Here is a 72089-nt window from a genome sequence, read left to right on the forward strand (position 1 = left end):
CTTAATTACATCTCTTCCTGCTTCACCTCATAAAGGAAGAAGTCAAATGCAGATCTCACTATACCTCCTTGAAGCATTGTCTCCAAAGAGGAGTTCCTTGAATGTACAGATACAATGAATTCAGGAAACAATGTTATTGCATCCCCAAAACCAGATATACCAACCTTTGGATTTTTGAAAACCTTCTGCCACTGCCACAAACTCAAAAGGGAGCATTTCCCTCTCTATTGAGCATCTCTCTACCAACACCAACTAACTCAGCCCACAGAATAGCACTGGCTAATGCTTCCCCAAACATACAAACCTGCTACCCACTAGAGAACAGAGTGAGGCAGGAGCAGCACTCAGAAATGCTGTGGGAGTGGAAAACAGGTGTCCCTTGGCCCCAGACTCTTTTGTGCTAAGTGAGGGGAGAATTGGCTTTGGATTAGGCCCATTCTGCCTACTGGTTCGGGTTGGCTTGGCAATACATCGGGTGTGGGGGGGATCCCTGGTCGCTCTAAAGGCTTGTGGGAAAGAGTAACAATGGCTGCTCTCTCTGAAAATGCAAAGACCAGCAGTTATGGGCATTTGTCTCTAGCAGAGGGCAGAAAAGAGAATACACCTTAGCAAAGGTGGAAACTGATTTTACTAAACTAAACTAATAAATTATTATTATTATTATTACCCCACCCATCTGGTTGGGTTTCCTCAGCCTCTAGTTAATAGGCAGCACACTGGTTTGGTAGTGTTGCACAGTGGTTAGCGTGCCTGTTGCTTCCCACATAGACGAAGTCCCACCATTAGATGGTAGAAGGCCACTTCCACCAGTTCTAGGGCTTCTCTCCTGGATGGCTAAATTGCTGTCCTGAGACAGACAGAAACTGAGCTGGCCATCTTATAAATAACAAAACCAAGAGTTTATTGCTAATATAGTTATCAGTAATATATTTATCATGACCAATTCAAAGACAGGAAGCAAGGAAAGGATACTTTCACATTGACCAGAACTCTTCTTCAGGCTTGATTCCAGGGGTTCCAGGCACTTAGGGTTTGGTTTCCTCAGAATGAGGGACAGCAGAGACTGTGGTGTCTTTATGATATATGGTTTATTTATATCCTACAACCTGCGGAGGGACTCACAGCATTAACACTCCAGGAGGTCTTGCTGTGCCCATAGTCATCCTTTGATTCAACCAGAAATCTAGCATGACTTTGTCTCTCTGGGCTTCTGCCTCCTTCAAGCTTCTAGCCCAGTTCATGCACGAACAACTCTGCCCCTGTTGTCACCATCAGTGAGGTAAGGGGGGGGCACCAACTAGCCCCCTGGTCCAGAGCCTCTTCCTTTGATACCACCAATAACTCACCAAGAAGCTGGCCTGGTTAATTGACTCCTCCATTAGATTTTAACCCTTGCTGGATCCAAGAATTAGAAGAGCTCAGGCGTACAGCCTAACCTCTCCACCTCACGCCCCACAGTTGGATGTCAGTATGGTCTCTCTGTCTACCAACACCGGAGGACTACTAGGGGTGGCCTTTGCATGGGATCTGGAATCAAATAGCTTCCAAAGAGTCCTCAGTGGCAGCCCCATTATGTGGTAGAACATGACAATAGGTTTTTTTTTAAAAAAAAAAAATGCACCCGTGTTAACTTAAGGACAGGAGCTAGGGAGAAAATTGGGGGCAGGGGGTAATCAGAGGCTTGATCGTGGTACAGTGGTACCTCGGGTTAAGTACTTAATTCGTTCTGGAGGTCCATTCTTACCCTGAAACTGTTCTTAACCTGAGGTACCACTTTAGCTAATAGGGCCTCCTGCTGCTGCTGTGCTGCCGGAGCACGATTTCTGTTCTCATCCTGAAGCAAAGTTCTTAACCCAAGGTACTATTTCTGGGTTAGCGGAGTCTGCAAAATGAAGCATATGTAACCTGAAGCATATGTAACCTGAGGTACCACTGTACTGTATTTCCTGAACTGCATTAATGAGTTTGTTTGTGTGTTTTTTAAAGGAGTGAATATTTAACAAACCTGTGTCATAATGTATATTTTATTGCTTTTAAAGATGAACAATCAGACATTGGTTAGGAGTCTTATCCCAACTTGCAAACCTCCAGGGCCATTTTTATCTGCAAGGAAACAAGTTTGTATCTGCAGAAATCTGATGTGGAAAGAGCAGTGGCTGGTTTCTCTTTCCCAAATTATTAGGTAAAGCTAAATTATTAGGTCCAGTCACGGATGACTCTGGGGTTGCGGCGCTCATCTCGCTTTAGTGGCTGAGGGAGCCGGCATACAGCTTCCGGGTCATGTGGCCAGCATGACTAAGCCACTTCTGGCGAACCAGAGCAGCGCACGGAAACGCTGTTTACCTTCCTGCTGGAGCGGTACCTATTTATCTACTTGCACTTTGATGTGCTTTTGAACTGCTAGGTTGGCAGGAGCAGGGACCGAACAACGAGAGCTCACCCCGTCACGGGGATTTGAACTGCCGACCTTCTGATCGGCAAGCCCTAGGCTCAGTGGTTTAATCCACAGCACCACCCGCATCCCTTCCCAATTTATTAGGCATAGCCAAAGGAAGGGAACCAGATACAATCTACTACCTAACAGATACATTTTATTTTATTTGGAGACAGGTGACAATCTGTGGTGTTGGCTACTTAATTGATTATCCCAAAATGATAATCCGCTGATTTCACTTAATTTTCAGAACTCATTGGCCCAGCTTGTGTGACATGTTCAGGCACAGTTTAAAACAAGCTGTGTAAATGAATTGTATGCTGATGGATCCTGCTCAAATGCCTCCATGGTGCTCCTCTGACCTGCTGCATAGTGCAAACTTTGGCTCCTGGTTTGTTTCTTTCCAAAGCCAAGAACAAACCTTGGTTACTAAACATGGTTTGTTTGGCAAGAAACAAATCTTAAGTTCAAGTTCCATTGTTTCATTCACCCTGCGGCACCAGGAGCAATGGAGAAGCCCCATCTGCTCATTCACTTTAAACCAGAATTTGTTTTAATGTGACACGTGAGTCAGGCCACAATGTCACCAAGATGTTTACTACAACCAACTCCCAGGGGCCAAAGTCCCTTTGCCTCTCCCCATAAAATATCTGAGGGGCCCAGGCCTCCCCAAAATTGATGGGCATTGCCATTCAAATGCTGAGTGTGCACCATATCTTGTGATTGATTATGTGGGGTGGGGCTTACCTGGTCCCTCCCATATTTTATTCAAGTTGACACCCCTGGATTTTGGTGATTGCTAAGGAAATCAAAGCATGCTTGACTCAGCTAGTAACAAGTTAACCCATAATACTAAAACACATTCCCCCCCCCCCAATTTGGGGTGCATATGGGTTTGGTATGCAGCAAGACTCTTTCAGGGAACTTTTGAAGAGACAGAGGGAGAACATCATCTGATGTCTGGTCTGCTGCTTAGTTTTTTGAGAAAAATATCCCTGCTGCTTTATTATTTATTAAATAGACTTAAGCATGTTGGTTACATGAGGTTGGTTTTCCCACAGATTTTTCATTTGTTAGGTATCATCTTTCTTAGCTGTTTGGTATTAAAAGGCAGAAGATCAAGGTCAGTAACAGGAGTGGCCAGCCAAATTCAGCAGGAGGCTAAATGGATAGATCATGGCATAATCTGAGCCAATGTGTGTCACCACAAAAAAGGTGTTTGACACAGCATCCCAAACCCACCAGCTCTCTCACTTTAGGCAGGTGACTCTGGATTTTGAAAATGTCAATAGCTTGCTTGCTACTTTGTGTAGGCTTGCCATACAATTTTCCTTAAAAATACCTCAAAAACTTCTTTTAAAAGTTTTTTTTAACCAAAAAGCTCAACAATTTTGGGCAGAGTTAGAAAGCTCAACAACTTTTCTGTCCCGGTGTTTGAAATTGGCAATCTTAACTTTGTGGGCACTTTAGTTGGTGCTAATAAAGGTGTTAAACTACTGTAGATTTTAGGGTTGATCCTCCTTGAGTCTTGTTTGGAGGTCTGCTGTCCATTCTTGCCTGGAATCTGCTGCTTTGGATAGATCCACCATCACTGATGTTTTGTGAACCATGTTCTAGCAATTAAAGTAAGTTTTCTAGTTGCAAGTAAAGCAGTTTGCAGCACAGTTCAGCTCCTTTTCTAGCTAACTGGGGAGCAGTATTATTTTTAAGAGCTTGTGGGAGGCTTTTAGTTCCTCCCCAGCATTTCTGATGCCAATAACTGCACAGAGACATTGATCTTTTCCACACCAGGAACACTTTCACCTTCTTCTTCTCTAGCATGCACCATGAAGCCAAGATTTCTGTAGGCAGATCTTATTGCATCAGAAATGCTGAGGAAGGGAAGGAGAAAGTTCAATGTGTTTATGTATGTCTTTAACCTCTATCAGAAGTGAAGAGGGAGGTTAAAGTGGATATCAGAGGGGGAGGGAGCATGTGTGTGTGTGTGTGTGTGTGTGTGTGTGTGTGTGTACATGCACACATACCACCAGTGCTAGGTAAAGGTAAAGGGACCCCTGACCATTAGGTCCAGTCGTGGACGACTCTGGGGTTGCAGCGCTCATCTTGCTTTATTGGCCGAGGGAGCCGGCGTACAGCTTCCGGGTCATGTGGCCAGCATGACTAAGCCGCTCCTGGCGAACCAGAGCAGCGCACGGAAACGCCGTTTACCTTCCTGCTGGAGCGGTACCTATTTATCTACTTGCACTTTGATGTGCTTTCAAACTGCTAGGTTGGCAGGAGCAGGGACTGAACAATGAGAGCTCACCCCGTCGTGGGGATTTGAACTGCCGACCTTCTGATCGGCAAGCCCTAGGCTCAGTGGTTTAACCCACAGCACCACCCGCATCCCTTCCCAATTTATTAGGCATAGCCAAAGGAAGGGAACCAGATACAATCTACTTCCTAACAATTGATGTGCTTTCAAACTGCTAGGTTGACAGGAGCAGGGACCGAACAACGAGAGCTCACCCCATTACAGGGATTCAAACCACCAACCTTCTGATCGGCAAGTCCTAGGCTCTGTAGTTTAATCCACAGCGCCACACTATTTTCTATAAAAAGAGGTGCTGGAACTCTCCAAGAATGCCTCTCTTGTTCCCTTATAATGGCAATGAAGCCCACCTGAGAGGTGCCAGAACTGAGTTCTGGTGAGTACCAGCTGAAAAAAGCCCCACATGCCACCATGCAGCCCCCCCAACACTTGGTGCCACAAAAATTGCTTCACCCTGTACTTGTGGGGAAAGTGCTGGCAGTATTGCTGTTCTATGAACTGCTATTTAAGAGCTAACAGAAGACATTGCCTGATGTTGCCCAAGACGTTGTCCGAGAGATGCTTGTGCTAGCCTGCATTTTTGAGCTGGGGACGACGACACTCTGGATTCCAGCTCTTCTTTCTCATGCAAGGATCTTGTGCTAAGGCAGAAAAGTCATCCTGCGTGCCAAAGGGGGTGTCCCCTCCAACACAACTGCTTAGAAAAGGCCACCAACACATATTTATTGGCCTTCCCGACCCAAGACCAACATCTTCCCAAACATCCCAAAATCTAGCACTTCTGTGAGTCTGCAAAACATGAGCTGCATCCAAGACGGAAAAGCGAGCAATCCTCTCTTCAGATATTTTTTCTCCTCAATAAAATGGATGGGTTAAACAAAAAACAAGTGCTACATAATACCCCCAACACATCTGTAAGAACTCAATCATTTTGTGTAGCAGCATCTACACTTTGGAACTCTCTGCCTATTGATATCCAGCAGGTGCCTTCATTGTACTCTGAGAAATGCTGAGGTGAATTTTAATCGGTTTTTATATTTGAACTTCTTGTATATTTTAAAGTATTGTAATTTTTCTTGATTTTATTGTTTTATCTTTTTGTAAATTACTTTAAGGGTTTTCTTTACAATCAAGCAGTGTGTAAATTTTATGAAATAAATAAGTAAATAATAACATTGAGTTATATTTCCAACTCAAGTTTCTTTACATTTGATTTTCTCAAGCTTCTGAACCATCCTGCTTTTCTCTGATGTCATGGAAGCTAGGAAAATGCTGTGTGTGTGTGTGTGTGTGTGTGTTTCACTTTTAAAAGAGGGACACTTCTTTCTGTTTCTATTATGAACACCACCATAAATTAGGATTGTTCCCATTACGTTGTTCCAAGCACAATGAGCATTCTGAAATCTCTCTTGCCAATTCCGCCACCTAGTGGCTAGTTCATTAGTTTTATCCTGAAAGGCAAAAATGCATACAGGCAATGACCTAACATAAACATAGGTTAAGGTAAAGGTAAAGGGACCCCTGACCATTAGGTCCAGTCGTGGCTGACTCTGGGGTTGCGGTGCTCATCTCGCTTTATTGGCCGAGGGAGCTGGCATACAGCTTCCGGGTCATGTGGCCAGCATGACTAAGCCGCTTCTGGTGAACCAGAGCAGCACACAGAAATGTCGTTTACCTTCCCGCCAGAGTGGTACCTATTTATCTACTTGCACTTTGATGTGCTTTCGAACTGCTAGGTGGGCAGGAGCAGGGACCGAGCAACAGGAGCTCACCCCGTTACGGGGATTCGAACTGCCCACCTTCTGATCAGCAAGTCCTAGGCCACCCGCATCCCTAAACATAGATTAGGTACACACACACACACACACACACACACACACACATATTACCCTTTCCATGTGAAACATAATACAGTATTGCTTTTTCAGTACCAATTCTAACTTTTTCTAAAATGCAATGTTTTGTTTTATTTTATTTATTAAAAATGTGTTAGTAGGTTAATGGTTCAAGCCACCTATATTCCAACCAATAATAAATTCAGATGTCCCATTAGCCATCCTCTATATACCTTTTAATAATACTCATATGAGAATGCTTGGTGAGCTCCTGGGCTGAAAAAAACTTGCCTCTGCCACAGGTTTACAATTACTTGCCAAAAGTACACTTACCGGTTAGGCAAATGATGACAGAAAGCAGCTGTTAATTTAAGATTTTTAAAAATCCATTCTGACCTACTAAACATGGTGATATACCACTTTCACAGACAGACTACATCAAAGCATGACTATATGCAGCAGTAGATACATCTTCTATAGAGACAAACATAAGAAAACTAAACAGTTTATTTTGTTGTCCAACCTCTTCTGCACACACTGCAATTTTTGAATTGGTTTCCCCAGTTTTTCTTGTCTAGTACTAGCTAGATAAGACAAGTATTGTAACCTCAGTGCCAGCGGTAGTGCTTGACTACCGCTGTGGTTTTATGTGGGGCTGCCCTTGGCTCTGGAAGTTCCAGCTAATGCAGAATGCAGTGGGTCGCTTGTTGATGGGGGCAGATGGCAAGACAACATGTAACACCTCTGCTAAAAAATCTGTGCTGGCTGCCCATATGCTACCAGGTCAGATTCAAGCTTTTTATATTAACATACAATGTCCTGAACAACTTGGCTCCAACATAACTTGGACCACCTTAGCAGAATCACTGAGATCTTCCAGAAGAGTCCTGCTAGTTGTCCTCTATGTTTCAGAAGCCCGACGGCCTTGTGAGGCAGGGTGGTCATGGTCTTATTCACATGGTTCAGAAGTATACAAAGGCAAGGAAGCTGCGATATAGAGATTTGTGTGGAAGTGGCAGCCCACATTTGTATGTTAGCACATCCTACAAGGCGATCAGAACAAAGGACAAGATGTGCAAAACATTTGGTGACTGGCATCAGAAATCCCAGAATATGATGTATGTCAACATAAAGCATGAGAAACCAAATCAGAGGTGAACAACAGGAGACACCAATTTGTAACAACCCCCTTGTTTCCAGGGAAAAGCAACATTCCAGTAACTTGCTTTGAAATGCAACCAGGGTGACTGTGTCAAGTGGGAAGTGACACAAGGGAATGAATGAAAGCAGCTGTTTGGTGTTGTTCACAAGGTCCCAAGAAGTTTGTTTAAGTGGGAAGGGCGGCCCTGGAGAGCTGTGGACCTTTTCCCATGAAAAAGTAGCATTTTACATATCATTTAACTCTCATTTTTTACAATCTGCCCACTAACAATCTGCACCTTCAAATTCATTTATCAGCAGGAGTGGGCGACCAAGAATCCCCTTCTCCTCCCAGGAGCCACATGCTAGTGGTGAGCAGGACCAGAAACAAAGGCGGGGAGCACAATGAAAGTAGACTAGATTAGCTTCTACACAACCTCACACACACACCCCTCTTCTTATCCATCCAGGAAAGGAAGAGCTCATCAGAGGCAAAAACACTTCAAGGAGGTGCCAAGCTAGGGTGGAGAGGGCTGTGGCCTGGGGAGAGTCCCAAGGGCCAAATAGAGGGCAAGAGGGCTGCCTTGGGCCCCTGGGACTGAGGGTCCCCACCCCTGAGCTCGTGCAGTGTGTGTTCTACTAGCTGGGGGAAATGAGAGACAGAATCAACTGCTGTGATCCTTACAAATAACCTTATGTAGGAAATCCAGCCATTTCTTAACTAGCTGTTTCTAAACCACCAGTTTCAAAACTGAGCGACATCACATCACTACAGTGGTACCTCGGGTTACATACACTTCAGGTTACACACACTTCAGGTTACAGACTCCGCTAACCCAGAAATAGTACCTCGGGTTAAGAACTTTGCTTCAGGATGAGAACAGAAATCGTGCTCTGGCGGCGCGGCGGCAGCGGGAGGCCCCATTAGCTAAAGTGGTGCTTCAGGTTAAGAACAGTTTCAGGTTAAGTACAGACCTCCGGAACGAATTACTGTAAGTACTTAACCCGAGGTACCACTGTACTTGTAAACTTAATTTTGGAGCTCTGGCTTCCCTGAAAGTTCCTCCTCAGACCTTGAAGTTTAGCTCAGCACCCCCAGAGACAAGGAGCAGGTGAATTATGGTTACAGTGGTGCCTCACAAGACAAAATTAATCCGTTCCGTGAGTCTCTTCGTATAGCGGTTTTTTCGTCTTGTGAAGCAAGCCCATTTTTACCTTAGCGGATTAGCGCTATTAGCGGTTTAGCGGCTTTTAGCGGCTTATCAGCTTAGCGGATCAGCTGATAAGCGGCTTAGCTGCTTAGAAAAGGGGGGGGGAAGGGGAAAAAAACCCGCAGGAACTCGCAAGACATTTTCGTCTTGCGAAGCAAGCCCATAGGGAAATTCGTTTTGGGAAGCGCCTCCAAAATGGAAAACCCTTTCATCTAGCGAGTTTTCTGTCTTGCGAGGCGTTCGTCTTGCGGGGCACCACTGTACTCAGTAGTGAGCAGTATCATTCCAAATGATGTATCTTGCCACAGACAAAAGTTCAAAGAGTGTTAGGATTACAGGAAGTCGGAAAGACCTCAAGCTTGAATGTGCCCTTAGTTACACAATTATCTAACTGCAGGGGTGGTGGGTCATCTGTAGCTGCTCTGGACTCCAGTAATTGTTCAGAAGAAATCAGGGGATGGTGTGATAATTTCTGCAAGCTTAAGCTTAGACAAATATTTGTCTATAATCAACACCTAGGCTCAGGAAGCTTCAGTACTGTAAGTTACATATAACAACTAATGATTGCATTGAAGAGTTAATTTTCTTGATCAAAACAGGAAGATGGAATATAATGAAGTCTCTTTCTTCCCTTTTGTACCAGATTTAGTACTTAAGCTGTTGCTTATTCAGTAATGTTCCACTTCTGTGCTGCTGGGAGAAGTTTCTTCTTCAATCCAGGAAGCTTTCATCTGAGTTTGTTTGCAAAATCTTTCAGAAGACCTTTCAGATCATTCAGCTTCAAATTAAAAACAAACAAAAAAAAGCATCTCATGAGAGGGTAACAAGCGCATGGAATTATAAGGTAATAGCAATCATTGTTACAATTCAACCACAGGATTTGCCTCCTGACTAGTAGAAGAGACTGCAAAGAACTGTCTATAAGATCAGCCATAAACTAACCCACTAAGTAGCAGATTCCAGTAACTCAGCTAATACTTTCTAGTTTGCAGGCACACACCATAAAATACCTGGTCATGCAATCTGAGTGCACCAAAATGAAGCTTACATCTTTGCAGTTGTCCTCCGAATTCAAGTGAGGAATGACACTGTCCTGACTTGCTCCTATTTCTTTAGTGGAAGACAAATTACAAGACCTGCCATTTCTTCCCACAACTGCCACCCCCACAGATGCATCGCTTTTTAAGAGCAGGGCCACCATAACACTTAAAATGTTGGATTATTATTATTGTTATTGTTGTTGTTGTTGTTGTTATTGTTATTTCCCAAATTTCTTAATCACCCTTGACCTGAGGATTGCAGGGCAGTTTACAATAATTAATAACAATAACACTTGTTATTTAAACAGCACATATAAACTGTTCAAATTGCTTCACTTATATTATCTTATTAATCCTTACAACAAGCATACTATGGTAGGTGTTCATTCAACAAAGGAATATGGTTGACACAACCCTTTGTTGTGACACCAGCAGCAGGGCTGTGAGTGCTGAAGGCCACTCTCTGAAAGGCCCTTTCCACCCTGCCCTAGTCCAGTGACTGCTTTTAAATGATTTTAAATAGTTTTAATTTATTGTGTTTTAAATTTTGGTTTATCGTTTGGTTTTTGCTCTGTTGGGGGAGGGATTAATGTTTACTTGAGGCTGGGGTTAGTTTAATTTTTAATATAACTGAATTGTTGTTGTTGTTTTAAATTAGTTTCTATTGTTTTATATAGTTTGTATTTGATTCTTAAAGGGCTGCCGGGGTGTGGGCCCCTGACAACAGAATGGCTGGGGCAGGTTCCACGGGGGGGGGGGGGGGTGTGCACTGGGACACCTGATCTCAGTGATCACGGGTAGGAGGAGGAGTTATGCTGAGACCAGATCACGTCATTACTGAGGAGGCAGGTTTAGTCATTGTTTGAAGACTATTCCTGCCTCCGGGTCTGGTCTTGACTGTATGGATACTGGATTCAAGAAAGGAGACCCACATGAACTGAAGATGCTGCTGTGCAATGCCAGGTCAATGATTCACAAGAACACTGCCATCCATTACTTGATCGTGGATGGAGGACTTGACCTGGCATGTGCAACAGAGACTTGGTTGGATGAAGCAGATGGGCCTGTCCTTGCCGCTGCTTGTCCACCAGGTTTCTCTTACGCACAGCAACCCAGGTCACGTGGGCAGGGAGGGCGGGGGTTGCAGTGATTTTTAGAAAACAACAACAAACCTCTGGCTACGTGAAGCATTCAGTAAACGCACAAGACATAACCAGCTGTACGTTTGAAAAAAATAATATATATTATTCATTGTATTGAATTGTTGATTTCAACAGAAGTAGCTCATAAAGTTCAACGAAAAAAGTAGAAGACCCAGTGGATCAGTTCATTCTCTAATCAGTTTATGAATAAGGTCCATATATGTGAAAATGTTTATTCCACCTATCTATTCATAGAGTCCAACAATCCACACAAAAGGTTGTTGCAGTTCCACAGAATCCTTTCACAGAGTCTAAATCCATATACCCCAATATATCTTTAAATGACTTAGTGTCGTTTGGCAAAATGGGGGATATTCTCACACCCAGGAATGCCCTTAAGAATATGCCAATGGTGTCTAATAATTTTCTCAATTTCAAAAGTCATATGGTTGTATTCTAGGGAAGCATAAATACGTGAAGATCTAGTCTTTACATGTGAACCAGATGCAAGAAGGGTCAATCTCTCTCTTAATTGTGTTTTTTGAATGGCAGTTGTTATTACAGAGTTCAGATAACCTCGTTGTAATAAGGATGCAGAAAGCAAATTAGAATGGACTTTAAAGTCTTTTGGGTCTGATGAATTGCGTTTTAGTTTTACCGACCTAAGGGAAGGTTATTATGGAGATGTTTGGGATGATTAGATCTATAATGTAACAAGGAATTTCTATCTGTGCTTTTCTTCTAAGAACATACTTTAATTCTTGACTCAGCCACAAAAATTTCTAAATCATTTGTAAATACCCAATTCATTTGAGATCTTCATGGGTTTATACTGGAAGGCTGCGTATTACTGCCATTACTGTTATTTTTTTATTATTACCATATTTACTGAAATGTAATGTGCACTTTTTTGGCCAAATTACATTGGGGAAATTAGGGTGTGCATTAGATTTGATACTGCATTTACATTCACCAGCAAATACTTTTTTGGTTTCAAGGTTCTGAAAATTGAGGTGTGTATTAGATTTGATGGTGCATTAGATTTGCATAAATACAGTAGTTTTCAACAACATAAAAACAAAACAATAATTTCCCCCATACTACTACTACTACTACTACTACTAATAATAATAATAATAATAATGTACCTTCATATCCAGTTGTCTAAATCGCTGGGCCATTCTGTGAAAGGAAACAAAACCATCAGGAATGAAGATTTGATTTATGGATGTCTTAACTAGAGACACAAATCTAGCCAGGGGTGCCAACCTCAATAAAATATTAGTGGGGTGGGGACAGGTAAGCCCCGCCCCGCATAATCAATCACATGACGTGGTGCATGCACACCATTTGACTAGCAAGGCCCATCAACTGGGGAGCAGCCCCCTCAAATATTTTCCTGGGGCCCAAAGCCCCCAAAGCCCCTAGGAGTTGGGTCCTATGAATGTAGCCATGTAACCTATAATGTAATCCTTAAAGGTAAAGGGACCCCTAACCTTTAGCTCCAGTCGCAGACGACTCTGGGGTTGTGGCACTCATCTCGCTTTATTGGCTGAGGGAGCCAGCATACAGGTCATGTGGCCAGCATGACTAAGCCGCTTCTGGTGAACCAGAGCAGCGCACGGAAACGCCGTTTACCTTCCCGCTGGAGTGGTACCTATTTATCTACTTGCACTTGACATGCTTTCGAACTGCTAGGTGGGCAGGAGCTGGGACCAAGCAACGGGAACTCACCCTGTCGCAGGGATTCGAACCACCAACCTTCTGATCTGCAAGCCCTAAGCTCAGTGGTTTAGACCACAGTGCCACCCGCGTCCCTAATGTAATCCTTAGGAGAGTCCTTACTCCCTCTCTGCACGCCAAGGATGCTTCTTCTAAGATGCTGCCTGCCAAAGCAACTTTTTGAATGTTGTCTATATTTCTACAACTGATTTAGGGTATTTTTGCACTGCTGAATCAGGAAATGACATCCGTTTCTCTCCATCAGGTCAGGTTTTTATGCTATGTTGATTTGAAAAAAACCAGATCTTGTGACAAAATCAATTACATTTTTGTGGCATTATCAGCTGATTTTTGTCAACACATATCCTCCTAAATATGTTTTTAAGAGAAAAAAATGTTTTTACAACAACATATATTGATTACCTGATAGAAACATTGATTACTGTAAACTGAATGGTGGGCATTGATAAAGGTAAGTACACGTAAATTGCATGTTGCTTCACCATTTTTCAAACTTCAGGGCTTGAACTTCCGTTTCTTGGAACTCCTGGAATGCTCAGTGGCAGGGAGGTCTCTCTTCAGAGTCCAACAGTAGTCAGCCATCATGACTACGTCCCAGCGACCCTGATACTTGGTCTCCATCTCTTTCATGTTGTGATGGAATCTCTCCCCCTACTCATTGAACCCAGGTTCTCAGGAAACCGGTCCATATGTGAAAATAGGTAGTGCATCTTGACGCTCATGTTGCAGCCCAGGTTTCTGAAAGCAGTCAGCATGTTGTTGACAAGTTGTGCGTAGTTCTGCCTTATTGTTGCCAAGAAAGTTCTTCACTACCAGAACATATGCCTTCCACGCTTCCAGTTCCACTTCGTTCATTGACTTTCCGAACTCTGGATCTCTGATGAGCTGATGGATCTGAGGACCGTCAAAGATGCCAGCTTTCATGGAGAGCTGTTAGATTTGGAAGGATTTTATAATAGATTTGGTTGGCACGCATATTTATGGTATGATTAGAAAAAAATTCACAAAGGGTTTGAAAACCACATCTTCCGAAGATCGGTTATAGAAGTTTGGGATAGGTATAAAAACCTATTAGAACCAAGAATACCACATTGGCTGTCTCCATTAGAGGTAATGAGTGTAAAGAAGATCAATATGAAAGGGAGGTGGATAACATATGGGAATTTAATTGTTAAAGAAGGAGGTAAATGGAAAATGAAACCTTATGAGGAGGTTAAAGAACATGTGAATGATTGGCTGCATTATTATCAAGTTAATGAAATGTTTAAAAAAGAGGTGAAAGAGAAAGATTATCTTGAAAAAGAATCAAAATTTCAAATAGAGATATTGAATAATGATTTTAAAATTTTATCGAAGATGTATAAATTGCTGGTAGAATGGTATACTAAGGATGAAGAAATAAAGTCGGTTATGATTCATTGGGCTAGAGACTTTGGATATAATATACAATTAAGTGAATGGACAAAATTATGGAATGAAAGGTTAAAATTTACGGCCTATACTGCGATAAAAGAAAATGTTATGAAAATGGTATATAGATGGTATATTACTCCAGTAAAGTTAGCAAGAATGTATAAAGTGTGTAACAAATGTTGGAAATGTAAAGAAAAAGAAGAAACATTCTATCATATGTGGTGGGAATGTAAAAAGGTAAAAGGCTTCTGGGAAATGATATATAATGAATTGAAGAAAATGTTGAAATATACATTTGTTAAGAAACCAGAGGCATTTTTGCTAGGAATAGTAGCAAATGAAATAAATAGAAAACATTGTAAACTTTTTCTATATGCAGTAACAGCGGCAAGGATACTACTGGCTCAAAAATGGAAACAAGAATAATTACCGACGATGGAAGAATAGAGAATGAAGTTAATGGACTATGCAGAACTTGATAAATTAACAGGAAAGATCTGAAATCTATGGGACCATAGATTCACCGAAGACTGGAGTAAATTTGTAGATTATTTGAAAAGTACATGCGATGAACAAATAACGTTTGCGGGTTTGCAAGAAGCTCTGTGAAAATATGTGAAATATTGTAAAAACGGGAATAAGGAGGGGAAGGTTATCAAAAGGCAATATTAAATTAGGAAATGCATAAGAAAGAATAAAATTGGAGAATTTACCGAAGGGCTGAGGGAAGTCCAAAAGAATGTATTTGTGATAAATTTTGGTATGTGTTTTTACAGTTTTGTATTGTAAAATGAATAAAAATAATTTTTTAAAAAAGATGACAGCTTTCAACTTCTCCATGGACAATCCTGGAAAAGCCTGGCACAAGTAAGTGAAGCAGTCACCATCCTTGTCCAGAGCCTTGGTGAACTGCTTGATGTGCAGTGGTGGGAAGAGTATTCTGTCTCTGTCCACCAGAGGGTCGTTAATGACATTCCTTTCTTTGCAAGGCATCAATTCCTCCCGCACAGGCCTGTCCTTCTTCGTGTAATGCTGAGCACGGTCCCTACTATCCCACATGCACAGAAAACATGGGTACTTGGTGAAGCCAGACTGTTGTCCCAACAAAAAGTTCACCATCTTCAGGTCAACACAAATAAACCACTTATGCTGATCATAACCAATTTTCTCCAGCACATACTTCACCACTTCATAGTTCTCCTTCAGTGTAGTCGAGTGAGCCAGGGGTATAGAGGCAAACTGGTTGCCGTTGTGTAGCAGAACACATTTCAGTGATCGCTTGCTGCTGTCAATGAACAGTCTCCAATCTTTGGGTTCGTACTGTGGCACTCCAAGCTTGAGCAGAAGCTGTGCAATATCTGCACAGTACACCAAGTCCTTCTCTTCCGAGAAAAAACGGAGGTACTCTTGATGCCTGTTGCGGAAGAAGCTGATGCGAGCACTGTCAGAGAGGAGGTTTTTTTTCCTTCAATCTGGATGCCAACAGTTTGGCAGAGTCCTTTGACAAGCTGAGGTCGCAAACTAGATCATTCAACTCCTTTTGGGAAAATGGATGTGGAGCATCATCTTCAAGAACCACTTCTTCTTCTTCATATCCTTCAACACTGGAGGCATCTTCGTCACTAATGTCAGGAAGTGCTCCGAAGATAGGCATTGGAATTTCATCACAATGAGCTACAGGACGATGTGCTGATTGAAGATCAGGATACTTGAGGCTGCTCTGGTTCTTTCTGTTGATCCCAGTCACATCAACAGCGCAGAAGTAGCAGTCAGTGACATGGTTTGTCGGCTCCCTCCAAACCATGGGAATTCCAAAGTTCAGACTCCTCTTGCCATTGGTCTACCCACGTAGAGTCTTGGTGCATGCCTTGCACACCATGTGTTGCACCCAAGCTTTATCCTGGTCACCAAGTTTAATACCAAAATAACTTTATGCTTTGCCGCACCAATTTATGGAAGATTTCGAGGTTTTATGACTTCAAACTGATCCCTTTTTGACATAATCACTTAGAACTATCAGACCTGAATAGTTCTTGTCATTAAAATAATCATTTCCAATCAACACAATTATTCGACATGGCATTTTACCCCCACCAACATCTTCTAAAATGCTCCACACAAGCGTACATGTGAACAAAAACGTAAAAAAAGACATGTGGCCATAGCTCAAAAACTTGACCTGATTGAGCAAAACCAATGTGATTTTTGGATTCAGCGCATCAGATTCGTCCTAAATCAACTGAAAAAACGCAGACAACAAATTTGTTGTTGACCAGTGTTATCTAAAAAACAAAGTACCCATGCTTCCTGTTTTACCTATTTGTAAATTTAATCAGTTAATAGCCTTGTACAATTAACTGATTAAAATTTCTTAAATCAGGTTGAAGCCCTACATTATACATAAATGAGATAAGAGTTTAAAATAAAAACTAAAGCTACCCCTTTCAAGTCTAGTTTTGTTTTGTTCTAGTGCTGTTACTTAAAATATACTTTCATCATTGCGCTGGTGGCTTTGGGGTTAATTACCTATGCTATTTTTAAAATGTTGGACACAGTTAACTTCTATAGCCATATTTTGGAATCTTTACAAGTTGGCTTGTATTATTAGCAACAGAACTCTTCTAACTGTTCAATTCAAATGGAAAGCCAATATATATGAATCAGTTGAAGAAGTCTTTTAAGAACATGAAGGTCTCCAGTATGGGTTTCAGAATAAAATATAGGCTCTGAAGCTTGATTAGATGGGAAAGACAAAGAAAGCAAGAAAACATACTCTTCTGATGAGTCATTAGCCTTGATATTGATTTTTACTAGATAATTTTCTTTCATGACAGCTTCCCATGCCAGCGTTTCATTATCTTCATTTTTTGAACCTTCAAGATATAAAATCCACACAAAATTGGAACATGGGCATATTTATTGACAAAACAGACAAAGAGCTATTGAATGCAGCTAAAACAGTAACCTCAGTTTGTTTCAGAAGATCTGATGCTATTACAGCCCAATTCAGAAGAAAGACCAGAAAAAAGCCCTATTGAGTTCAAGTAAGTGTGTCTTAGCTTAACCCTGTACAGTGGTACCTTGGCTCTCAAATTCAATCCGTTCCAGAAGTCCGTTCCAAAACCAAAGCATTCCAAAACCAAGGTACACTTTCCCATAGAAAGTATTGCAACCCCTAAAACAGCAATTTAACATGAATTTTACTATCTAATGATACCATTGATCCATAAAATGAAAGCAATAATCTATGTACTGGACTATAAAATAAATAAGACAGTATTGTAGATGATAAAAATAAAAAATATTTTTTTTTTCTTACCTGCACTGATGATAGTCATTGTATGGATGGGGGGTTTTATCCATTTCTGCAGTCACACAATCAATCTATCAGTAGCTGAACTGGGTTCCACACAGTCACAAAAACAAATGAACTGAAAAAGCCTCCAAAAGAAAAAGCAAAATAAATAGCAAAAACAAATGTGCCAAACTTAATCGGTTCCGGAAGCCTGTTTGACTTCCAAAATGTTCTCAGCTTCTGATTGGGGCATGTGCCCTGGAAACAATAGCTGACAACGGAATCAGACATTCAGTTTCTGAAATACGTTCGAAAACCGGAACACTTACTTCTGGGTTTTTGGCATTTGGGAACCAATGTGTTTGAGTACCAAGGCGTTTGAGAACCAAGGTACCACTGTATTGGAAACCACTTTTCTCTTTAGCTAGTTTTCTCTTTAGCACCCCATACTTTGTTCCAATGAAGGGCCATTTTTACATGGGGAACCTTTCAAATGTAAAAAGGTAAAGGGACCCCTGACCATTAGGTCCAGTCGTGACCGACTCTGGGGTTGCGGCGCTCATCTCACTTTATTGGCCGAGGGAGCTGGCATGCTGCTTCCGGGTCATGTGGCCAGCATGACTAAGCCGCTTCTGGCGAACCAGAGCAGCGCACGGAAACACTGTTTGCCTTCCCGCCGTAGCGGTACCTATTTATCTACTTGCACTTTGATGTGCTTTCGAACTGCTAGGTTGGCAGGAGCAGGGACCAAGCAACGGGAGCTCACCCCGTCACGGAGATTCGAACTGCTGACCTTCTGATCTGCAAGTCCTAGGCTCTGTGGTTTAACCCACAGCGCCATCCGGGTCAAATGTAGTAACTTTCAAATGTAGTAACTCTCAAAATGAAAGTGCAGCATTGGACAAACAATTGTCTGAGAAGCCTTCATACACTTCTGTGACTCCTACCCTTCCTCCCATAAACAGTTACTGTGCAAAATACTGCATTACTTACAACAAATTGATGGCTGTTTACATTCATTTTTACAGCAGCATTTTAACAGTTTCCTCATCACCATGTAGATATAGGCAAAGATGACAAAAGGAAATGGTATAGTTAAGCGGCTGCAGTACTCTTGAATCAAAAAGTAGCGCTGGAACTTCCATACTTGGTCATTGTTCTCTTGAACCGATCCAACAGTATAACTAATGGATAGATTAACACAGGGGGTTATTAGTTCCATATCTAAGTTTGCTCCTTAGCTCATATGTCAAAATCAGCACATACTTCACTTTTCAGTAAGGGTTGGTGATAATGGATCAATTACAGGGACTATGAAAGCCTCAAGATTTCCAAGCTGGAGGGGAGTTCACACTAGTGTTATGAGTTTGCAGGGGGCATGAATGAAAATGTTATGAAAATGATATATAGATGGTACATGACCCCAGTCAAACTCGCAAAAATATACCATTTGTCCGATAATAAATGCTGGAAATGTAAAGTAAGCGAAGGAACGTTTTTTCACCTCTGGTGGACTTGCCCTAGAGTGAAGGCTTTCTGGGAAATGATATATAATAAGCTGAAAAAGGTATTTAAGTATACCTTCCCTAAGAAACCAGAGGCCTTCCTCCTAGGTATGGTCGGCCAGAGAGTGTTAAAGAAGGACCGAACATTTTTCATGTATGCAACAACGGCAGCAAGGATACTCGTCGCTAAGCATTGGAAAACCCAAGATCTACCCACACTGGAAGAATGGCAGATGCAACTGATAGACTATATGGAATTGGCCGAGATGACCGGCAGAATCCGAGACCTGGGAGAGGAGATGGTTGAAGAAGACTGGAAGAAATTTAAGATCTATTTACAAAAACACTGTAAATTGTATGAATGTTAAGAAGGTTGCTAGATCATAAATAATTTGGCACCATTAACTTAGATGGAATTATGAAGATAAATTAGATTTAAGAAAAGATAATTTTTTGGATAATTATTAGATTACACTAAACTCTTAGGATCTGAATAAAGGATATCTAAAATTAGAGAAACAACATGGGAAAACTAGATAAATAAGATTGGAAACAAGGTGATAAATTGCTGGCAAAATTTTACTGGGAGGAACGCAAGAGCGGGAGACGTGAGAGAGTCCAAAGATGTCAAGAAACTATGTTAAGATATATGTTATATTGTTTCTTTGTTGTGTATTGTATTCAAAAACTGTTAATAAATATTTATTTAAAAAAAAGAGTTTGCAGGGGGCAGAGCCTCCTAAAAGTCCTAGGAACCAGATCCCCACCCCAACCCAACCCCAAAAATTGTAAGGTAAAGGTAAAGGGACCCCTGACCATTAGGTCCAGTTGTGGCCAACTCCGGGGTTGCGGCGCTCATCTCACTTTACTGGCTGAGGGAACCAACGTACAGCTTCTAGGTAATGTGGCCAGCATGACTAAGCCGCTTCTGGCGAACCAGAGCTGTGCACGGAAACGCCGTTTACCTTCCCGCTGGAGCGGTACCTATTTGTCTACTTGCACTTTGACGTGCTTTCGAACTGCTAGGTTGGCAGGAGCTGGGACTGAACAACGGGAGCTCACCCTGTCACAGGGATTCGAACTGCTGACCTTCTGATCGGCAAGTCCTAGGCTCCATGGTTTAGACCACAGCGCCACCCGCGTCCCAGAACTCATGTTAAGAAGATCGAAAAACCATCAGCCACACCCTGTGGCATTACATCAGTCTACATACCCAAACATGGCTATTAATAAGTTAACCAGGAGAATATTGGTGGACAGCATGTAGATGCACACTAGTGGAATGGTGATCCACTCTGGGAAACGGGGAACATTGTTGGAATCCACTTCTACACACAGAGGCTTCGATTCATTCCCAGTGACAGTACACTGATCACCCTCCAATGTGGTACCTATCATGAAAGGAACAGAAATGACTCCTGAAATTCCAAAGCTCTTGTTAAGATTATGACACCAAACTCATGACATGTGTTGTCAGCACATTCTTTAGTGCTACTGGATCCTTTGTCTCTGGTGAATTTTGCTGAGCTAATCTAGTTGCCTAATAGGAGTGCATAAAGCTAGAATCCTATACAGATAACTTTGTGAAAATTGTACATTGTAGAGATTACTGTGCAGAAGTGAATACCTGCCGAGCAAAGATGTGCCCAGAAAACAGAATCCCCATGTGGCTGGCTGCACAATTTAGTACTAAACTGCATCCCATTGCAACATGCTCACAATGCAACTCTGTATGAGATTTTATTCAGCATGCAGACTTTTGCCACTCCAGTCTTCCTTCTGGCCCTACAAGGAAAATGAGTGGCATAGTCCCAGCATGGATTGTGCAGGCGGTGTGGGCCGATTCAATTTGGATGGATCATGACCTGAACTGAGCATAAGTCCACTTTACAAGACCACCTGAAAGCTCTAGTGCCCTAGTCATCTGTGAACACCAGACTGATTTCAGTAAGCCTCTGTGATACTGAAAGAGCTACCTGAATTCTAGCAGCACATGTTTCCCACTAAAACAGAAAGGGGGGGTGATGAGCTTTGGGCTCCTTAAGGACTGTGCTCCTATCTCCTTATTACTCTGACCCATTGTTCATTGGGATTCATTGTTCATTGTTCATTGGGATTGTATCTTAAGATGGATACCGTCAATATCTGTAGGATAGTGGCCAAACATTACAAGGTAAGGCTCATAGACAACAGATCGAAATATCCATTCCCAGCGGTGTTCATTCTTCCGCAGGATCCCTTGTCTGGCTACACCAAAAGCCACCATCCACACCGCAAAGAGGAACAGGAAGAAAAAGACATCAATCAGCTGTGAAAGGGAACATTTAAAACACAAGTCAGGATGATTCTGTTAAGTCATTCCACGCATAAGGCTAAGGGGGAAAAGATTAAAAAAACAACTCAGGAAACTGTCTCTTGCTTCTCACTGTGCATTTATGAGAAAATCTCGCTTGGCTGCTTTGCAGAGGCCATGCACTCCTTGTTGTTTATTTTGCTTTCAATTAATCTGAGGAAAAATCAGAGCAACGTGCATGCCTCCAAGGCAGGGATGCAGAAGCTGTGGCCTTCCAGATATTGGGCCACAGTCCCTGGCCGATGGGCCACGATGGCTAGAGATGATGGGAATTGGAGTCCAACAACACCTGGAAGGCACCAGACTCCACACACACCCCCACCAGCTCTGCCCTAGAGGATACAGCCAGGACAGATGCTTCTGTGGCCAGCTAAGTCCAGCACATAATTGCCCAAGTAAGCACTCTATTCACTTGAGTATACAATCCATGGAAATGAGGGCTCATGAGAGCTTGCAGTGGCTACTTAGATTAGGTGGGGTTTTTATTTTATTTTTAACCACAATATACTTTCACTAGATCACAGAAGTAGCTCCTCCAAAGAGGAGAAGTCCCCATATCAGATGAAAACTAGCATGTGGAATAACAAATGGGAAATGATTCAACATCTGCAGTGGCTCCTAACCCCTAGTGTAGTTTACACAACAGTGTAGCGTGATGTGCCTGCACCTGGGGCACGCATACTGGGGGCAGGGTGTGGAGGGTGAAGGGAGCCTGCCATGCCAGCCCAGCCCTCGCCACCAATGCCACTGGAGCAACCCCTCTCCTGCACCAGAGCCAAGTGGGGCCGTGCTGCATCGCTGCTGCCCATGCAAGGGGCAGCTCAGCTGGCTGATGCAGCCCCCCAACACCAGCAGAGAAGAGTGGCCGTGCTGCAGTCGCCCCTTGTCCACCTCCCTCCATCTGCGCACGCTCACCATCCAGGGAGTGCATTGGGCAAGGAGCAGTGATCTCTGGCCGGGTGGCCATTCAGCAAGGGGGCTGGGGATGCAGCAGTGAGGCCAGGCTGGGCTCCGGAGCCCAGAGACCCCTGGCAGTAGGTAGGGAAGGACAGGGAGCCAAGGACAGGATCCAGCAGGACCCCTGGGTGGGACAGGAATCACGGCAGAAGCCAGCGCCCACTCAAAATTGTGTGCCCAGGGCCCTGGACCTCCTGAGTGCTACACCCCCGAGTGTCCATGTCTTCCTGGCTTGGGAAGGATTTGTGCTCAGCACCGATGCCTGTTCTGCTACATATAGTAATGTGAGAATGAAGTTTCAGCCCAAAACACTTGTGTAAGTGCTGCCAAACCATAAGACACATTTCTTTCCTTGCTCAATGAAGGTATAAGATCAATGATGGTAAAATTTTGCAAAAAGTATCTGCAGATGTGTCACATGCACACAGACCCACCTCTCATTGCAAGAAACCATTTGCCAGCTGGGATGGGGTTTGGTGATGTTATGTATTGAAGTTATCACCATAACTGTCAACTTTCAGATTTGAAAATAAGGGATCAGCAGCCTCACCTGTCCCGGGGACAGTCTATGGGATATCTAACAATCCGGGATAGCAGCGGGAAGCAGCGGGAAACGGCGCTGGAATAAGGGAATTTTCCGCAAAAAAAGGGAAGGTTGACAGCTATGGTTATCACCCTGGCCACCAGGGGTATCATGTACTATATATAGTTTTCACTCAGGTCCACGTCAGTTAGTTTAGGCGGGAAACCCTGGGTTGTTGTTGTTACAATGTTGACAGCCGGGTGCCTATAAAAGCAGGCTGGCTGAGCTGTTTGCCGTTCAGTTCAGTTCCAGCTTACTATAAAGAACCACTTGGAGAAATCTCTGTGTCGTCTGCTTTGTCAACCCACTACTTAATAGGTGACACAACCTCCAGCTCTCTGTAGCACAGCAATTGGCTGTAGAGCAGCAAAGTATTGCTGGCCTCAGATCTGAGCCCTATAAGGGATGTTCTGTCTTGTAATTCAGGGCTGTTGTTGAAGATTTGTCACAGAGGTTTGACTGACAGGCACTGCAGAGTTCCTGCACTAATGTCCCTTGCAGAGGATTAATCATGAATCAATCTATCAGCACACAGATGACAGAATGGAAACTGTAGGCCCAAACCAGATAGTCGTTCTCTGGTTAAACTTTTATTTACACAGAGAGACCTCTGGGAGATTCAGGCTTGAGTCACACAACAATTACATTTCATATTGAATCAATCCATAGTCCTTACCATTCTCTGAAGCATAATTATCTTGGGTCCTAGATTCCTGCTTACAGTGAAAATATGGATGAGTCTTAGAGTGAAAATAATGTAATCCAGGCAAAAAATTACTCTGCCGGAATACCAGGATGCCTCATTTGAAGAATGGAGCCTGTGCAAAGAAACAGATATACAAAAATTCCAGTTATCAGTGTTCCCACTTAATAATATCAACTTGGGCACAATTTGTTTTCTCTCAGATCAGATGTTATGACAGGGTGACACCTTCCCACCCCATTCCCCCCAAATACCTCAGCTTCACCCCAGGAAGCATCACCTTATATCATTATCATTATCATAACATGTTTGTCTAGCGCAGCCTCTCTCCATCTTGCATCCCAGCTGTTGCTGGACTCTAATTCCCATCCTCCCTGACCACTGGTCTAGTAGCTTTGCAGAAAACAAACCCAGGTGCAGTAATGGCTGGACCTGTTACAACTCACCTGAACACAATTCCTATTATGAAGTAAAAAATCCCAAGGGTGTCCATAACATTCCACAAGTCGGAAAAGTACTTACTACCGTTCATATACCACTAAAGAGGAAAAAAGAAGACAAAAGTCACCAAACAAAGGTAGGAGCTCAGAATCCCACAGAGCAGAGTCAGCTGTTAGAAGTGTTTGGACTCCAATCGTCAGAGATTATGGGAGTCACAGCCCGGAGGGCACCACGTTGGCTACTCCTGCCATAATCTAACAATACCACAAACCAACCTTATTTACAATGCATAGCCTTACTATCTAAATTAACATTGCTCATTGAGAAATCGTGACTCAAGAAGCTAAGAGAAGAAGAGTGAGTGCAGTGCTGGACTGAGAGCTGGGAGGCCAGGCAGGGCTCCCATCTCCACTCAGCCCTGAAGTTCCCTGGGCCACTCACTGCCTCTCTGCCTTACCTACCGTACAGTGTTGTTGTGAGGATAATATGGAGAGGACCTTGGAAGAAAGGTGGGGTATAAAAGCATAAATAAATAACATACCCTGCTGCCTAATCCCATGCCTGCTTATGCAGAAGGAAACCCCATTTTGTTCAGCAGGACTTTCTCCCAAGTAAGTGTGCAAAGCAAACTAGCTAATAATATCTTATAGCTGCAACCTTTTTAGAATAATTAAAATAATTAAATACAAACAAAAGGACAAAACATAAGATGTCAGACAGTAAGGACATTGATTAAGATGCTTCTCTGGACACCTCAACTAAGCACAGATTTCCTCTATATATCATTCTGTTTTTATGTACCGTCTTTAATACAATCTCATTGCTGTAGCCCTTGGGTACTGTCTTTGCAATGTGGGTTGAAGCAACCCCCTTTAAAAAAATAATGACCATGCCTTGAATAAGACCATCACGGATCCAACTACACTAGAATGTGCGAGATCCCTTGTGTCAGATCCACCCACTCAACTATGTTCCTTCTTTTTAGAAATACTCCTGGCAGCTTTCATTCATCTCATTTGCTTCTTTCCTATCTAACATCGTCAAATGTTTTCATATGAATACTGATTTGCATAGCCTTTTCATGAGTTCATTTCCCCACCTTGTGACCCATGAGCCTAGTATGACTTTGTGGATGGCAACTGGGAGTATCAGCTGGAAAGCAAGGCAACGAGATTGCCAAGCAGGCCCATGACAGGATGTGTGCAAATATTTATGCAACCCAGAGATGTTACAGGGATCTGGGAATATACAGCTGCAAAATTACACACAGAATCTGTACTTGTGCAAAAATACACATCAGATGGATGTGTGGCTGCTGTAAACACACATCTAGCTCATGAATGCTATCATATATTAGGAGCTGAAATGTAAATGTTTCTTAAACTGTGCAAAAACACCCCAGTATAAATATACCTAGTCCTAGCTCAAGTTTTATTATGAAACAGTGACATCTATTGGCATATAGAAACATTTACAACTTATTTTGCTCTCAGTACCTCAAAGATGCCTCTAACACACTCTTAATGCATTAGGAAAAGACTGAGTTCGGCTTTTTATAGCTGTCTTACTTCAAATATTCAGTCTTAGCAGTTACCTTCTCATCTGCAAATCATTAATTTTCTCCGTTAACATCAAAATCTAGGTGGGTGAATTATTTGTTAAGTGAGAGAAATAGTGCAGCCTATACCATAGCCTGGATCTTAGGCTCTGGGAGCTGGCATATTTGGCCAAATGAACAAATATACTGTGAGTGAGAGAAGGAAGACAATAATTTGCTTATCTTGAAAAATCGAGCTAATTTGTCATGTATTGGCACAATAAGAAATAGAGAAAAATGCATACAGCCATATATCATATTTTTCCGTCTATACGACGCCCCCAAATTTTGGACAATATTTTTAAGGGGAAAAACCTAGTCTTATACACGGGAAAATATGGTACATTATTAAGAACAATCTAAGTACCCGGGGAAGGAATATATTGCATTTAGATATGATTTGTTAATATATATGCAATGAACTACTGTTCTTCCTTTTAGGTATTGTTAATATGGAACAACTGATTGGTTCAAAATTGGGAAAGGAGTACAAGGCTATATATTGTTGCCCTGCATATTTAACTTATATGCAGAATTCATCATGCAAAAGGCTGGACTGGATGAATCCCAAACCGGAATTAAGATTGCCGGAAGAAATATCAACAACCTCAGATATGCAGATGACACAACCTTGATGGCAGAAAGTGAGGAGGAATTTAAAAACCTCTTAATGAGGGTGAAAGAGGCGAGCGCAAAATATGGTCTGAAACTCAACATCAAAAACACTAAGATCATGGCCACCGGTCCCATTACCTCCTGGCAAATAGAAGGGGAAGAAATGGAGGCAGTGAGAGATTTTACTTTCTCGATGATCACTGCAGATGGTGACAGCAGTCATGAAATTAAAAGACTCCTGCTTCTTGGGAGAAAAGCAATGACAAACCTAGACAGCAGTTTAAAAAACAGAGACATCACCTTGCCGACAAAGGTCCGTATAGTTAAAGCTATGGTTTTCCCAGTAATGATGTATGGAAGTGAGAGCTGGACCATAAAGAAGGCTGATCACCAAAGAATTGATGCTTTTGAATTATGGTGCTGGAGGAGACTCTTGAGAGTCCCATGGACTGCAAGAAGATCAAACCTATCCATTCTTAAGGAAAACAGCCCTGAGTGCTCACTGGAAGGACAGATCCTGAAGCTGAGGCTCCAATACTTTGGCCACCTCATGAGAAGAGAAGACTCCCTGGAAAAGTCCCTGGTGTTGGGAAAGATTGAGGGCACAAGGAGAAGGGGACGACAGAGGACAAGATGGTTGGACAGTGTTCTTGAAGCTACCAACTTGAGTTTGACCAAACTGCGGGAGGCAGTGGAAGACAGGAGTGCCTGGCGTGCTCTGGTCCAAGGGGTCACGAAGAGTCGGACATGACCAAATGATTAAACAACAACAAATATGCAGTTGATTTTTTCATCCTTTGTGCATTGTCAGTCTCTCCGTCCCCACCCACTTTGATGTATGCCACATTCCCAGTTCCGGATTTACTCTCTTGGGGCCCCCCCAAAAAAAAACTAAAAGAAAAAACCTGGATGTACATTTCCAAAATATAAGATAAAAAACAAACAAAATAAAACCTACATACAGCAACAGTGTTCTGTGTTGTGTAGACTCCTATGATGTAAGTAATGGTCCCCACCTGCTAGCCTGTTCCCTAAAATATCACTGGTTTGCTCATTTCTATATATAGGGTGCCTACATTCTGCATGTGCAAAGGGCTTTAGATACCTATTAGGTCCATAAATTACAATATAGCATATATTCAACACAAAAAACAGCGACAATTTGTTGTTGACAAAGGACACCTGGGCATATAAAGGGCCCCATTACCTTCAGTAGCTTAGGGCCTCATCAAATCTAAATCTGGCCCTGCACACTCCAGTGGTTCCTCTCAGGGCCTGGGACTAGGTATTACAATGGATTGTCTGAAAATTGAAAACTCATTTGGCCATGCAATGGAGCAATCAGACAACCATTTCTCTAATACAATTAGAGCCATTTCTGGTTCTGTTTTGGCCAGGCATAAGCAAACTCCGGCCCTCCAGATGTTTGGGACTACAAATCCCATCATCCCTAGCTAACAGAACCAGTGGTCAGGGATGATGGGAATTGTAGTGCCAAACATCTGGAGGGCTGGAGTTTGCCTATGCCTGGGTTTGCCCCATAAGCTCATTAGTAAAATAAGTAAAATCATGCTTTATCTTTTTTTAAAAAAGAAAAGAAAATCCAATATACTGAACCAATATTGTTCTGACTGATCAACATATATTTGAAATGAAAATGCTGTCCAAAGTTCAACCATGGCAGGAGTAGGATGCTAATAAACCAAGAATCCTTCAAGCCACACTACCTAGTATTTCCATAGAAACAGCTGTATTACAAGACTGCTCATATGCAACATGGATGCTTTGCTTAGTGAGCTCCAGCCTGCTTGTCTCCTCTGTTTTACAAAACTAGATATGTGGAAGTAAGAGGATGCTCTGGGGTTACTCCTTCCACGCCTGTCTGCTCCACAGACTCAGGAATTAATTCTGTGACAGCGTGTTCACCGTTTCAGATATTTCTTTTAATCTAGATCTTGAAGACAAACCTTGTGACATGACAAAGTCATGGGGCCAAAGGAAGGGGCCATATTGTAGAATACATACTCCTTGTCTGTTCAGATTTTTTCCAGTCTCAGAATAGCGTAACACAGAGCCTACACAAATATAAGACTGGATAGAATTATGAACTCTGTTTGGACTGATTGGGACTGATTTGGACATTAATGCAGTAGCAAAAAGATTATTAGAATCCCCCTTTGGATCTTGAAGTATGGGTCCCCCCAACAAAATTCAAAATTTGGCTTTGTAATTCGGAATTTATGTGATGTGATTTAATTTGATGTGATTGGCCAGTTAATAAAAATTATTTTTTTTAAAAAAAGAATCCAGTCACAAATTCTGCATAGCCTCATGGACTAGGGTACGATGGAAGCAGAGGCAAATTGCAGCCTCAGCAGAGATACTATAAATTAATCCATGAACTCAGGTTAAGTAATAATGGCCTGGATATAATTCCAAATGCTCTAGTGGGACCTTCATGGAAAATCAAGAAAATGTTAGATTTCAACTCCACTGGAGCCCCATTCAAGTGTACTGATTCTGTGTTAAATCAACCTGCAAGAGGGGAAGGTGATGGAAGGTGTACTCAGCATCAACCTCCACAAACTGGAGTGACAATATTTGAAGCATGCAAATACATGCAGTGAAGGATCCCCCACTGCAAAAGTTCTCTCTTCAGCTCACTGGTAGCAGTGACAGAGGACACTAGCATGTTCATCCTCTCTCTCCTGATACATGTGTTGATTAAACTCAGAAGCAGAAGCCCTGAATGGGGGGGTGGAGCCTCTTCTTTTTTCTGCAACTGGAATAATCTCCTGGAAATAAAAACTCCTGTTGATTTCCAAGAACTCCCTACTTGTCTCACTTCATCACAAAGCAGGATGAAGACCAGCACGTAGAGGATCAGTTCCAGCATGGTGGGTTCCTTCTGGAAATCCATGAGCAGGACATAGGCAAAGAGCAAGAGGAAGGCGATGTAGAAGATGACAGTCCAAGAAAAGACCACAAAGGGTGAAGTGAAGAACCAGGCATAATACCAGAACATCTTTTTGGTCCTCTCGGTTGGCTTTTTCCTGTGAAAGAGAAAGGAACAGCTTAGAACAGGATAACCAAGCAGAAAATGAGCATGCTGCTGAGTGGAGGCACACAATAACAACAATGGGATACTATCAGAGCTCTCCCCCCACCCTAGAAAAATAGGTGCTGGTACTCACCTTGAAGTTGTTACAGCAAGTGTCACACTTTTTAACAACAAAAAGAGGTGCCAATACTGCGTACTCTTGAGTACCTCTTAAAAAAGCTATCAAACAAGACCAATCTAGGCAATGCAATAACACTACCAAGTTACTCTGACTCCCATCTATCCAACGGATGCCTAGGCAGCTGCACAGCCACTTGCTACATCATTCTGACATTAACAGCGATTACATTTTTATTTATGTAAGTATTTTTAGGGTGCCTTTTAGGGTACAACTGTCGCAGGAATTACAACCACCCCTTTGCATATGTGGAGATTTCTCTGCAGTGGAAGCAAACCTGAAGCCTGCGTACTTACTACAAAACATGGCAGCAATTGTCTTTTTGGAGAGGAAACCCATCATAGCTTTATTAACTAGAAGTAATTTACCTGAAAGAGATGAAGCCACAACCTATTAAAGGGAAAAGGAAAAGGCACAGGATAATCTTCCAGTTCTTGGTGTCTCTAGAGATCTCCCCATACCATTGTTTCGAAAGAAAATTCTGAAAGACAGAAATATAATAAAATAATAATAATAATAATAATAATAATAATAATAATAATAATAATAATAATAATTATATCCCATCCATCTGGGGTGACTTCTTTTGTTGGGTGACTTCCAAAAAAATATAAAACATCAGTCATTAAAAGCTTCCCTAAACAAGGTCAGAAAGTTGTTTATTCTCTTGATATCTGGTGGGAGGGCATTCCACAGAGCAGGTGCCACTACCAAGAAGGCCCTCTGCCTGGTTCCCTGTAACTTTGCTTCTCACAGTGGGAACTGACCATCGATTATCTGTTTGCATCTCGGCGATTATACCTGGACTCCTGGCTGGGCAATGAATTGTTGGTCCTTTGCTTCCACAGCAAGTTCCAGACAATTGCTTCCACCCCAGGCTTCACAGGAATAGATAAGAAGCTGTTCAGCCAGATCTTCATCACTGCTGTAACATTCTGTGAACAACTCTAAAAAGTATAAATGGACAGAGAATCAGAAGCATCACCGGTCTCTTCCTGAAGGACGTATGCATATACAATTAGAAAAAGACTATGGACATTATTTTAATACATGATCACAGCGGTGAGATTCTTTAATGCACATAAATAGGAAGATTCATCATTACCTACCATGGAGGAATGGTTGTTAAAATTATTGGACTTAGCTGAGATGGGCTAAATTGATGTGCTTAATCAGAGAAAAATCCTTGTCAATATTTACTAAAATTTGCAATGCATTGCTTGGAGTTCAAAGCTAAATCTGAAAGTTTAACTTTGCTGATTTGCTGCTTTCCCATTATGATTTTTTTAGCAGATATTTGCATTAGCTCCACTCTTGAGTTTGAGCCTTTTAGATCAAAACCTACCAACAGCTCTTGTCTCATATTCATTTGCCAGCTCCTCTGATTCCCCGGCAGCATTGATATCATTCTTTACCTTAGCCAGGCTTTTCAGGAGCTTGCTCGCCCCTAATGCTGCCAGAGTGCAGCCTCTAGTCTGCAAAGAGAAAGAATTGCCAGGTTACAAAACAGCATTACTTATGAGTTACTGTAACTGTGACACAATTCCAGTAACATCAGTTCATATCCCAAAACAGCAAGGCAACTGCATAATTTAATAGTACTCTGTTCCCTGAAGCTGTATCTGAGAAACCATGTGGGTGCTGCACTTCTGTTTCATCTTACAATTCTCAAATTTGGAAAGGAGTGTCAAACATCTTGCTGCTTAAACTGGAAGCTAAAACCTTAAGGCCACCTGCCTTAAAGTAGGGTGTTGGAGTTGGCCGAACCATCTTTCCTGACTGATCAATCTACTCCAACCCCTGCCACTCACGCAACCGAGGGCCCCCAAACAGCATACAAATCAAGATGGCTAATCTGACACAACAAACCACCGCCCCACACACATACAAACATACCATACTGCAACCAACCGAATGCAATCAGCCAAGCCCTGCACCATCCAATCTCTTACAATGCCAATAAAAACAAATAACTATATAAATAAAGGACCTACCCACGACATGCTGAAAAAGCCCCTGCACAAACACTATACAATAGAGTGAAAATATCATTATCCCTCTGACCCTCTCCCTCCCTCTTTTCCACCAGTGTCTATAACAATAACGTCTTACTCAATGCAAACAAACTCTATCTGATGCTTATTTCCCCTAAATTGATTTTTGATTTTTATTGTTATTCATGTTTTTATACTGTATTTTATGCTGCTTTTATAATTATGGTAAGTGTTTTAAATTTGTTGTTAGCTGCCCTAAGCCTGGTTTTTGAACCAGGAAGGGCGGGGTATAAATAATTATATTATTGTTGTTGTTGTTATTACTATTATTATTATTATTACTGAATGCAAACAAACTCTATGAAAAATGACTCTAGGAATTGAAAGTGGAGATGCTATACGTACTTTTTCTTGCTTATTTGTTTCAAATCACAAAAACTTTAATAAAAACTAATTAAAAACAAACCTCTGTCAAAAGTCTCACCAGTCTTTTCTTACAAACCTCCAAGAATTGAGACTCCACTAATTCACCTACCTGAAGTTTGCATCCACCATTTTCCGTCCTATTCTCACACCCAATTACTGTTTCCCTCTTCTTTCTCATCTCCCTTTAGATGTTTAAAAGTGAGCAGGCTTCATCTTATATTATATTAAATTATTCAAGTGCAAAATGCCACCACTTTCCAATCACAGTTCTCATGTATTTCAAAAGCAGGGAAACTGCTATTTCCACCCACAGGGAGGCTTCAATATTAAGTAAGGAGTACATATTTTCTAACGGAACAAGCTCTAGGTCAAACTCACAGGTAAGCATAATGGACAAAAGTCATGATGGAAGTGTAGCATACCTGTTCCCAGATCACTTTGGAGAGCTCCTTTTTGTTTTGAAGGACTGCCCAAATAAAGAGAACCTGCAGGGGGTGCCTTGAGATAAGGGAGGCATCCTGAAAGCATATAAAAACAAGAATAAAGCTAAAGTTGCTGAAAAAGGAAACTTTGGTATTGACTCTTTTCTGAAGCTCTTTGGGTGGTATTCAATTGTTATTCAGAGTAGATATATTTAATCTGAGTAAAACTTAGCTGAATACCACCCTTTTGTTGTACCTGGTTCTAAGTGTTAACAGCTGTACTCTGCTATATGCGCATCTGAGTTACATACCAGCAGCTGTATCTCAATGTCTTCCTTGCTGCTCTTGTCCTCTTTTTTGAGACCTTTTCTGAAATCCTCCACCATCTTCCACACAAATGTAAGGAGGGCATCGTTGTAGGAGTTCTTGGCAATCTGTAGATTCTTAAACACCAGACTGCTGAAGTTGTTGGTATACAGATCAGTTAGAACATCATTCGTAAGAAACTTCCTCAGATTTAAGCCATTTTCCAGAAAGAGACGGACAAATTTTGGCCTGTCCTTTATCAGGGCTGTGAACATGACATCCTGGAGGTCTGCAGACTAGCAAGGAACAAAAGGCAGCAAAATGTTGACCCAGTTTGAAAGCAGAAGTCTTTCTCTAGCCCCTTGGGCTTGTCTTCTGCTACACAAATTGTGATTAATTTCTTATGGTAGCCTTAATATTCTCAACAGAATAAAATATTCCTCCTGAGACAATAGGCTGTAGCTTCATATTGTCCACACACAGTGAAGATAAGTTCCGTATGGGGCTTCAGAAAATTATCTCCATTTAAAACTTGGAGAAGTTTACAGAGCAGGCTCTCATGTTAGTGTGCATCTAGGAGTAATTGATAGGACCCTGTGTTCCATCCTATTATGGGGGGGAAACCAATGGGCACATTGATTGACTGCAACTGCACAACACGGATTGCCTTGCCTTCCCAAGTTTTCCTGCCATTAAATAGATGGACTCCTGGCACCAGCCTTTCCATCCAAGAGTGTCAGCCTTGTCCCTGCCTGCCTGGTGGCTTTTTCAAGGCGAAAGCAACACAAGCCGCTCTACGTACCTCCCAGCGTCGATCATTAGTGAAGATCTCTTCACTCGCCAGCTCCAGCTGGTTCCATTCCAAAAGCAATTTGAGTTGCCCATTCCAGTTATCTTTATCTTGTTCATTTGTGCTGAAAGCTACAAGTGCAGAGAGAAGTTGGTGGTTGATTAATATTAAAACAACTCTCTGGTTTGTTCCCAGTTCTCATTTGAGTCTTGGGGTGGGATGAGGAAATGCTGAGGGGTGGAGATGACATTCCCCACCCCACTTTAACAGCTCTCTCAAGCTTGCCCATTAACCAAAAGGAAGATCTCTTTGTATATGAATGTGCTTTATTCTGAAAAGAAACAGAAATACTGTTGCCAGCAATCATGTAAAAAAAAGGAGAGAATTCTGCTCAAATATTGCAGTTCTCATGATGCAGAATCCTGCCCTGCACCCAAAACTGTGGTAATCATATTTTAAAATATAATAATCACCATGTTTTCATGATTGTGGATCAGAATATTTGTGAATAGTCACTGTACTATTAGTATTTTTTTTACATTTCACTTTCTTCAGTCCTCGCTATTTACTTTTCCCACATCCTCTATTTCCAGGGGTCGGCAACGTGGCCCATGGGCCGGATGTGGCCCACCAAAACCGCTTTACCAGCCCACGGGTCACCCGCAAACCGAGACACCCACTCGGCAAGTCCCCCGTGTGCTGCGTTAAACCAGCGCAGCGCAGCATGGGATCTCACCAAGTGATGCCGGAAATGGCATCTGCACACGAGCAGATACCAGAAATTGCATCTGCGCATGTGCAGACGCCGAAAATCGCTTCTGTGCAGGTGCTATTTTCGGTGTCTGGGCATGCGCAGAAGCAATTTCCGGCGCCGCAAACATGCGCAGGCATGATTTCCAGCATCATGCTGTGCCAGTCTGGCCCACGGACGATCTCCGTGGGAGTGATCCGGCCCATGGCCAGTAAACCTTGCAGGCCCCTGCTCTGTTCCTCAGTAAACATTCCCCCATCTGATAAAGTGAACTCTAGCTCATTCGTTAGAGTTTAAGGTACAGCTCATAACTGTTAATGTTTTATTATAAATTGTTCATATATCCAAATCAAATAAATATGAAACATTAAAAAAAGAATTAAGGCATTATAAAACGGTTGATTTTGCTGCAACAGGCTTACATGGCTGTACTTCTGAAAATTCATACAAGAAGCATCATGCATGTATTCTCACAATTATCAGCATTCATTTGATAGCAGAACAAAGAAACAAAATAGCTCCTTTAACTGCTGCAAATTCCAAGATGGCACCAAGGCTCCTTTAGATTTTTGAAGTTGTACTCTGCATTTCCACTCCAGTTTGCTTCAAAACATCGAAAACTATGGAGAAGTTCAAATCTATAACCCGCCTACTACTTTTGATCCATTACAGTGTCTGATCACACTCACTTGTATTTTCTGTGATATTCATAATTGTTTCAGTTCAATGGAAATGGAAGCTTTTACTGAACACCACCAACAATTGCCCAAGGCAGATTTAAATCTTCCAAATTCCAGTGCGGATCTGAAAATCCTGATGGTTCCATACCAGGGAAAGAGAAATTGCCACTCATTGCTATTCTAGCAAACTCTTTTTCAAAAGGGAAAATAGGGATATTGCTCAAATTTGTGTACAATTCATGACTGATGGGTTGCAAAGTAAATTGTTTTTAAGGTAATGAGAAAGTAGAAACTATTAATCAAGCAATATGTGTTTTTTAAAAAATAAATTTGGTTGTTTAATGAATTGGTTAATTAATCAATTTTATGAACTTCCACCCCAAACACTCTAGATGGCTTCCAAAATTTATTAAAAATGCAATGTAAGCAACTGAATAATATTAAGAGACAAAACCAGCAACAGCATACCTTTATAAAGAGCAAATGAAATTGCGTTGCTCACAATTTCATCTCCTGCTTCTTCTATTTTGATCACAGTTAACAGATGAGGATTTTCAAGTACTTCTTTAATCTGCACAAGGAAAGTCATGGTTTACTCTATCCTGAGGATCTTCGTAATCAAATTACTCTCCTTTTACTACAGAATATCCTGTCAAGTTTAACTAGAACCTATTACACAACATGTATGCTCTCTTACTATCCACTTTTGGAGAGAAGTGGAGCAGGGAGGAATCATTCTGTTGGTCTTCATAACAATTTTAATATTGCATATTTTTCTGTGTCTAATGGACAAACAACTCACAACAGCAGTTCTGTGGCTTGACATGCCACTACAGAAAAATATATGGAGGATTGGGTCAATGTACATACTGGCAAGTTTACCCACATGTGGTCAGGATTCTATACATACATACATACATACATACATACATAATTAAATAAATATTATATACTGCTGCAGAGATAGAGGAGAGAGACTAGAGGTGGACAGTGTCCTGATAAAGATAGAGTCACAAAGATCCAGCTTTGCTGTAAGGAAAGAGAAAGAACTCAGAAGACGGAAAACCTGGAACTTCCTAAGTGGGGAAGCTTGAACCATAGTGTTATGGCGCAACAACTGACTAGCATGTGATGGAATGCCATGATTATGTAAAATCTTCTTTCTGACCCATCCTACAATGCTAGTATTTCCAGGAAGAGGTCAACATTCAAAGTGGGGACCAACTACTGTTACAAGAGATTAAGGTAAATATTTTTGCCTGATTTCTGGCAAATATCCATGAAGGAGCAAAATGTAACAAAGCTTTTAAAAATCTATGGTAGCAAAACAAAACGGTGAACACAAAACATAAGAGAACTTCATTAGCAGTGCTGAGAAGCCATTTCTGTCTTCTAAGATTATTATAGGTAACAGGTAATGGACCAAAAAAGAAACACCGATGAAACATTGGACCATTAACTGAGAAAGCCATTTCCTCCTGCCCCCCCCAAAAGAACTAAATTACTCCTTCACTAGGGCTTAGTGCCATTCTAAAAAATTAAAAAATAAGATTTTCCATGCACTCAGTTTTTCCTTGTGCTTGAAACGAAACAAAAATCCAGAGACGGATGTAACTTCTGGAGAGGTTTCCTGCACACCATCTATTGAGAGGACCACCCTTGCTCCACCTCCTAGTTAGAGAACTAGAATGGTGTTGTGGGGTAATTTTAGGTTCTGGAACATTTCTGTGGCCACCTCAACTGACACCAAGCCAAACTGCACAGATCCTAGATACGACACCAGAACACTTGGGTTAGATCAGCTTTGGAGAAGCTTTTCTGCCTTGTGTTAAAATGAATTTAAAATAAATATACAGTACAGTGCCCAGCTTACCTACTATATCTGCCTAAATAAGCCCACATAAATATATCGTGCTTAAACAATCCCAAAAGAAAAGGCAACAACTACACTAAGGCTCTTTTGTAACTGATTTTTGTAACTGATTGGCAAAGCTATCCATCCATCCATCCACCATCCATCTTCCCCCTAGAACGGTCTAGCCCTCTGGTGGAATTCTGAGTGACTGGGTCACCAGACTCTGGTCTGCTTCAGCTGCCTGTCACAGCAGGTGGGAGTACTGGCAAGGCAGACAGAGTAAGCCCCCCAAAACTGCTTAAGCACACAAGCTCGTCTTTCATACTTCCCTGCCAAACTCTTAAGGAATGAAAGCTTTTGAGACGAATCTGGTCCTCCTCTGCTTCTTCTGTTATGCAGAAGTAAATCTGACAAACCTTCTTGTTCCAACAGACTTTTGGGAATTGACTGCTTTTAATGAAAGGGCTGGTACCATACTGTTTTTATTTTACAGTGGTGCCCCGCAAGACGAATGCCTCGCAAGACGAAAAACCCGCTAGACGAAAGGGTTTTCCGTTTTGGAGGCGCGTTGCAAGACGAATTTCCCTATGGGCTTGCTTCGCAAGACGAAAACATCTTGCAAGTCTTGTGATTTTTCCCCCTCCCCCTTTTTCTAAGTCGCTAAGCCGCTTAGCCGCTAATAGCCGCTAAGCCTTTAATAGCCGCTAAGCCTTTAATAGCCGCTAATAGCGCTAATCCGCTAAGCTGCTAATAGGGTTGCTTCGCAAGACGAAAAAACCGCTAGACGAAGAGACTCGCGGAACGGATTCTTTTCGTCTTGCGAGGCACCACTGTAATTGTTTGTATGTTTTAAACAGATTTTATATATGTATATCATTTTAATTCTATTACTGTTTAATTGTTTTTTAAATGATAGCTTTTTCTATGTTTTTAGTGATTCTTGTTTTTTCTCTGTAAGCTGCCTTGAGTCCCATCAGGGAAAAAGGCGGGGTATAAATAAATAAATCAACAACAACCACTAACAATTCCCTTTTAATGCAAATAAAATGTTGTGCTAAAATTTCCAGAGCTTAGCAACTAATCAATAAGTCGCTCCCAAAAACCATCCACTGAAGGCTGACATTTGGTTGAGCCTCTAAAGAAAACCGTAGTGTATACAGGGCTTCTATCAAATGGATGAACTTACCCATTTGATCCAGTTTTCAGTCTCCTCTTCTGTGAGTCTAGAAAGAGTTCGAGGCAAGTATCTGAGTAATTTCTCTTTGACAGATGAGGACGTAAGCGAACCTTCTGCCTCTGCTAAGCTTGCAATCACATCTGCAATCTGACCAGAACCTTCCACCACCACACAGGGAATTTTGCTCTTGACTGCAGTGTTAATGGCCTATGGAATAAACCATTAGGATGAATAAAGATTCGTGGGGGGGGGGGGGAGTCACCTTGCTGTAACAGTCCTTCTCTCCAGACCAGTGAAAGGGCTAGATCTCCAAAGGCGCCTCCATTCTGCCAGCCATAATTCATTTTCATTTGCAAGAGAGGCACAACAAATTTCACTCTTGACATGCACATCACTCTGGTCAGGGACTATGCAAATCCCCATGTTGGACATTGACATTCCAGAATATTGTGCTCAGCATAGACAACACAGCAACTGCAACACTGAACTAGCCATCTTATTTGAGGTACTTCTGTTAGGTATAATGGTTTAATTGACACAGAAATGAGAAATGGCTAAATGTTTTTTGGTGAAAAGGTTTAACATGGGGTTCTTCTATGGGGCTATATTGAAAGCAAGGAGAGCACTTGGAGCTCTTGCTAAGTTAATGATTAACTACTAACTGATTGCAGTTTCTCTAGTAGCTATCATGTGAGTGTTGTAACCTTAGATCATGTGAGAGGTATTGGGTTGAAAAATCTCCATAATGAAGGTAGTTGCCTTTCAGTCTTTTCTCCTAAACTCAATGGAGTGAAGATGTAAATTGAAGCTCTCCTGAAGGGAGAGCAAACAGTCTGGAGGCTGGAATGCAGGCTGCGGGGGGAGAGAGAGAGAGAGAGAGAGAGAGAGAGAGAGAGAGAGAGAGAGAGAGAGACCTTTTAGGTCTGTATGGATTATTTCATGTTTTCTAAGATGCTGATCCTGTGTTGGACTGCACAGGACATTGTATGGATATTTTGGATATATGATTTGATGTATTCTGATTTATTTTAAAGAGTTCTGCCAGTAAAAGTTTGAACAATATTTTTATGCATCTGGACATTTATTTATTCCAAAAGAAGTCAAGTCTTGTGCTTCCAGTAACTTCAAACTGCACAATATTAATATCTGCAACAACTTCTCTGTTCAACCTCCTGTACACCTGGGTAGACAGGTTTTCACTGGGAAGCACCTTAATATTTGCAGGGTTCTTTATAGAATGGAAGTTTTGAATATGACAGGGTGTGACAATGTGTTCACCCTGCTGTAGCTGCGACGTCTCCTGGCCATACCTCAATTATCTTGAGGACAAGAAATAGTGAGCAGCTATTAAAATATCTAAAGCAATTGCTGATGAAAAATTAGATTAAGCAAGAGTTATTTTTCAGCTGATACAAGAAATGAATTACAAATATGAACCATCAGTGGTGGTTTATTTTACCTGGTGACAACTTTTATTGTTAGAAATCTAGTTATAACAACCAAAATGTATGTTTATACAATCATTCAACAATACTTAGTATATGTTGTGGTTAGGGTTTTAGTACTGTATCAGTATTAGTACTGAGGCAGTTGCCAACCAAATCAATGGGATTAGTAATTGTTTTAAGATGATCAGACAGATACTCATGCTCCACAAAGCTATTAGGTGTATTTGCTTTCAGAATATTATTAATGCAGCATGTCTGATACAGTACAATCCTATTTTGCAGACAATATCTCTGAGTGGATGCAACCAACATTTAACCACATTGCAGGTGAATAGTGAATAGAAAATGCTTTGGAACGTGTGTGTGTGTGTGTCTGTGGTTAACAAAAATTGAGTCTGTGGTCCAGACTCAAAACCACATAAATGTTTATTACACTTTAGATAACAAGGAATGCTACTGGGACCAGAAATATTCGAAGAGGAGGAGGTCTAGCAAATAACACAAACACAAAGATGCAACATAAGGAAGCTGAAAACGTCTCACATAAATAATGAGAATATTTCAAAAAAAGACTAGCTGTAGGAGCCTGCCACATGTTGAAATTTGGAGCTAATAAGCAAGGATATTTCTCAGGGATCATTCTTGGAAATTTTTGGTGCAAAGAGTCTACTGCAGTACTGCCACAAATGGAACTTAGAGACAACTTTGAAGATACCAGCCATTAAATAAAGACAGAAGAATGAACACTAACACTTATACTAGAGGTGAAGTTGACAACCATTTATCCGGATTCATGATCTAGTAATGCAATATATATATATATATATTCCTTCCTTCCTTTTAAAACAGAAACCATTGCCAAGAACACTCAGGATATTACTGAAACCTAAGTACACAGTCCTTGCATCTACAGTCATACCTCATGTTACGGACGCTTCAGGTTACATGTTCTTGGGTTGCGGACCGCGGGGAACCCGGAAGTACCAGAACGGGTTACTTCTGGGTTTCGCCGCTCGCGCATGCGCACAAGTGCCAAATTGCGCTGGTGCCTGCACAGACGCGGCTCTTCAGGATGCAAACGCTGTGGGTTGTGGACATGCCTCTGTCACGGATTACGTCCGCAACTCAAGGTTCCACTGTATATGAATGAAACGGCAAAATGCTACCCTCCATGCACACCTAACCTAAGATGTAGAAGACAGAGGGAGATTTGGTGTGGGGGGACATACTTACTTTCAACGTTTCTATTCCACCTCCTTGGGCAAAACACACAATTGGAATCTTCCCACCATAATTAGAATCTGAAACACAAATGCAGTAATAAAGAGTTGTATGCATTTCCAGAAGAACACTTGCACAGTTTATAATTCTCAGAATTGTCCTTTGACCAGACTTTGTGTATTCCATTCTGAAAGCAGGCATTCATTAAAATGTGCCTGACCTTTCCATAATTTAAATAACCTCTCTTTATATAGCACTAGAATATTTTGCTGAATCTATTTTGATTCAGAGATTCGCTCTTCTCAGCATTTTAAGGAATGGCTACAGTCCTCTTTGTTAATCAATGCTTAGAGGCTTTTTCTTTGTTCAACTTGTACACAAAGCCCTTTCTCTCTCAGCTCTGTCTCTACCATCTCATGTTGATTCTTGGTATCTCTGTTCATAATTTCATTCATTTCTTCCAGCATCACAGCAGCATCCTTTATCTGTTCCAATTTTCCAAACATCTATGTGGATATCCACTCCACTTCATCATTTGGTGTTTCCCACTTTGCCACTTTGTGTTTCCCACTTTGCAGATTTGGATCAACATCTTTTTCCACAGGTCCTTTTTCCACATCGGCATTCTTTAATCCGATGTTTCTCTGATCCATTCTCATTTATCATTCTGCACATCTCAGTTCTTAATTCTGACAGCTGTTCACCTAGCAGTTGTCGCATGATACCAACAATCAATGGGATATTCAGCAGTATCTTTGCCATGTTGGGTTCTATTAGTCTCCGTCATGGCAGTCTCTGCTTTAAGAAACTTGTGTCCATCTCTTTAAGCCTGCATTAATCCTGAATTCCATTCCCACGCTGATAAATTGAGTTTCACTTTTGCAGCTAACACCACATGCACATATTGGAGGATTACAGTTAATATAAAGTAAAGGTTTTAAACAGATTCAGAGCTGCCTTGTCCATGGTACTCTTTCATAGTCTCCAATAATTGAGATAAACTTTTCGGTTTGTTTTTTAGCCTGTAATCTAAAAAACAGTGCCTTTCATCTTGGAGGTGTCCATTTGTTTTCTGGGTGCTAACTAGGTAAAAAGGGACCCCTGACCATTCAGTCCAGTCATGGTCGTCTCTGGGGTTGCAGCGCTCACCTCGCTTTATTGGCCGAGGGAGCCGCTTCTGGCGAACCAGAGCAGCACACGGAAACGCCATTTACCTTCCCGCCAGAGCGGTACCTATTTATCTACTTGCATTTTGACATGCTTTCGAACTGCTAGGTGGGCAGGAGCAGAGACCGAGCAACGGGAGCTCACCCCGTTGCGGGGATTCAAACTGCTGACCTTCTGATTGGCAAGTCCTAGGCTCTGTGGTTTAACCCACAGCGCCACCCGCGTCCCTGGGTGCTAACTAACTGGTGGATAAAAAATCCATTTCATACTTACTTACTTAAATAATTAAAAGGAGGTTTTGCTGTCCTGATGTCCTCAATTAATGATTGTTATGTGGTGCATGGGCCCGATGAAGGTTCCGCACTCAAGATATTCCTCCGCACACAAAGACTTCCTTGTCTCTGGTGTGATTAATATCTTGTTCTGAGCATGTGCAGTTGATTCCCAACCCCCCTTATCTCCCAAGGGAGTTTTAGTAACCAAGATTTATGCCTTGGTTATCTTGGTCAGCAGTCAATGACTAGTCTGCCCTCTTTCCATCCCACAAAGCTCTTATATGTCCTGCCCACAGATGCCCACCTCAGTCCCTAAGACAGTTGGATGGCGCCTTGTACGCCACAGTCATTGCTGCCACTATCTCAGCAGCAGCAGATGCAGTCCTTGGAGGCCAGTTCTGCTGCCCAATGTGGTCACTTCACCTTGCCTCATGGGTGGGCTGCCCTGGCCCAGGTCATGTATAAAGCTGGGGGCAGGAGGCCAATTTTAAACATCAGAAGAGGCCACAGACTGTCGCAGCCTATGGCTTTCCTTGCTACCACCAACTGGAGCCTGACTGCTTCTACTTAAGCAGCCCTATAAGCTCTGTAACTGCATCCTGATCCAGCCAACTGAGCAGTGTGGTAAGGCACCTGGGGGGGACGGACGGGGATTTGTTTAGGATTTTAATGAGAGCCTATCTAATTTGCACTTTACATGAACCAAAACACAGCTCCTTTTTTAAATTTTCTAATGGCTTGCAAAAATGTGTACATCAAGCAAAATTGCATAATTTTTTCACTATACACTGACATATTTTTATGAGCATTCTTGTTAAACCAATATTTTCTTGCCACTATTTGGTAAAACCTCCTGCATGCTATCCTAAGACCCCTGCGTAAACTTTGAGGCTCTTCCATTATGCTTAACATTTTCTCTCTCCCGCCCTTCTTTTTTGTTTGGCTATTACTTTAATTGGGGTTCTGCTTAACATACAGTTGTGCAGATAAAGTTGGGGGCGGGAATTGAAATTGTACTCACCACTTTGTAATGGTTTTTAAAGTTCCTGTTATGTTTTGGATATTTGCCTTGTTTACCTTGCCTCTCCTCCCTCCCTTCTTCTCTCTTCATTATTTTTCCTCTGTAAGCTACTCCAGGCAGCAACCTCAGGTTACCTTAAGCTATTCTGTGTTTCGTTATGTAAACTGACTAAGCCTTATAAATAGAAATAATAATATTTCACATGATTTCCATCCAGAAACAGCACAAAATTAATGCTTTGCGTTAATAGATTTAATCAGCAAATAAGGTCTTTTATTAAGATACTTTAATTTATTTACTTACTTAATATATTCTTAGACTTCCTTTCAAGCATAACATCTTTGAAGGTATTGTACCATAAAACCAAATAAAACACTCCTGACTAGGTGTTGAATGTTGTCTCTTCTAGCCTGTTTGCCCTTTGTTATTGTTTTTGTTTAAACCAATTCACAAACCAAGAACCTATAAATTGACCACTAATAATGAACCCGGGGACGCGGGTGGCGCTGTGGGTAAAAGCCTCAGCGCCTAGGGCTTGCCGATCGAAAGGTCGGCAGTTCGAATCCCCGCGGCGGGGTGCGCTCCCGTTGCTCGGTCCCAGCGCCTGCCAACCTAGCAGTTCGAAAGCACCCTCGGGTGCAAGTAGATAAATAGGGACCGCTTTCTAGCGGGAAGGTAAAGGGCGTTTCCGTGTGCAGCTCTGGCTCGCCAGAGCAGCGATGTCACACTGGCCACGTGACCCGGAAGTGTCTTCGGACAGCGCTGGCCCCTGGCCTCTTGAGTGAGATGGGCGCACAACCCCAGAGTCTGGCAAGACTGGCCCGTACGGGCAGGGGTACCTTTACCTTTACCTTTACTAATAATGAACCCAGGTCACAGAAATTACTGCAAATTTATGATGCTATTTTTGTGACATACAAATGGCATGAGAAGACTTGTTCTACTTATTTATTTATTACCCTTATTACCCTTGTTTATAAAACTCAATAAAAAGTTATTTAAACAAAGAAATAAAGAAACCCAAATTAAAACAATTCACAATTACTACAACCAGTTCATTCGCCCTCAGATATTCCTTTAATGCATTGCACCAACCCTCGTGCTCCTTAGAAACTGACCTGGCATAATGCGTTCTGAAATATATTTTTCTAACTGGGTTCGTAGCTTGGCCTCTATGCCAGGGTATCCATTAGTTCCGTTGTCAACCAGAATTAGATGTGTATGGTTATTATCCAGACAGTACAGTGGGTCCCTCTTGAGGTCATCCATGATATAGGGTGCGGAATAATACATCTGGAAAAGACAGCCACATTAATAAAAATTAAGCTACTTTCACCAACTGATTACAATTGTTGCGCAACAGGATACCTCTAGCCACCTATTATTTTACCTCTTAGAACTCTGAAATACTCTTCTGTACATATAGCAAATTTACAACCTATTTCCACACTCTTTGTAAATAGCCTCTTGTGAATCATGGTCATCACCCGCATTGCTCTTTCCTCTCTCATTTTTGTCCTGCCTAGCCTGACCCACCTCCAAGAACCTATGTTTGTTGTGCCCTTTCTAAGCCCACTGCTGCCCTGGCAGTTTAAAACTCTACACCCTTCTCTTCTAAGTATACATCTACCCAGAGTTCTCCAAATTCCTAGAGACAAAATTAACTAAATTGCCTTCTGAATTATGCATTAAGGTTGGAATGCACTTTTAGCCATTTCATCAACAATACATCAAAATGCAGGACTGTTTAAGCTTCAAAAAGAATAAGCCAGAATATCAGTGCACTCAAGGGTGTGCTTTAAGTAAAGAAGCCACCACCTCATTTATACAGCAACAAGCTACATTTATGGGGTTACATATACAAGTTGGAATCTGGGAAAGATGTAACATAACTGCAGGATGTTAATCAAGTTCAGTACCTCAGCACTGCAGTTTCTAATCAGACTCTCGCGGTTAGATACCATCCCCCAAGCAGCTATTCCAATAGCAACGACATTCTCTTCGGAGCTCCTGCTGATAGTGTTATCTCTCACCACTTCCCCAATATACTTCATCAATCCATAATGCGTTCCCCCAGTGAATATCCAGGCCCCTGTAGTTTGAGAGTGCAAAGCCAGGCCAAACAGGGTCACGTTGAATGTGCAAACTGCTTCATAGATTTTACAACATTTAAGGAAGCTTCCCATACCCTGAATTGTGTGTGTGTGTATCACTATAACATGACTGTAGCCGGAGGGCAGAGGGGCAGCTGCTCCCCAATCAAGTAAATAAATAAAAATACCTAACTAAAAAATAGAAATTGTAGGAAGAGTTTGACAGATTTTCTGAGCACTTAGGGTCAAAAGAAAGTAATTTAAAGCAACTGTTTTAAAGCAGCATTTGGAAGTGTCCTGCCCCCTCCATAAATCCTGGCCATTTTTTTTTGTCAAGACCCCCCCTCTTGGCCTCACTGATGTGGAATGCAAAGAAACGCAGAGTGATACCTTTGGCCCCAGCCTGGCTGCAGGAATGTCAGGGGCTGGCTGGATGAGGAAGAGTGGTGGGAGCCGCCTGCCCAAGAGCCCCCCAGGGAGGACAAAGGAGATGACAATTTAGACCCCGGATTGTGGTGGTGGGACACCGAGGAGCAGTCTGGGGAAGGGATGAGCTGGGAGATGCTGTGGCATTTGAGGTTGATCAAGGTGGCTCTGGAGAAGGAGGCTCTTCCAGGACAGGGTTAGAGGCTGAGAGCCACAGCCATGAGCACAGAGGTTGCCCTTGTTGCCCAGCAGGGCAGTCCCAGTCAAGAAGAGTCCTGCACGTTGTTGAGAAATGGGCCAGAGAGGCCCAGAGTAGGAGCCCACCCTCTCCATGCAGCCTTCATCTACTTGGGAGGGATCCAGAGTGAGAGAATAGTGGGAGGAAGGGAAGGCTCAGTAGTCAGTTTCAGCAATGCCTGAAACTGATTCCATTAATTCCTAAAGGCTGGGGTGGCAATAAACATGCAGAATGGAGAGCAGGTTATGTTTCAGGCACTGTCCCTCCTTTCCACCACGCCTTGAGGCTCATTTTTAATTTTTGCTTACGATAAAGCAAGTGTTTTGGGAGGAAAGGCTTGGTTGTTTTACCTTTAGATTGTGCGATATAGATCAGCCTGCTGACTATCTTACGCATACGTGGCTTTAAAGCAAAGTTTTTTGCTCCGCCCGTGACTGAGATGATGAGGTTGGGTGTTTTCAGGTGCCAGTGCTGGGTCATTAGGTCGTAGAGTGTTTCCGAGTCTGTGTCACACGAGAGGCGAATATACTTAAAAGGGAGAAAAATCATATTTACAATAAGAAAAATATTCCACTCAAGCCAAAAGGCAGGTGTCACATTTTGTCAAGACCTTCTCTTCTCACTCGCCTGACGCTCGGGATGCTGCCATGTCTGCTTTAAGCTCTTCAGCCAAGAGCTGGTGTAAATAAGATGCTGACTGCATAAAAGGCACCAATCTTTCATCTTAAGGAATCTTAATTGATGCACCAGCCCTATTCACCTTGGATGTCTTCTTTTATCCTTCCTGTTGGTGACTTATGATGAATGCCTAAGCCTGCAATCCTAACCCCACTTACCAGACAGTAAGTCCCACTGAACTCAATTCATTCTAAGAGTTCTTCAAAGTCAGGTTGGCATGTATCTCTTCATGCGTCCACTGTGTGAGTGTGCATGCAAACAGAGATTTTGCTTCAGTCTTCAATCTTAGTTTTAAACATCTACTCTATTCTTTCTTTGGTGGCAACATTTATCTCAGCACCTACAAACTCCCCTCTGAATGTATCCAAATGGAAAAAGAAGATTAATAAGTTTCCTGGCAATTATATTTTGAAAGACTGGGTACGTTTTGGGGACTTAATAAATTTGATAGAATCACAGATTCAAAAGAATTAGATAGAAAGAATAGATAAGACTCTCAGCCCCAAAACATTCTCGTCTTTTGAAATTAATCCTTTAGAAAAGATGACCACCAAAAATCCTATAGAAAAACGAAAAGGACACTTAAATGACTTACTTTTCCTGTTTTGCCCAAATTTTCAAACTCAATATCGCCAAAGGCATCCGTTGGGAATTCTTTAGTGTGCTTCTTATAATTCCATTTTTCATGGTTGCCCATCTGAGTCCCTTCTACATGCTGTGATTTCGCGTACCCACATTTACATAGATTGTCACTATCAAGAAATGTATATTGGGAAAGAGAAATAGCAATTAACCATCAAAGTTTTTGTTTGTTTCCGTTTTGACAGGGAGCATAACAAAGCAATCTGAAATAATTCAAAAATCTAAATGATAAGGACATAAGAAGTCAAGGACTGCTGGCCAATTAAAGAAGGAAGGTCATTGGTCTGTGGCCCTCCAGATGCTCTTGTGGGGCTGAAACTCCAAACATCCTTGATGGGAGTTTAAGTCCAGCAAAACTTGGAGGGCTGAAGGTTGACTACCCCTGATCTAAAGCTGGGAGCTGGGGGCACTGCTATACAGTGGTTCCGCTCCTTCCTCCTGGACCGTGTCCAGAAAGTGGTGTTGGGGGATGATTGTTCAGACCCCTGGGCTCTCACTTGTGGGGTGCCACAAGGCTCCATCCCTCCCCCGTGCTTTTTAATAGCTACATGAAGCCACTGGGAGAGATCACCAGGGGGTTTGGACTGGGTGTTCATCAGTCTGTGGATGATACCCAGCTCTATCTCTCTTTCAAATCAGAACCAGTGAAGGTGGTGAAGGTCCTGTGTGAGTGCCTGGAGGCTGTTAGAGGATGGATGTTGGCTAACAGATTGAGGTTGAATCCTGACAAGACTGAAGTACTGGGGTGACAGGGGGTGGGTGGGGGTGGGGGACCTCCTGGTCCTGAATGGAGCAACTGTGCCTCTGAAGGACAAGGTGCGCAGCCTGGGAGTTATTTTGCTGTCCATGGAGGTGCAGGTCAATTCTGTGTCCAGGGCAGCTGTCTTCCAGCTCCCTCTGGTGGGCAGACTGAAACCCTACCTGACTGCAGACTGTCTCGCCAGAGTGGTGCATGCTCTAGTTATCTCCCACTTGGACTACTGCAATGCGCTCTATGTAGGGCTACCTTTGAAGGTGACTCAGAAACTAAAACTACGGTAATCCAGAATGCAGCTGCCAGACTGGTGACTGGGAGCGGCCGCCAAGATCACATAACACCGGTCTTGAAAGACCTATATTGGCCCCCAGTACGTTTTCGAGCACAATTCCAAGTGTTGGTGCTGACCTTTAAAGCCCTAAATGGCCTTAGCCCAGTATATCCAAAGGAGCGTCTCCACCCCCATCATTCAGGCCGGACACTGAGGTCCAGTGCCAACGGCCTTCTGGCGGTTCCCTCATTGCAAGAAGCGAGGTTATAGGGAACCAGGCAGATGTTCTGACTATATGGCGTTTAGAAGACATCTGAAGGCAAACCTCTTTAGGGAAATTTTTAATGACTGATGTTTTAATGTATTTTTAATATTTTGTTGAAAGCCGCCCAGAGTGGCTGGGGAGACCCAGCCAGATGAGCGGGATATAAATAAATTGTTGTTGTTGTTGTTGTTGTTGTGGCTTATCAGAATGGGATCTTCAGTCTTTTTCAAAAGATCTGGTTTTTTTTGGCAGAGTCTGATTTCTTGCCAGTAGACGTAGCAAGTGCTAGAATGAAAAACAGCTGGGATTCATTTCTTACAAATGTGTTCAGTGAGTAGCAGTATGTAAATGTTTACACTGGAGCTTGTTCAGAATTTGGCAACAAATATTTGCTTACATTGACTTGGTATCTTTAGTGAAAAAGACACACTCTCTCTTCTTAAAGTTTTCTTGAATGAAGTGCACCAGGTCCTATGGGAGCAAGATGTAAAAGAGTTGAGTGAAATCCAATTGCACACTCCTCAAACAACGAATTACCATTGTGCATAATACATTCTTTGAAATACATACATACATTGTCTCCACAAAGGTAATTAGCAAAGGTAGAGCTATTTTTACTTCACAAAGAGCAAAAGGTCATCAGAGCAGAATTGTAATGACAATCTGAACCTTTTCAAATCTGTGCAAACTCTTCCCACAAGCAACCTGCTACTAAGAATGGGATATGACAGACCCTACTTCACCCTCCATGACTAACACAACTAAACCAAACCTTGTCCATCTTGCCTAGAAACCTCTGTTAATTAAAGGTTCATTGTTCAAAACTTGAAATTTGCTGAGTTTCGCAAAACATAAAGGGAGCAATCCAACTAATTCATAGTCAGAGTATCAGAGTAGACACACTGAAACCAATGGACAGTCACGTGTTATACCAAAGAAAATGGTAACAAGAGCATAAGATGATACCAGCTCTACACGTACAATGATGGTTATTCATGAGGTGTACTCGGGACTTTTGTCTCAGTTGTAGCTGATTGCTTGCCTACAGTATTTTGAACTATTCGCTGTCAGCTTTTACACAATACTCACAGTAAATTTAAAATTAGACAAGCTCTGTAAATCCCAAAATCTGACCACTAATAAACAAAGAAAGTTCATCATCAAGTATATACTTTCTCCATACACAGCACAGTCACATTTTGCATCAATCAGCTAATGAGCCTAGGAGGATTTTACAAATATAAGTTGAATAGAATCCTTCTACTTACATTCTCGCTGTATGATAGATCTGTGCTACGAGAAATACTGGAATAAAGACTTTTTGAGCTCTCCAAGGTACCATTCTTTCGACTTCTCATGGTATCTTCAAAATCTGAGTAACACCCTCTGCCCAAGGAGAGAACCAAAGTGATATCTCTTACATTTTAAATGGAATTTTGGGATTCAAACAGCCATTTTCAAAAAATAGCTTAATGTGATTTCATTTGCTATTAGTTTTCTTTTTAATAATCATGACAGTGAGTTCCACATAAAGGTTTGGAGAGTGTACCATGATGTGTGGATTCTCTGCATGCCATCCACAAAAAGGTTCAGCCACTACCTTATCCTCTAGGGTCCCACCCATTTCTTATAGAAGTGTTTCCTTTAGTATAATGGTCTCTTCATTTTATTTTTAATGAAGGTTCTGCTACTTCAGACTGTCCATAGCTTCCTTCGCGGACAGAAACGATTAGTGATCTCTGAGCACAGCAGCATATTACAGCCTAAAAGACCCAATGTAGTTGGGACACATTGTGGTTCATTCATTTTTCTGTCCAATGCTCTGCAAACATGTCGCCACTATTCAGACACACATCCCCTACTGAATACAGTAACCTCCCTACTGAGGTCTATTTTATTTGATAGGACTGTGATGGAGGTGATTAAATTTATTACCTGCCCTTCAACAGCAGGCCCTAGGGTAACAAGGTAAAATTCAGTATTGAAAGCAGTTTAAACAAATTACAGCCACAGGTATCAGGTGGGTCCTAAAAACACACTTCAGGCATCAAAGGCCAGGGGGAAGACATGCATGTTCAGCATTCACTGAAAACTATAAAGTGAAGGTTTCTCTCTGATGAAGAGGGTTATGCAGACACCCATAAAAAGGAGAAGAAGAAAAGGTACTAGGAATTACAGTGGTGCCTCGCAAGACGAAATTAATTCGTTCCGCGAGTTGCTTCGGCTTGTGATTTTTTCATCTTGCGGAGCGCGGATTCCCCGGGCATTAACAGTTTTACAAAAAAGGAAGCAAACACGCAAGACGTTTTCGTCCTGCGAAGCAAGCCCATAGGGAAATTCGTCTTGCGAAGCACCTCGAAAAACGGAAAACCCTTTCGTCTAGCGAGTTTTTCGTCTTGCGAGGCATTCGTCTTGCGGGGCACCACTGTACACATAAAGGGAATATTTAACCAAGTGTTAGCAACATGGCTGTCAAATGGAAGAGGGAACAAGTTTGTTTTCTCCTGCTCTGGAGGCTAGGAGCCAAACCAATGAATTCAAGTTGTAAGGAATGAGATTCCAACTAAACACCAGGAAGAACTTTCTGCTAGAAAGAGCTGTTTGACAGCAAAATTGACTCCCTCAGAAGATGGAAGATTCTCCTTCTCTGGAGGTTTTTAAGCAGAGGTTCGACAGCCATCTGTCATGGATGCTTGAGCTGAAATTCCTGCATTGCAGGGGGTTGGTCTAGATGACCGTGGGACCCCTTCCAACTCTACAATTCTATGAACACATACCACTGCAACTGTTGATATTAGCATTTGGGTTTGTTGAATTGGCCTTGAGTGTGTGAGGAAATGCATTTTAAAACAATGAATAAAGTTAACATCCCCTATGAGGATATAGGAGAGTAGCTAAAGGCAGCAAATTAGGAAGACTATGGTTCAGACCTCCCCTTACTCGTGAATTCACTAGACAGCCTTAGGCAAGCTACACTTTCTGAACCTCACTTCCCCTAGGCGTAATAATACACACACACATTATTATTATTATTATTATTATTATTATTATTATTATTAGTGCACTCATAGTTGTTATGCAAACTCTAAGTGTTGCTATTCATATTTCAGTTAAACAGCATCATATCATTACATTTCCAGAGATAGAAAGATAGATAGATAGATGATAGATGATAGATACATAGATAGACAGATAGATGATAGATAGATAGATAGATAGATAGATAGATAGATAGATGATAGATAGATGATAGATAGATGATAGATAGATAGATATAGATAGATAGATAGATAGATAGATAGATAGATAGATGATAGATAGATAGATAGATAGATAGATGGTAGAGATAGATAGATATAGATAGATAGATAGATAGATAGATAGATAGATAGATAAATAGATAGATAGATGATAGATAGATAGATGATAGATAGATAGATAGATGATGATGATAGATAGATAGATAGATAGATAGATAGATAGATAGATAGATAGATGATAGATAGATAGATGATGATAGATAGATAGATAGATGATAGATAGATGATAGATACATAAATAGATAGATATAGAAAGATTAGATAGATAGATAGATAGATAGATAGATGATAGATAGATAGAGATAGATATAGATAGATAGATAGATAGATAGATAGATAGATATAGATAGATAGATAGATGATAGATAGATATAGATAGATAGATAGATGATAGATAGATAGATAGATAGATAGATAGATGATAGATGATAGATAGATAGATAGATAGATAGATAGATAGATAGATGATAGATAGATAGATAATAGATGATAGATAGATAGATAGATAGATAGATAGATAGATAGATAGATATAGATAGATAGATAGATGATAGATAGATATACATAGATAGATGATAGATAGATAGATAGATAGATAGATAGATAGATAGATAGATGATAGATAGATAGATAATAGATGATGATAGATATAGATAGATAGATAGATAGATAGATAGATAGATAGATAGATATAGATAGATGATAGATGATAGATTTGTGGGAGCCCAGCTCCCTACAAAAAACAGTCAGCACATACTAGAATGTGGGGGGGGGGTCCACTGCATATTCAGCAATGAGAAGGGGCAAGGAGGGGTCCGAGTTCTGCTTCCACTTTGCTTCCCTCTATTTCATGTACGACCTGCTTCCCTTCCCTTTCTTGAATTTCTCTTCATGCTTCTTTCTCAGTTGGCAAGGACCATCCCTAAAGATCATTTCCTCATATTCCTGTCTGCTACCTGGGCATTTTGCATTTTTTTCCCTGATGGGTACTTCTCTTTATACCATTTTGCTATGAATGATATTGAAATACAGGGTCTCAGGTAGAATATCTGATGGATAAATTATGTAATAAAAAAACTAATTGTACATTTGAAAAATGTGAAAGCATTTTTTTCAGTGGAAACCCACCAGGAGCAGGAAAATGTAAATGGATCTGGAAAGGATAAACAATATTCTTGTTCAGTGACAAAGTGTGCTTTAGACTCAAAACACATGTGATGGCAAGTAGCTCTGTGCGAGGATCTGCCCCCTTCATATGCAAAGTGCAAGCAGAGAATGGACCTGTTGGAGCAGAGACTGCTGGACCTCGGCTGCCTGCTCTTCTTTCTCCCATAATGGCCCCCAGAACTGGAGTCACAGCTGACTAGAAGGGGGAAGTGGGAGAAAAGAGCCTGGGGAGAAAGATTGTGGGAGGAAAATGGACTGGTGGGGCAAGGTTTCAGATTTTCCTCTGTATGTATCCTAAAGTGCACCTTCACCTCTGCTTTATACATTGGTACCTCGGGTTACAGGGACGTGGGTGGCGCTGTGGGTTAAACCACAGAGCCTAGGACTTGCCGATCAGAAGGGCAGCGGTTCGAATCCCCGCAACAGGGTGAGCTCCCGTTGCTCAGTCCCTGCTCCTGCCAACCTAGCAGTTCGAAAGCACGTCAAAGTGCAAGTAGATAAATAGGTACCACTCCAGTGGGAAGGTAAACGGCGTTTCCGTGCGCTGCTCTGGTTCGCCAGAAGCGGCTTAGTCCTGCTGGCCACATGACCCGGAAGCTGTACGCCAGCTCCTTCGGCCAATAAAGCAAGATGAGCGCTGCAACCCCAGAGTCGTCCATGGCTGGACCTAATGGTCAGGGGTCCCTTTATCTTTACCTTGGGTTACAGACACTTCAGGTTACAGACTCCACTAACCCAGAAATAGTACCCCAGGTTAAGAACTTTGCTTCAGGATGAGAACAGAAATCGTGTGGTGGCAGTGGGAGGTCCCATTTGCTAAAGTGGTACCTCAGGTTAGGAACAGTTTCAGGTTAAGAATGGACCTCCAGAACGATTTAAGTTCTTCACCCGAGGTCCCACTGTACTTGGAACTGATCTGTACTGGGTTTGAACAGTTTACTGTGGGTTTCCAACATTTCTTCAATGAAAATAGGGACGTCCTAAGGAAAAGCGGGACCTTCTGGGATCAAATAAAAAATTGGGATGGCTTTATTAAATTCAGGATGTCCCTGGAAAATAGGGACACATGGGTGTCTGATTTCATAAAGTCAGCATCAATTAATGATACCCCTAAAACAATAATTTGACTTGGTCTTGAGGTATGCCCTTGTTTCTGGGTTTATCCAACATGCTGTGTCTTCAGAACTAACACTACTCACTATAAATCTATCAATTCAGTAATAGACTTTTTGAAGTATTTGGTCTTCTTTCTGACTCACTACAACACACAGTATTTTGCTCAAAAGCAAAACAGACATTTCATGATGTGAACAGACCACCTTTTAAATATTGAATAACTTCATTTCCTTCAATTCCTACTCCAGTCTCACCTCTCTTTACAAATAGCTCCTTTGTCAGACTGTTTTGATAGTCTGATTCATCAAAACCACTGTATCTCACTTCTCTTCAGCTATCAACAGAGACCACAAAAACCTCTCTGTCTCTCTCCTTTTCTGGAACTATTTGTACACACCAAAAAAGGACACCCTTGAAACGTCGAAGCTATTTCCATTCTCCAGCATTTTAACAACAGCACTTACCAATGTACAGTACATGAAATGATACCGTTGGGGGCCATCACTGTGAAATCACTACGTTTCATAGCAACGCCATGGGGGGGGGGTCAACCTATTGTAATTATGTACCAATTTGTCCTGTGTGCTCCGTATCCCTAGCAGAACCCTCTGAGATTTGGCTCACACGAGCATCTTCCAGTTGATGGCACCAGTCCTTTCTACTTGGCTACAGCACTAAAAATCCATCAAAAAATGACACTACAACTTGACTATCTCCTGTGTAGCAGTCAATTATGCTCTACAATGGATTTCACTCTGAATTACTGCAAAGGGGGGTTCAGATGAGCATTTCCATAGCAACACCTGGAGGATTTGCTACAGAACACTGTTGATGAAGTTGAAGCAGAGAGAAGGGGGGAGATCTTTTCCTTTTTTGTAATAAATTTTTATTAAGATTTTAAAGATTACAGAAAAAAGAGAAAATAATAACAATCAAAGAAAAAAAGAAAAAACAATACATATATAAAAAACATCATCAAAAACCAGAAAACAGAAAAAGAGAGGAAAAAAAGAAACAAGTCAAACATCACTTGCTTACATTCACTTATTTCCTTGACCTCCTCACACCTCCCATTTTTGTATTCTAATTCAATTTGTTATTTCAGCAAATCCTTCCAACCTTATATCTTAGTAATTTGTCTTAATATACTATAATTTTACATTCTCTCTTTCACCAACTCATTTTTACTTAATCCTTTATGTCATTTCCACTAAAACCACATAATTTTCTTTTCCCAACATCTTTCTAGCAATCCTTAATTTTGCAATATTTTTGAATATAAACTTTAAATTTTTTCCAATCTTCTTCCACCGACTCTTCTCCTTGGTCCCGGATTCTGCCAGTCATCTCAGCCAGTTCCATATACTCCATCACCTTCATCTGCCATTCTTCCCAGGTGGGTAGATCTTGTGTTTTCCAATACTTTGCGATGAGTATTCTTGCTGCTGTTGTGGCGTACATAAAAAAAGTTCTATCCTCCTTTCGCACCAATTGGCTGACCATGCCCAAGAGAAAGGCCTCTGGTTTCTTCTGGAAGGTATATTTAAATACCTTTTTCATTTCATTATAGATCATCTCCCAAAAGGTCTTAATCTTTGGGCATGTCCACCAAAGGTGAAAGAAAGTGACTTCAGTCTCTTTACATTTCCAACATTTATTATCGGGCAAATGATAGATTTTTGCAAGCTTGACTGGTGTCATGTACCACCTGTATATAATTTTCATTATATTCTCTCTTAAGGCATTACATGCCGTAAACTTCATACCTGTGGTCCATAACTGTTCCCAGTCAGCCATCATAATGTTATGTCCGACATCTTGTGCCCATTTAATCATAACAGATTTCACCGTTTCATCCTGAGTATTCCATTTCAACAGCAAGTTATACATTCTTGACAAATTCTTAGTTTTAGGATCTAACAATTCTGTTTCCAATTTTGATTTTTCCACCTGAAAGCCAATTTTCTTGTCCAAATTATAAGCCTCCATTATTTGATAATAATGAAGCCAATCTCGTACTTTGTTTTTTAGTTTGTCAAAACTCTGCAGTTTTAATCTGTCTCCTTCTTGCTCCAAAATTTCCCAATATTTCGGCCGGGGGGAGATCTTTTCCATATGGGTGGGATTCCTAAGGGCCAGTGTCACAGTGGATACATTGATAACATAAGTATATATTAAAGCTGCTAGAACGGTTGAGGAGCTTTACAGTAACTTAGGATGTATACTCATAGCAGGTCTACTTTCTATAACTGAGTCAGTACAGACATACGTCATATTCCCTGCAGTATTGATTCTAGGAGAACTGTATCAGCCTGCCTAGGACCTGAATGTTGGGGAGGCCTTTCTTTCTGTCCCAATACCAGGGGAAGTATATTGGCTGGTCACATGGGACAGGGTTGCCTCCGTGAAGGCACCTGCAAGGCACCTGCAAGGCAGCTGTGATGGCCTGGGAATCCGATTCAGAGGCTGAACCGGAGGAATCCCAGCCTGCACAGGAGTCTCCGCCTCCAGGGCCGGCTGAACTGGGGCAAGGCCTTGATTCTGAAGCGCCTGCACCTGTGCCGGATCCTCAGGAGCAGGAACCAGGTGAATCCACTCTGGCTCCAGAGGTGGTTGAGGACTCAGTGCCCACAGGTGAGTCTCCCCCTGGGTCCAGTAACCCTTCAGCCTCTCCTGAACTGCAGAGGTTCAGGGCAGAGAGGTGAAGAGAACTGGTTTCTCCCAGGAGGAGGGCTCGCCTTGAGGCCAGGAGAGGCGGGTCTCCTGGGGGCCGGAACTGCCCCTGGCCTCAGAGAAGATAAAGGCCAGTCAGCCCGGTCCCAGGTTGCGGGAGCAGCGTCGTTGATGAGCTGTTTCGGCCAGCATCCAGTCCTCATAGAATCATAGAATCATAGAGTTGGAAGAGACCACAAGGGCCATCGAGTCCAACCCCCTGCCAAGCAGGAAACACCATCAGAGCACTCCTGACATATGGTTGTCAAGCCTCTGCTTAAAGACCTCCAAAGAAGTAGACTCCACCACACACCTTGGCAGCAAATTCCACTGTCGAACAGCTCTTACTGTCAGGAAGTTCTTCCTAATGTTTAGGTGGAATCTTTTTTCTTGTAGTTTGGAACCATTGCTCCATGTCCGCTTCTCTGGAGCAGCAGAAAACAACCTTTCTCCCTCCTCTATGTGACATCCTTTTATATATTTGAACATGGCTATCATATCACCCCTTAACCTCCTCTTCTCCAGGCTAAACATGCCCAGCTCCCTTAGCCGTTCTTCATAAGGCATCGTTTCCAGGCCTTTGACCATTTTGGTTGCCCTCCTCTGGACACGTTCCAGTTTGTCACCCATCTTGTATTTGTGCCTCTCATTTTTTTTGCCCAAGTGCAATACTTTACATTTCTCCCTATTAAAATTCATCTTGTTTGTTTTGGCCCAGTTCTCTAATCTGTCAAGGTCGTTTTGAAGTCCTGTTTCCCCCAGAGTTCTTGTCCTTGCCCGGCTTCCCTCTGTGGACCCCGCTTCGCCCGAGGAGGGCTGTCTGCCGACCCTCAACTCAGGTCCTGGACCTCGCCCCATGGTAACCTCCCCCCCCACCAGACCAGCACTTACTGTATTGACATTCTGGCACCAGATTAAAACCTTTCTGCCCAGGTTGCAGGTTCACTACTGTAACTGTTTGTGCTTTTATGTTTTTTATTCTGGATTATTTTACTTGATCTCATTTTTCCTGGCTTGTTTTTTCTGTTTTAAATAATACTGTAACTCACCCTGCAATCATTTCATGAAGAGCAGGCAAAGAAAGCTTCTGAATGAATGAATGAATGAATGAATGAATGAACATGGTTCTGCTAGTTTTCAGCAAAGGACAGTTTAAACAAATAAGCAAACAAACAAAAATTGATTAATATTTATTTGGATAAAATCTCAAGGTGTCTGATTATTATTTTTTAATGACAGACTGTCTACTTGCAGAGGAAAGAAGAAATCAGGATACGACTCCAAGGCAAGCACCAAAATCGGGGGACGACTGAGCTCACTCAATAGTAGGGATGCCTGCGTACATTTGCACACACCCCATGAGAACTACTGAATTTCAAAATAGGGGAAACTCTCTGCTATAATAAGTAAAGCTGCACTAGCACCCATACAACAATATTTCACAGCAGTGAACATTTCAGTGATGAAAGCACAGGCACGCTATTGAATAACAGAAAGAAATATTCACCCTTCATATTTCAACCAATTGAAATCACACCCCCACCCCCCAAAACAGTAACAAATCATTCTAGGTGGGTGTAGAGTCCACCCTTTTTTGACCCAGGACCAACATGTGGCCCAAGTTATATGTTTTTCTTTTTGTCATAAATTTACCTGGTGGTAGTGTTGCTACTGCAACTCACCTTAGGTCAAAACAAAATAAAAAAATTCCTTCCAGTAGCACCTTAAAGACCAACTAAGTTAGTTCTTGGTATGAGCTTTCGTGTGCATGCACACTTCTTCAGATACCTGCCTGCACACGAAAGCTCATACTTTCATTTATTTTGTTTTGACTATGGCAGACCAACACGGCTACCTATCTGTAACTGGAACTATGGAAGTCACCTTAGGTCAGGCCTTAATCCTGTGTAGAGGGTCCCAATCCAGGAGCTGATTACAAATAATTTTGATGGGCTTCCAAAAAGATTACCAGAATTTTCAAATCTACAGAGCATTTTGAGCTTAGGGCTGCTTAACACATTTGGATTTAAGAAATACATGTAAAATATTGCTTCTAATGAAATTCCAGTCCCAAGATTTAGATTCAATTTCAGCAAGTGAGCAAATAGGTCATTTGGAAAATACAAATTCCAAACAGCCAGTTGTATTTGCCCGCACCTAAATCATAAATAATCCTGAATTTTGACCACAATCAATAGACTTGACACAATGGATCTGCACTCATAGTCAGGAAAGCAAATTATTCCATCATTTTATTTTTAAAATTACCACCATAATGTAAGTTTCATCGTATGACTATTCTAGATAAAGTGTCCATACATTATTTGTTGGTCTGTCTCTGTCATAATTATTAGCTTCACCACCTGGTTTATTTAATAGCCTTAACACCCAAAAAAGAAAAAGAAACTGTGGACAGTACTTCAGTTAAGCTGGATGTGAAGATGATTCATTATTCATTCAAAGCTCAAAAGGATTTAAATAATTTCACTATCCACATGAATTATTTAAAGACAAATGTATTATAGAGAGCTGGAAAAGTTTTGTGAATGAACAGAGTGGTAACCTCAAGCCCATGCCTTACAAGGATTTACATGGCTGAGTTGTATCACTATAAAATGCCAGATATACTCTGAAAATAAATGTATCTCAGCACCACTCCCCAGACAGGGGAGTACAGATTTTCCCCTAATATTTGCCAGTATTTAGTAACTATAATGTTTTATTCCTAACTAAACATAAATGGAAGCACACAACAGGCTACAAAAGCTTAGTAACACAGATATTAAAGGAAAGATTCAGCAGTAACAAAGGATAACTACTAAGAAGCTGGAGGCAAAGTACTGTACAATATTACATACCTATTTGATAATATTAGAGCACTCTGCAAAAGCTCCTCAGCCTTGGAAAAGTAGTGTGTGCAGCAGGAGGATTTTGACAGACTTCCACTATCCAGTGCTCTGCCTGGTCATTTGTGTCATTCCACCTTTTAATAGTGGGAGGAGCTGAAGTAAGAGGGGGGGGGGGAATAAGGAGTTTGCAACAAATCACGTTGGTAATAAGTACTAATGGCAGGAGAACATTTGCAAACAATGTTGATAAGAATGGAAAGTATTTGCTTTTCGTACATCTAAAAAGTGGGAATCTGCTATGATATAATATTTGCTGTTTCCAGTAAAATTGCAATCCCCACAAATATAAAATATTCCTTAAGGAAAATTAATAAGCTTGCATGACTGCAAGCCGGCATCTCACCTGCTCAATACTGATCAAGCTGTTAAAAAAAATCAGATATGAAAAGGCAGCAACCTGCTACTGACTGGAGAAGCATCTCATTTAAAAAAATGTATTGGGGGGGGGAGAGACTCTTAATAGGTGATTGACAGTAAGTCTACAAAGCTTAATATTAGAATTAACTCTCAAAGTCTTAGGCTCAAGATATTTCAGTTAGTTTTGTGGGTTGTTGATTTTTTGGGGTTGTTCATGTGTGCTTCGCTGCTTTGACATTTGGAGTCATGTAGATTTTATATATGCATCATCTCTACTTGTGCTCAGCTGAATATGAGTAAAACACACAGCAGGAATTTGTTGGCAGTGTGCATTCATTGACACTGTACCTTTTCTGACGCTACACTCCAAAAGATTTACTCCGAGCCAAAGTTCTGCTCAAAGAAAAATCAAGAGCACTGTGGGTAAAATCATGCAAGTAGAATTATACAAATATTAGTTATTTGATCTAAAAATAAGCAAATGTTATTCAACAACATGGAAAATGCACTATGCAGTATTAGTCATTCTTGTTTGTGACTGAACATGGATTCCTATGAACTTCCTTTGACTCCATCAGCAGGCGTCTTTTTTGATGAGATCCATTATCCATTATATAGCCTCTTAAGTAATTAAACCCATTTCAAACATCTTAGGTCATAAATGTACAGAAGCTTGATATTTTTAGGTTAAGTGCTATCTGTTGTTTCAAAATGCTATGCGACTAAGCTCAGCTGTGAAATTTTTAATAAGTGAAAGTAGCTATTTTTGTAACAGGTCAAAAAAGGTTGCAGCTCCAACAATTACTTCATTATTGCTATTATTTTGCAACTATAAAAAGGTACCGTTAGGTCCAGCTGAAGACGACTCTGGGGTTGTGCGCTCATCTTGCTCTATAGGCCGAGGGAGCCGAGCCGGCGTTTGTCTGCAGATAGCTTCCAGGTCATGCGGCCAGCATGACTAAGCTGCTTCTGGCGAACCAGAGCAGCACACAGAAATGCCGTTTACCTTCCCGCCAGAGCAGTACCTATTTATCTACTTGTACTGGCGTGATTTCAAACTGCTAGGTGAGCAGGAGCAGTGACCGAGCAACAGAAGCTCACCCCATCGCGGGGATTAGAACCACCGACCTTCTGATCGGCAAGCCCTAGGCTCTGTGCTTTAGACCACAGCGCCACCAACTATACATTAGTACATAATATTTTAATACTGGTTTTACATTTTCTCTAAAAGTTTTAGCTATTGATGCGTAGTCACATAAACTCCTTTTAACCCTTGTGTTGGTTCCCTAATGCATCATGTGCACCAAGCAGGGAAGGTGCCGATTTCTGCTATTCTTTTTCTTCCCAGCTGCAGACTAAAGCTGGGGCACAAAGGGCTGCAGCAGGAAGCCCTTTGTTAATTATCCTCAGTCCTCATAGAATCATAGAAATGTTGACTTGGAAGATACTCCCAAGGGTATTCCAGACCCTTGCAATGCAGGAACTGCAGCGAACTTATCTGTCACCTTATCTCCTTTCCCATGAAACCTGCTCCTCTGCTGATCCATCTAAACAGGTTTATCGTGCTTGATGACCACAGTATGTAACATGACAGCACCCTGTACCTCCCCTTTTTCTATTTTAATAAATCTAATCAGAAATCTGAACAGTTTGCTTAAGTTTAGGGGTTTTTTGTAAAGCTGGCAAATAGCTTTTCCTAAGTGATTTAGGGGTGTTTAATTTATTTTGGCATTTGCACGTATCCCATGGTGATTTATAAACACATGAAGCAGCTTTTAAAAAGGGGGGTTTTTTAAGTAGAAAAATGAAAAGTTTTTCAAAAATACAAGATCAACATTGAAAGCAAAGACCTTTTCATCCAGCCATGAAGCTTGTCAATTGTTTCCCAAAAGTAGGTAGGTGCTGTTTGACCAAAAAAACAAAACAAAACAGAGGGGCAAGGAAACTTAATGGGACTTAATGAGAAACTCCCTTACAGATAGATCAGTACAGTGGTACCTCGGGTTACGTACGCTTCAGGTTACATACGCTTCAGGTTACACACTCCGCTAACCCAGAAATAGTGCTTCAGGTTAAGAACTTTGCTTCAGGATGAGAACAGAAATCAGGCTCTGGCGATGCGGCAGCAGCAGGAGGCCCCATTAGCTAAAGTGGTGCTTCAGCTTAAGAACAGTTTCAAGTTAAGTACGGACCTCCGGAATGAATTAAGTACTTAACCTGAGGTACCACTGTATTTTTTTATTTATTTATTTATTTATTTATTTATTTCAGAAAATTTAAAACCACAAAGCGATTTACAGAAGCAGGATGCTTTTATTTGCCCATGAATGAGGAATTGGAGAGGTCTGTCCTTGGTAATAAATGGGAGCAGGATAGGAGAAGGGAGCTAGCTCGAGAAGGGAGCTAGCTCTTGTTCCAACTCATCGTATTCAAGGTATCCCATCATCTCCTACCAGTCATAGGCTGTTGCTGTTTCATTCTAGATTGGCTTCAGATAAAATTGCTATGATTCATGATTTGATCTTGAACTAGGGTGTCAGACTGCTGCGCCGTGGAGACCAGGTTAGATGAGGTGGTGCCCTGCTTCTGGCCAAATAAGTGCAGCATCAACATCAAGAAGGTATGCAGAGATGTAAAGATGGGGAAGGTACATTTTACTATATGTGGTGGGATTGCAAGATCATTTTAAAAATTGGGAAATGATATACAATGAACTGGAAAAAAATGTTTAAAATAACCTTTGTTTAAAAACCAGAAGCCTTTCTGTTGGGTATTTTAGGACAAGAATTGCCAAAAGAAAATTGGACATTATTTATGTAAGCTACAACAGCAGCAAGAATTTTAATAGCACAGAATTGGAAGACTGGAGAAATACCATCAAAAACAAATGGCAAGAAAAGCTGATGAATTATGCAGAGTTAGCAAAGTTAACGGATAAACTGCGTGAAAAGGACAATAGTGACTTTGGAAAAGAATGGGAACCTTTTACAACTTACAGTATTTGCAGAAACAAAAAAAAATGGACTCGTTGGCAGGATTTAAATAAATATTTGCAATTTTATTTACAGAGAACAAGAAATATAACAGGTGATAACATAGTATTATGTACAAACAGCAGAATGTAACATTTGATGTAATAAACCAGAAATGGAAGTTGGGGGAAGTCAGAGGGAGGGGGGGGGATTGGAAAATGATATTGGATATTTGTTATGAGAAAAGAAAATCAATAAAAATTATTTTAAGGGGGGGCGTGGAGAGAAGGCATACAGGGAAGCAGGGATTCCAAAAAGGATTTCATTCCCTTTGCTGTGGAACCTATGTGCCCTTTGACACATGAGGACACTTGGTGCTGGAAACCAGGGATAGGACAGGGACTAGTTTTGACTCAACTGACTGAGGTGCTCTCAAGCTTGGTGTGAAGAACAAGAAACGGAGTGAATCTATTATTATTCATGGCGGCAAGGGTCCTCACGGCCCAGTAAAAGAACAGAGGCGCCATTGGTTATTAAGTGGGAAGTCAGGAGATGGTCTTGGATATTAAGCTGATGTATTCTGTTAGGGTGAAAGAAAGAAATATTGTAAAAGGATGAAACACCTTGATAGATTTTTACAGTACAATAGTAAGAACTCTAAATTAGAATTGGATTGATCTGATGAATGATTAATATCTCAAAATGCTTAGAAAACCCAAATTATCAGGTCTCAATGCAACTTTAAAAAGTTGTAACTTAAAAAAAAAAATATTGATAGATGTTTACAGTGGACCCTGGGGGTATCCAGTGAAGCCGAGTGGTGGGAGAGACAAACTGAAATACCTCTTCACACATCACATAGTTAAACTGTGGAATTACCGTACCTCATGTGCTGATGGTAACCAATTTAGGCAGCCTTCAAATGGGATTAGATAAATGTCTTCATGTGCTGCTCATGAACTTCCAATGGTCATCTGGCTGTCCACCAGGGAAATAGGATGTGAGACTGGTTACATGCCCTCCAACATTTCTCTGATGAAATAGGGATGGCATTATTATTATTATTATTATTATTATTATTATTATTATTATTATACTATTTATACCCCGCCCATCTGACTGGGTTGCCCCAACCCAACTTCCACATGTATAAAAACTTCCATTCAGCCAGCTTGGGGGCTGGATAACCCCATACTCTCCAACATATGATTCCATGAGTCTATTATTTCTCTGGTGAAAATAGGAATGTCCTAAGGAAAAGCATGAAATCAGAAGCCAGGATGGCTTCTGTAAATCTAGGGCTGTCCCTGGAAAATGGGGATACTTGTAGGGTCTGTGGTTAGGCTTTTGGTCCAAGCCAGTAGAGCTCTTCTCATTAGATTTAATTTTTACTTAATTTTTTTCTGTTAAGTAATGTGAAGAAAGCAATGTAGTTTGATATATTTGTTGTCATTGTTAAATATAAAAAGTGGCCATGGCTCAGACTAATGGTGCGTCTAGTTCACATCCTGTTTCCCACATTGACCCACTAATGCCTACAGGAAGCCTATGAGCAAGACAGGAGGGCAGTCATAACATCTCAGGTTGTCCTTGCTGCTGCTCAGCAACGTCTCCTCAGTAGCATATTGTGGATCGAGGATCCGACCCCCAATATGTGAAATAAACACACAAGGACACGCGATATAAGGTTAATGGGCAAGAAAAGGCCACAACTTTATTGATTACAGCAGTGAAAAGGTATTGGCTTAGGCATTGGATGACTATAGGAGGTGGGTTTATTCAACAGTAGGTGGAGCCTGTTGATGCTAATACAACTATAGGGTCACCCCCTGATGTCACTGAGGGTCGTGCCATGGCCTCCCGCCAAGCAGGCATTGGACGGAATACACGACCGCCAGATTCCTTTAACGGAATAACCCACGGTAGATAGCATAGGCGATGGCCACACCTAGCCCTTGACACACATGAATCCAATGCCTAACCTACCCACCAATACCACAAAAGTTGTGATGATTGCTACGAGGTAGGCGAAAAAACCAAAAAGCCTAATGCCAAATGGAAAAATTCCTACCAGGCCCCCCAGACAACCGGGGCGACCAACCTAAGGTCCATAGCAAGGCCAAAAACCTAGACCCTGAGCTAAATGGGAGTGGAGGGTGGGTGACTCGCTGCGGGACGACGACGACTGAGGAGGAGGCGGAGCTGGCCCCGCAGCATTAAGCTGCTAAACATGCCCCCCGGAGACACCTGGTTGGCTGCCTCCGGTGGGCGTGGGCACCAGCCAGGTGAGGAGGGGCGGGGGCTACGGCCCCTGGCCAGGAGGTGCAGCTCGGGCTCCCGCCCACAACCACTCCCCTCTCTTCCAGGGAGGAGAGTCTTTGCCTCTGAACCTGGAACCTCTATGTACTCATCATTCATTATTAGTAGACATTAATGATGTTGCCTTCAATGGACTTCAACAACCCTGGTGAGGCTGCCTTATCAGGTGCAGCTCAGGAGCTCCTAATTGCCATAACCATTCTGCGCCTGTTCCAAATGCGTATCACAACATGCTGCTGTTCATACAGTAGGCTTGGTGTTCTCTATAGTGCATAAAGAAAGAGAATTGTGGGTGAGGAATATGCCGTGACTCGTTTCTCATGGACAGATAATTTCCTGGTGAAGCTTGGGTTATTGAAGACTGATGTTTCTGCAGGCTACGGTGCTGCACATCCCGTTTCACCGCCTAACGTAAAATAGGGAAATACTGTCCCCACCCCACCCCCACCCCAAGCTTCCCTTACTTGAGTTGTGTGGCCGCACTCACAAAGTGGCAGCCACAATGGCAGCGACGACAAGAACTCAGAGTGCACAAGATCTTGCCAGAAACCTCCACCATTGTTGGCTCTGATTTTCCGCTGGTGGGCTTCCACTGCCTGAGGCAGCTGCCTCGACCCATCATTCATTCATTCATTCATTCATTCATTCATTCATTCATTCATTGTAATTATTAAATTTCTATACCACCCTTCACTTGAGGATCACAGGGCGGTTTACAATATAAAAACACACAAAGATATAACATGCACATCATGGCCCTGCTGCAGGCTTTTTGTATGAAAAATGACCTCAGCTGTGATATTGAGTGGTGGGAAAAGACACAGCACAGTTCTGAATTGTAGTAATCCTGTTTCCAAGATCAGAGACGTAGTACCTCAGCAGTGTTGGTGCTGACCTTGAAAGCCCTAAATGGCCTCAGCCCAGTATACCTGAAGGAGCGTCTCCACTCCCATCGTTCAGCCTGGACACTGAGGTCCAGCGCCGAGGGCCTTCTGGCAGTTCCCTCACAGCAAGAAGCAAAGTTACAGGGAACCAGGCAGAGGGCCTTCTTGGTAGTGACGCCCGCCCTGTGGAACGCGCTCCCATCAGATGTCAAGGAAATAAACAACTATCTGACTTTTAGAAGACAACTGAAGGCAGCCCTGTTTAGGGAAGTTTTTAATGACTGATGTTTTAATGTGCTTTAAATCTTTTGTTGGAAGCTGCCCAGAGTGACTAGGGAAACCCAGCCAGATGGGTGGGATATAAATAACGAATTATTATTATTATTATTATTATTATTATTATTATTATTATTATTATTATTGTTAAATTGTGGGTTGACATAACAGATGGCACAGCGATTTCTCCAAGTAGCTCTTTATTTTGTAAGCTGGAATAGAACTGACTGCAAACAGCTCAGCCGGCCTGCTTTTATAGGCAGCCGGCTGTCAACATTGTAGCAACAACAGCCCAGAGTTCCCGCCTAAAATAACTGACGCGGACCTGAGTGAAAACTATCTACAGACCTGAGTGAAAACTATATACAGTATCCCCCTGCTGGCCCAGGGTGAAACTTCACTACATAACAATTATTATTATTATTCAACAACTTTCTCTGGATTCAGTGGTGAACATCTCAGTTCAAAACAGAGGCAAAAGGTTTTAAAGGGAAACTCAGTGAGAAAAGCCTAGATTAAGGGTTAAGAAAGTTGACTATATTAAAATGTTCCAAATTTTAAGGGTTAAGAAAGTTGACTATATTAAAATGTTCCAAATTTATTCATTTCATATACTGGGATTTCTGGGGGGGGGGGGGGGTGGAACCAAGAAAAAATTCACTGACATCAAAAATAAGGAAGAACTTTCTAACAGTAGAAGCTGAAATTCACCACCAACACTAGTTAAATATGAAGCTACTGAATGTCCTTCCTTGAAAATTTTCAAAACAAGTTTGGAAGTTTAGCAAGGTGGTGTGTCTCAGGAATGCTTCAGGTACAAAATATTTTGTCTCAGATCAGGAAGTGGTACGTGTGTGAACATGCTCCACTGGGTCACAACATTGATGAGACACGATTTGAGAAGAATGTTTCTCAACTTTCAATGTGGATTTATGGTAAACAAATAATACCACATTGCCTACCAACCCTCTTTTTTTAGCATGCCATTTCATATCGATTTTCTAAATTGGCTCTCCATTATCACACATTAAAAATGAGTCCAATCACCTTTGGAAAAGTGCTTGTGCTACAACACAGCAATGCAGAAACATAAGGCCAGCAATTTTCCATCACTTGAAAGGTGATTAGAAACCTAAAAATAAGTTTTGGACCTTTGAGGTCAAATACAAATGACTGTAAAATATTCAATAAGCCTTTCCCCACCCTGCTGTCTGCCTTACTTTGCTACTTTAATCACGTAGCACCATTCTCCCAAGCCATCAATAACTTTCTCAGTTCTTTATAGAATCATAGAAATGTAGAGCTGGAAGGGACCCCAAGGGTCATCTAGCCCAACCCCCAGCAATGCAGAAATCTCAGCTAAAACATTCCTGACAGATGGCCATCTAACCTCTGCTTAAAAACCTCCAAGGAAGGAGAATCCACCGTGTTCTAAGGAAGTCTGTTCCACTGTTGAACAGTTATTACTGTCAGAAAATTCTTGCTAATGTTTAGTTGGAATCTCCTTGAAGCCATTGGTTCTGGTCCTACTCTCCAGAACAGGAGAAAACAAGCTTGGTCCATCATCCATGGGACAGCCCTTTAGATATCAGAGGATGGCTATGGTGGTGCTGTGGGTTAAACCACAGAGCATAGGACTTGCCAATCAGAAGGTTGGCGGTTCAAATCCCCGTGACAGGGTGAGCTCCTGTTGCTCGGTCCCTGCTCCTGCCAACCTAGCAGTTCGAAAGCACGTCAAAGTGCAAGTAGATAAATAGGTACCGCTCCGGCGGGAAGGTAAATGGCATTTCCGTGCGCTGCTCTGGTTCGCCAGAAGCGGCTTAGTCATGCTGGTCACATGACCCCGGAAGCTCCCACGGCCAATAAAGTGAGATAAGCGCTGCAACCCCAGAGTCGGTCACGACTGGACCTAATGGTCAGGGGTCCCTTTACCTTTACCTATCCTATCTCCTGTCATACTCCTCTTCTCCAGGTTAAACATACTCAGCTCCCTCAAAGATAAGGCTTGGCTTCCAGACCCTTGATCATCCTGGTTGCCCTCCACAGCACACATTCTGCTTGTCAATATCATTCTAAAAACTTGGCTCCTGGAACTGGACACAGTATTCCAGGTGTGGTCTGACCAAGGCAAAATAGAATGGTGTGATTCCTTCCCTTGATTTGGACACTATATTTCTGTTGATGCAGCCTAAAATAGTGTAAGCTTTTTTTTTTTTTACTGCTACATCACACTGCTGACTCATGTTAAGCTTGTGGTCTGCTAAGACCCCCAGATCCTTTTCACATGTACCACAAGCACGCCAGGTGTTCCCCCATCTTATATTTCTTCATTTGGTTCTTCCTGCCTAAGTGTAGAACCTGTTCCTATTGTCCCTATTGAAATTCATTTTGTTATTTTGGACCCAGTTCTCCAATCTGCTAAGGTCATTTTGAATCCATATTCTGTCTTCTGCAGCATTGGCGTCTGTCCCCCCCCCCCTTGTTGTCACCTGGAAATTTGATTAGCATTCCTTCAATTCCTTCATTCATGTTGTTTATAAAGATGTTGAACATCAACGGGTCCCTGGCACCCCACTTGTCACTTTTTTCCAGGGTGATGAGGAACTGTTATTGAGCGCTCTTTGGGTTTGATCAGGAAGGAATTTAGAAGGGTATATTTTAAAGGTCTATCAAATCGTGTCCTCCCTAAAAGAGGGCATGTGTTGCAGTGAGACCTGGAGAGCGACCTCCTTTGTTGTGGGAGGGTAAGATTGGTCAGCCACAACACCCAATTGGTATGTCCCTCAATGTTGGGTTCAATCTGGGCAATGGGGCGCAGTGCAAATGGATCAAAGGACCTATATATACCCTTGCACATGACCCAGAGCTTCCTCTTTCGGCACGTGCATTCGGAACAAGCCAGCAGCGTGTCCTCTCTGCAGCCAAGAGAGAGCGAATTACCTTCGACAGATCATCTTGGTGATTTTTTGTGTAGCGACTTTTAGTCTTGGATGCAGCTGCAGCTTCAAGTGCTTTGAATTTATGCAGCGTTGGGGCGATTTATGAGTTTCATTGGTGGATTGTTCTGTACAGCCAATCGCTTTTGTATTGTTTGAGAATTCCCTCTCTGTTGGATCGGTGAGTTTCATTGCCCGTTTTGCATAAAGGCTGGTGGGTAATTTTCCCAGGGCTGCAAAACCCCGCCCCCCCTGGCCCAGTCGCCATTTTAGCCCCAGCTAGTTTGGCAGGAGCGCCATTTTGTTTTGGCGGGAGCGCCATTTTGATTGCCTGAGTGCTCTTTATTATTGTGTCTTTGTTTAGTACTCCCCCTGCTTGGTAAAGAAGGGATCAAGATGCCTATTAAGAGGAATCCTAGTCCTGCTCTCCCTTCACATCTTCCACTGTTTTTGAGGCCCATGGTCCTTCAGATGTGAGCGAAGGGAGGCTTATGATCCTTCTGGGGCCTTGCTCTCCCAGTTTTAGCCTTCCAGGATCCCAGTGCCAGCTATCCCTAGGGGTCGTCCTAGGAGTATGGATGCCATGGTTTGGCAGGCCTTCTGGCCCGGGCTGCCTTGTTCACAGTCGGCACCCCCGGGGTCTGGGAGTTCAAGGCCTCAAGTTACACAGCATTAGGGGGGGGGGACTTCTTTCCAGCCAAGCTCCTCACATGTTTTTAGTTCTGTGCAGGTTCGGTCGGCCCCTTCAAAGGAGGCGCTCAGAATCCAGTCTTTGGAGGAGGATCTCCCGGTGCCTAGGGTCCCTTCATCCGGTGGCAAGTGGCAGAGGAGTCGTCACTCCAAATGCAGGGCCAAGAGGTGCAGAGAGGCCTTCCATGCACACAAGTGTTATAGTTTGGATCATGAACCCAAGGAGGTGTCCAAGCACACACCGAGAGGTCTAGAATCTTTTCCTGGAGTTATGAAGTGTGTTTGTTATAAATACATGTTTACCCTTAACCTTATGCCTATAAGTTCTCACACCAAATGAATAAATAAAGCTTGCTTTATTATATGAAGTAGAAGTGACAGAATACAGTCAAACCTCGGTTCTTGAATGGCTCCGTTTTCAAACATTTCGACTCCCGAACACCGAAAACACGGAAGTAAATGCTCCGATTTCCAAAAGTTTTTTGGAACCTGAATGTCCAATGCAGCTTCCGTTTGAGTGCAAGAAGCTCTTCCAACCAATTGGAAGCCGCGCCTTGGTTTTCGAACATTTCGGAAGTCAAACAGCCTTCCAGAATGGATTACGTTCGACAACTGAGGTTTCACTGTATATCAAAATGCTGCTTCGGACAGCAAAATTACAATTTAAGAGGCAGCATCTCACATAATACATACACATGTTGATCAAAAGAATAGCAGAAATACCTATTTTCAAAAAGGTTTGTAGAAAAGTGAGTATGGCAATTTTGCCACAGAAACCTGCACTCAATAGCAAGGCGGAAATGGTTAGGGAAGAATATACTCGTCCTTCAGTTCATGTATGTTGGTCCTTGAGAGCACTGGGCAAGTTCTATTGGAGCTAGCAGAGCCAACTGACTACTCAAATATCTGAGGTTTTAATAATACTCTTAGCTAACACCTTCTAGTAGGGAAGGGGGTGGGGGCTTGAGATGAGCAATTCCTGTCCTTCTCCCAGAGTTCCTACCCATTTTAAAGAAAGTCATCCTAGTGGGCTGTGACTGAATTATCTGCTCTCTGTCTCACCATTCTCTGGATGCCCCTCATTAGGAATTTGAATAGATTATACCTGGCAACTAAATTTGCTTGTGTTAACCTTTACAAGGACCTTTGAGGTATTTCTTGAATGCCTTCAGGACACATTTTGAGATGAGGATGCTATCAGGTTTGCACCAAGGTCAAACAAGGTTCATGATGGAGAATCTCATGTCACATTTAAATTATGTCAACCTTTATGCAGTGGTTCCGCTCCTTCCTCCTGGGCCGTGTCCAGAAAGTGGTGTTGGGGGGTGAGTGTTCAGACCCCTGGGATCTCACTTGCGGGGTGCCTCAGGGTTTCATCCTCTCCCCCATGCTTTTTAACATTTATATGAAGCCACGGGGAGAGATCACCAGGGGTTTGGACTGGGTGTTCATCAGTATGTGGATGATACCCAGCTCTTCCTCTCTTTCAAATCAGAACCAGTGAAGGTGGTGAAGGTCTTGTGTGAGTGCCTGGAAGCGGTTGGAGGATGGATGGTGGCTAAGAGATTGAGGTTGAATCCTGCTTCAGTGGTCTTCCTTTTTCATAGAATTGTAGAGTTAGAAGGGATCATGAGGGTCACCGAGTCCAATCCCCTGCAAGGCTGCAATCAGGTAAATTTCAGGACCCCTGAGGTGGGGCGGTGTAATAGGCAAAGGCAGGCACAACTTTCAAGCCAAGTAGGCTCTGCCTGACAGGGGTGTTCACTTTTCCAAGTGACCCTATTCAATTTATTTCAACATCCCTAAAAGCTATATTGCTGCATTTGCAATTACGCCCCTCAATTAAGCTTCCATAATGTGGGCACAAAAGTGGCAGGTTTAGGTCTGACCAAGATATCACTTTGGGCTGCTTCTTGCACTGAAGGAGTCCAGGTGACACCTCCATTTGTGCAAAACAAGATCTAGTGGACA

At 42.0% G+C, this 72089-nt stretch overlaps 1 protein-coding gene across 5 annotated transcripts; it reads right to left on the minus strand.

Moving 5' to 3' along the window:
* Positions 1-9461: 9461 nt before the first annotated feature.
* On the minus strand, positions 9462-59773 carry TRPM8 (transient receptor potential cation channel subfamily M member 8). 5 transcript variants are annotated; one of them, XR_014556832.1, is made up of 26 exons: positions 59634-59773; positions 49729-49846; positions 48858-48931; positions 47121-47277; positions 46198-46375; positions 45010-45182; positions 44209-44383; positions 40640-40707; positions 37968-38165; positions 35395-35497; positions 33508-33626; positions 32711-33001; positions 32400-32495; positions 30903-31032; positions 30359-30504; positions 29926-30038; positions 29155-29371; positions 24112-24203; positions 23639-23780; positions 21206-21377; positions 20283-20460; positions 18558-18748; positions 17589-17710; positions 17043-17142; positions 12262-12295; positions 9462-9709 (listed from the first exon to the last, which is right to left on the minus strand). XR_014556832.1 is itself a non-coding variant. In XM_083705987.1 (25 exons), the coding sequence occupies exons 2-25, from the start codon at positions 49816-49818 to the stop codon at positions 9659-9661; spliced, it is 3279 nt and encodes a 1092-aa protein (XP_083562113.1). In that variant the 5' UTR covers positions 49819-49846; positions 59634-59773; the 3' UTR covers positions 9462-9658. The 5 variants fall into 5 exon arrangements, 3 of the variants coding, with proteins under 3 accessions (XP_083562113.1, XP_083562112.1, XP_083562114.1); XM_083705987.1 differs by lacking the exon at positions 17589-17710 and having other exon boundaries at positions 29164-29371; XM_083705986.1 differs by lacking the exon at positions 17589-17710.
* Between the last annotated feature and the right edge of the window lie 12316 nt (positions 59774-72089).

This window comes from Podarcis gaigeae (genome assembly GCF_964106915.1).
Source record: "Podarcis gaigeae genome assembly, chromosome: 1".
Taxonomy (NCBI): domain Eukaryota; kingdom Metazoa; phylum Chordata; class Lepidosauria; order Squamata; family Lacertidae; genus Podarcis; species Podarcis gaigeae.

Coding starts and splice junctions, on each gene's coding strand:
- TRPM8 (XM_083705986.1), bottom strand. CDS start 49,818: ATGAGAAGTCGAAAGAATGGTACCTTGGAGAGCTCAAAAAGTCTTTAT. Junction 30,039..30,358: donor TTGCCCAGCCAGGAGTCCAG/GTATAATCGCCG, acceptor TCTGTCTTTCAG/AATTTTCTTTCGAAACAATG. Junction 12,296..17,042: donor GCTAATGACTCATCAGAAGA/GTATGTTTTCTT, acceptor TTCCTTTCACAG/AATGGCCCAGCGATTTAGAC.